General features: G+C 37.0%; 2 protein-coding genes across 2 annotated transcripts; one reads left to right on the top strand and one right to left on the bottom strand.

Annotated features, from left to right (window-relative positions):
• Positions 1 to 2685: 2685 nt before the first annotated feature.
• On the top strand, positions 2686 to 52609 carry LOC128869597 (zinc finger MYM-type protein 1-like). Its single transcript, XM_054112170.1, has 2 exons — positions 2686 to 2862; positions 43992 to 52609. Exon 2 carries the CDS (start codon positions 47192 to 47194, stop codon positions 48170 to 48172), a length of 981 nt encoding a protein of 326 aa, XP_053968145.1. The 5' UTR covers positions 2686 to 2862; positions 43992 to 47191; the 3' UTR covers positions 48173 to 52609.
• Positions 52610 to 64070: 11461 nt separating this feature from the next.
• Positions 64071 to 65864, bottom strand: LOC128869939 (putative nuclease HARBI1). Its single transcript, XM_054112538.1, has 5 exons — positions 65668 to 65864; positions 65005 to 65324; positions 64840 to 64943; positions 64640 to 64787; positions 64071 to 64447 (listed from the first exon to the last, which is right to left on the bottom strand). The coding sequence occupies exons 1-5, from the start codon at positions 65862 to 65864 to the stop codon at positions 64071 to 64073; spliced, it is 1146 nt and encodes a 381-aa protein (XP_053968513.1).
• Between the last annotated feature and the right edge of the window lie 6225 nt (positions 65865 to 72089).

Genomic DNA, 72089 nt, shown 5'->3' on the forward strand with positions numbered 1-72089 from the left:
AACCGGTTTAGCCGTTTCCGAGAAATCGTGGTCACCGACTTTCAAAACACAGTTTTGAGAAAAACAAGGTTAAAGTTTTAAAAGCTAATTTAAAGTGCTCTGACGCGTCGTTACATTTATGCGTATAACTTCAAAAATAATCTTCGGAATGACTTGAAATTTTCATAGTGTTTACTTAAATATATGTACATTACAAAAATGAAATAAAAAAAAAATCGATTTTTTGAAAATTCTAACTAGATGTAACCCCTTAATAATACTTCATAGGTATATTCTGTGATTTAAGTACTACATTACACTTGCTATTACACTCACACCAAGCACTGCTATAATTATGAGCAGCCACTTTTCGGTGCATTTAGCAAAAAGTCATCAAAAGCTTACACAAACCAATGCAAAACTAACAGGATTTAGTCACTATTCTCTTCTTTGCATACTATTCTTAAAAGACAAATGAACACGTGTTCATTTAACACTGTTATATGTATGTCGAAAAATGAATATGAATGTTGTGAGGCGCTGCATTACTATATTTTTTAACACAGCTGTACATATTTTTTCGTTTAACTAATTAAAAAATAGTAAAATATTTTTCACGGAGTGGAAATTTTTAGACTAGTTAAATGAACCTAATATTCCTTGTATGTATGTACAAATTTACCACATGTTAATAGATAAGGCACGTTGAGAATAGATATTTTGTTGCTTCTTCATCCCTGTTTCCAACGGTTTTTACCGTTAATATTATTATCTACATTATACAGCACATAATAATAATAAATAAGAATTGCATGCATGATACTACGAAATGTTTATATATTATTTGTGAATGAACATATGTATGTACATGCCTATTTCTATGAATACCCAGTTGGAAAGTGACCCCTGATGTCATGCGTACCAAATTCAAGATATGTAATATGGTCGCCCTCGCTCGTTGACTTTCTAAAACAAACGAAACCTTCGTGAGGCTTCCTATTTGATGCGTACCACAAGTCATCCCTTATGTCATGCAGGTTGTGCCTTTCGGTGATTCTGCGTAATTTTGATGTCATCATTTGAATTTTACCGACGAATGTAGCTTGCCTATGACGTCTTCTTTTTCAACGACTTGCGACAATATGACGATTTTTATTGTACAGTAGGTTCTGTTTTTATGCGGTAGATACGTTCCGCAAGAAACAGCATAAAAAAAACAGCATAAAAAAAGCTACTAGTTCTATAGTAAAACTATAGATACGTTTCAAATGCTAAAACCGCATAAATCTGAAATAATGTAATAAAATCGCATAAAAAAGGGCACTAGTCCCATATTATAACTATAGATACGTTCCATAGACCGCATGAATCTGTGATGAGTTTTTGCTTAGCTGGTTTAGAATCTTGTTTATATGTACAATTCCCGATAGGTCGACATGCATCTTGTAATTTAAAAAAAAACCGCACTATTTCAAAACCGCATAAAAACAGAACCTCTTTCTACTTTCAACAAACTCATTAGCATGTTATACACAAGTCCAAATAACATAACAAAAAATTAAAAAAAAAATTTACTGCGACCGTAGGAATACTTCATTCTTTTATTTAACAATACTAATATAAAATTAGGAACATCTTAATTTCGTAAAATGTTGAGATAATGATAGGACTAAGAACTTTAAGAACTGTTTTTTCTTGAAGAAAAAATGAGAATCATATAAAACCTACATTAAATTTGATAACCAAACTTAGCAGTATTTGTTGAATTAATAATAGTAATTATTATGAATGAGTTAATAAGACAAAAGCAAGTTATGTTACTGGTAAAAATTTATTATCGACCTTCTGGCTTTACACAACGATTTGAATGTTGCTCCCACGATTACAAGCAAGTACCCTTGATAATGGGAATAAGAGAAAATCGATACTGAGCTACTCTCAGTAGTATCAGGAAGCTAACATAGAATAAAGGAATCAAATATTATATATACATAAGCGGGCAAACGGCAACATTAAAAAAAACATTTGTTTAGGCTGGCCGATAGTCGTATCTACTACTGTCTTTCCTTATGTAATATAATTATTCATAATGTAAGTCAATGTAGTTATGAATGATTATATTTCTAATAAATAAATAAAAATTTTATTGAGGAACTCCAAGATTTCTTCAAAAGCTACCCGTCACTGAGAAAAAATAAGAGCTAGAAATGTGAAATTAAAATCGTGACAAAGAGAAAAATATTACGAAGTAGACAACAACGCTTATATAGAAAGTGTGAAAAAAATCTTTCTCTCCCCCTTCCTTTTAAGCACAAATAAATATCATACAGGACAATCATTTTTTCCGCTTCCATGTTCACTCAGTAACGAACAGTGTGAAACTAAAATCGTCAACGAATCCACACGTGTGTGGCGAAATGAGTTTCAACCGATTGTTTGGACTTGCTTTCCGTCTGTTGCCAGCATTATGGGTAGTATATACATACATATATGCATGAAGATACTATATACTAAATTGACTTCGTTTTGTCATAGAACAGCTATTTTCAGCTGGGTACATTATTTTGTACACACACATACATATGTATGTAAGTACATGCATGCATGTGTTCTTATGTATACATACATGCCCGCATACGCATTGTTTACTGTGTTCTTATCTCGTTTTGCTTACATGAATTTTCAATGACAGTCGGTGTACGCTTGTTTTCTCAAAAGCATGGTTATGTAGAGTATAAACGCTCAAACCATTTTATCAACATGTTAGCTGTTTAGTTTACACAATCCAACTTGATATACACCGCGTTGGCCTACTTTATTCGTGGTGCTGAATATTTCGCAAAATGCAGGAATCAAGTGAAATTTGTACAATAACAGTAATTGGTGAAATTTTATTTTGTTTATTTTTGTTTTGTTTTGTTTTTTTTTTAAACATTTTTTTTTTTTATTATTTATTGTAAAACAAAACTATTTGTATACTATTACATATTAATTTATTTTGTTTAAATTTATTTTCTGCGTAAATAACTAAATAGAAAAATGCAAACAAAGTTGGTTGTACTTATAACTTATACAATCTGCGTATACGAGTGCACGTTCCAACTCATTCTAAAACCGCTAACCCCGCCCACCAATAATTAAGACATTTTAATTTTTACGGAACCGTTGCACCAGCATGGAAATCGGTAGTACAACCAGAGAATGTTAATAAGATTGGAATGTCTTAATTATTGGTGGGCGCAGTTGGCGGTGGTACGGGTATGTGGAATGAGTTGGAATGTGTACTCGTATACGCAGATTGTATAAGTTAATAACATTCTCTGGTACAACCATACATGATACAATCGCATATCCAACATGCACATGTTGATACAGCGGTTGGAGCGTGAATACTTTGCATTAAATTTATTCGTTCGTTATGCTTATTATGGTCACTGTTTCTGAGCCCGTGGTCGGCAGTATCACAGTAAAGTGCTCGCGAATGAGTGATGATCCAATTTTTATGATGTTAGCCTAACGGCTTAACGCCTTGGCTATCATTTAACTAAGAAAACAAGCAACAACAACACAATAGTAAAAAAATGAGCAATAAGGAACAAAGTGCTTAAGCTCCCAGATAGCAAGCCAGACTGGCAACCAGGTAGGCAGGCAACAGCCTGCCAGTTAGTTATCCAAACCGCCAACGATAGTTAGCAGTAATGTGCCTTTGGTGTGTGGTGGGCAGTTTTATTAATTAATCAGTCGTTCGGTACATCCAGCGGAACATATAGTATTAGAAAAAACTTCTAAATCGACATCATTTTATTAATTATCTGTGGGAGTTTTTTTATTTACACTTGGAAAAACGCATCCATAAGTATGTGCGTATTAGTACTCGTATTGTACCTAAATGAGCGTGCATATGCATGTATGTAATAGAACCAATAAGCGAATCGACAAGAACTACAAATTTGTAACAAAAGTAAATGTAAAATGCTGAGCTACTGACATACAAACATATGTCTATATTCATAAAAGTGATTGTGACACTATATATGTACGTTGCATGTGTTTCTTCCGAAACAAACTGTCGCTATATATAAAGTGAATTTTAAATGTATGCATGCACATACCATACATACATATGTATATAAATGCATATTTAAAGTTTTTTCCGGAGAATTAGATTGGTAATGGAAATATTTCGACTCAATAGAGCGATTTGGAAAGCCTAAAAGCTCGATCGATGTTCTGCAGAACGTCCTTGCGACCGAGTGTTTAAAAGTCGGTTTTTAAATATCTATAGAAGTAAAACGAAAATGAACATTAACTACATACATAGTATGTACATATGTATGTATAGCGATAAAATCTACAACCTAGTGGCTTGTGCGTGATTACCACTCGGTTGATTCCTAGTTCGCTGCTCAATAGACGTAAAACATCTAATGATAGAAAAGTTGTTTTCTGGCAATAGCAAACATCAGAGTGCCTTTTGCGAGAAAGAATATTTTATAAAAACCATCTACCATTCGAAGAGGAAGATCTGTAAATTATTAAATTATATGTAGAACTATACTCTAGTTATCTGGGTAAGAATTTACTAATTTTAAAGCAATTTGAATACAAAGAGTAAGGAGTTTCAAGATACAGGAATGAATAGTCCAAAGCTTATTTCAATTAAATTTTATTTTTTATACTCGGAAAGAAATAAAGAAAAAATTCAGAGAGAGAGCAAATTCATTTATCATTATAAACAATATAAATACGTATTTTTTTAATTAATTAACACTCTTTATGATTCCCAGTTTTTTTTATTTTCTTATTTAACAAGTAATGTGATGAGGATATTTTATGAAGAGTTCATTTTACAAACCAATTATATGAATTTGACGCATGGCTGTATAAATGTATCAACATTCATATGGTTATAACTGGAAACATTAAGTTTGTTACTTTAATAGTATTTTGATACCCAGCGACAATAAATATTGTAGTCTAAAATAGAATACATTAAAATTTTGTTAAGAAATTTTTAATTTTTACCAAATCTTTCCGCCTTTCAAAGTAGTAGGTTTGGCACAATTAAATTTTTCACACAAACAGGGATTTTAAACAGAGTACTGAATCTTTCTTATTAAGTCATTTTCATATTTTCCAGCCAACTATATAGTACATACATATGTATATTATTCAATTTATAATAGCATTAATTTTATTATCTTGATATTTTATACTGTATATGTATGTGCACAAGTGTATGTATGTAATTAAAGTTGGGAATTTGGCAGAGTTCTTCCCAAAATTTGTGGTGTGCGTTTTGGAGGCACCTACAGTTTTAGCCACCTATGAAAGGTAGATGGTTTTTAATAAGGAGCTTTTTCATGGCAGAATTACACTCGGAGATTTGCCATTGCCTGGCGAGAGGTGGCCTTTATTAGAAAAGGTGTTTCATCCCCACAGTGGGTTTCGAGCCCGAGCCCTACTGTATGGTAGTCACGCACAAACTCATTCTGCCACGGCGGTTCCCATATCGCTTCATAAAGACACAAAATTCAATCATAGGAAAAACGCATGCATGTGAGTATAAAATTTGAGAGTAAAAAAATCGCCCGTATTTTTTTGTTATGAAATCATTTGTATCTGTTAGAGAAAGGTATGTACCTATTACCAAAACATAAAGGTTATTAGTATTTTAATATTTGCTACCACTAAATTGTGAATGATTTTGGGATAATGACTTGTAATCAAAATTTAACTACAAGCATATCTACGTACCAAGTGTTATAACTAAAATTCTGCACTACTCGAAAACTTTAATTTAGTTAAATTCATTTATATCAATGATTTTAAATCAATGCATTTCAAAAAATGGCTGTTCATCTGATGTTACAAACTTTACTTTATTTGACTCCAAAGATTAACAGTGGACCCAAATTGAATTTTATTAAAACGTGCACGGGTGTATTAAATTCGGTTCGGACTGAATTCAGCACTTTCTTAACTTTCTGATATTCAATATATAATTTGTGGGAGTGTTGAATTTTTCTTATACTATTCTAATATGAAATATGCAACATTGTCGCAGCTTGTTTGGTAACATTTCCAATGCTGCCTTATAATGAGGAGACATGCTGTTGAGAAAAGCCCTATTCTGAATACTCCGCTCGTGTTTGTTCCCGGGAATATTATTTCTCCCGAGGAAAAAATTCTCTAACTATTAACTCCACGGAAGAAGATTTTCCCTGAAAAATAAAAAGTATTTTGAAGTTCGAAACAACTAGCTTTTGCATATCTCAAAAAATACAGTTCTTAATAAAGTAAAACAATTGCAAATTTCTTATATGTAGTTTGTTTTTAGTTTCTAAAATCTGCACTTCAATTTTTGTTACTGCTGCCATTAGGATTTCCAAAGTAACTCGCAGATTCTTTAAATCAGCTTCATTAAGTAACACTTGCTGACGCTTTACATATTTCCGAACGATTTTCTATTCCTTTGTTGAACCTCATAAATTAATACCAATTTTGACGACTTATTGATGGCGACTGATTCACTTTGTGGGCTCTCTACGTATTATTGTGTGAGCACTTCCCGCAAATATATATTTAATAGAGTTAAATGCATCATCGGCACTCTATTAAAACACCCAAAGACGGCACCGATAACGATAACTTGGGTGCTGAAGGTGTGCACCGTTGTTCCACAAATAAAGGGAACTAAAGTTTTAAGCCGACTTTTTATGAGGAGCTTTTTCATTCCAGAAATACACTGGGAGGTTTGCCATTGCCTGCCGAGGGGCGACCGCTATTAGAAAAAAGCTTTTCTCTTCATTTTTCGTGTTTTACCAAGATTCGAACCAACGTACACCGAATTCCGAATGGTAGTCACACATCAATCAATTCGGTTACGGCGGCCGTCGTGTACAATTTGTAATTGTTCATTGTCTAGCGTTTATAAATATAAAAGAAAACAATTATGAATATTAAACAGGTCGCAGGTAATATTTTGAATCAAACAAACTAATAGACAATGAGAGTTATAGCTTGTAACATCAGACGGACGAACAGAAATTTAATCTTAACAAATATAAAATGGGTGTGGTTTCTATTCCATCTCAATAATAATGTAAAAAGTAAACGAGGGAGGAGCAGTATGTATACCAAGTTTGGGCGAGTTTTATTAAGTCGTTATCGAGTGAGCATGGCTCCGCCCATTTTTCCAAAATTTACTTGCTTAGAGCCAAGAATAAAAATTTAAATAAATTCAAGAGCAAACAATTTTTGGGAGATTTTAGTAATATGTAATTTTATAATTCAAACATAAGTTATTTTTTACGCGTAAAACGAGCTATTGATTTACTTAAATCGATTCTGTATTAGCCATTTGTTAAACTTTACTCAAATTTGGTTAATGCAACAATGAATATTTCACATACGAACGATTTTTATATTTATAGCAGGATTATATTAAATTTTTTTTCTTGATATATAAGGCTCAAGAAATAAGTATATAAAACAAAAGATTTCGAAAGTCGTTTTTTATATATTTATTACTCTTCTATTATTACAAAAAATAAACATGTTTTGTTTTTTTAATATCGTGATAACGCTCTTCCAGAGATGTGCTCTTTTTCTTCTTAATAGTGGTGAATATCCTTCCATGAGCTTTGGGAATAGAAAAGAGTGTCATGTGTACCTATATGAGAAAAAAAATTGTAAATCAAACGTACGTCGCTTCACGAAATTTGAAGTAACGTTGCGTTTTTTATCTTATAATACGTTTCCACCAAAGACAAACTTGGGAGATTTGTCAAGCACTCCGTGCTTGATGGTAACTCCTTTGTTTCGTGTTTGTGTATGTATATCAAAATTTTAAACGCGGGCAGCCAAATAAATTGGGATCCCTACAAAATGCTGTATACCAAAATTCTTTTCGTACGAAATACTGTAAATTAACGTAACAAAATTCTGCAGTGACAAAATTCTGTATTTACAGAATTCTGTATTTACAAAATTCTGTACTGTCTTAAAAAAATTCTGTATTGACAAAATTGTGTATTGACGAAATTCTGTACTGACGAAATTCTGCACTGACGAAATTCTGTATTAACAAAATTCTGTATTGAAAAAATTTTGTGTTGACAAAAGTCAACGAAAAAAGGAGTTCTACGCAAAAATACGGTGGATTGCGTAGCCGGAGTTGGACTGATGAGGGTTATTTTTTTGAAGCGCGGCCGAAGGCCGCCCACGCGAAAAGGAGTTCTACGCAAAAATACGGTGGATTGCGTAGCCGGAATTGGATTGATGAGGGTTATTTTTTTGAAGCGCGGCCGAAGGCCGCCCACGCGAAAAGGAGTTCTACGCAAAAATATGGTGGATTGCGTAGCCGGAATTGGACTGATGAGGGTTATTTTTTTGAAGCGCGGCCGAAGGCCGCCCACGCGAAAAGAAATTCTACGCAAAAATACGGTGAATTCTATCGAAACTGAATTGTCAATACAAAATTTCGTCAATACAGCATTTCGGCAATACAGAATATTTTTTACAGAATTTTGAAATACAGAATTTCGTATACAGAATTCTATAATACAGAATTCTGAAATACAGAATTTTGTATACAGCATTTTGTAAACAGAATATTGTATCATACAGCATTACGTACCCAACCCAAATAAATTATCTTGGTATTGACAGCTGCAAGACATTCTTGTTATGTTTCGAGAGGAATGCAATAAAAAAAGAGAAAGAATCACGTAAATAAACACTATTGCCACTAATCAATATTAAAATGTTTGCAAATCCAACACTTATCCGGGTGGAAGATGAGTTTGGGTTATGATATTCGTATAAGGTTTGACAATTGTTTTGGCTGGTATTTGCGCTTAAAGAAGTTAGCGGCAGCAATCGCAAAAGTAAACAGCGGTGGAAACGTTTTATTAGTGTTTGTCGGTATCGAAATTTCAGATTCGAAAGGCTGATAAGATCAGTAATTACATATATTTTATTATGTGAAAAGACAAAACATTCACTTCCCTGTACTCCATAAGGAATAAGGAGTACACCAAAAATAACGCATATATGTATGTATGTAGAGAAAACCTGGACCTAAGGTAGGATCATGTACTCCAGCTGTGTATTATGTATAATATATGGGTGGATACGTAAACCACCACAATGAAGAGGTTAAAAACTACTTCATGACGATACTTCATAGACCATCACAAGGGAGTCCATAGAGCACTCACAGCTTCAAAAGTACAAAAAGGAGACTGATCTGTTTTCTTTAATAAAATTTACATTTGCGTGAAAATACCTACGCATTAGTTATTTTTCTTCATAAACAAGTAATATTTATGCAATTTAACTTAATTAAATATATTTGGTTTATTTAATTTAGGAAATATTATGGCTAACACTTTAAGAACACTTCTTGGCTGCGTTTTCATGAAGCAAATGATATACAAGAGCTATCTGAAAAATTAACCCTGCGTTAGACAGACCTTATTTACATGCATTTCTTACCTTTTTCACTGGTTTTGGCATGTACTAAGCTACGTACAAAAGCAAAATTAAACGCTGAACATATTTTGGCTAGTGAAAAAAAGGATTTTCTTGGTTTTTTCTTTATTTTGACTCATTTCGAAGCATGTTGAAAAAAAGTTGATCTCAAATGAAATTTATGTTAAAATAATATATGAAATGATATTGCATTTCTTATGGATTCGTTGGAATGCAAGTAAAACATGTACGAGGTGTGTTCAAAAAATAAGGCCAATTTTCTACTTTCGCGGGATACGTATTGTACATCCGACTTCGATTATTATTATTTTTATGTTGCTACACTCGTCTCGAAGATATGTTCACGGTTTTAGCAATATAGGATGTTTAGTTTGTTTGTGAGAGGCATAAATAAGACAAGTGTTTTGTGTGTTCGGCGGTTTTCTGCTATCTTGGCTCACCTGGACTCTTCCCTTGTGACGATTGGGCTTTGGTTTCGATGTCATAACCATACACCCATAATTCGTCACCAGATATGCCGACATCCTCAGAAACTTCTCTTATTGTGATTTGACGACTTTTCACAACAATATTATAAAGGGTGTTTTTTTTAGAGGTTAGATTTTCAAGTTGGCACTACTTTTTTCGTAGATGGTCTTTTTGACAGCTGCCACTTGATTTATGCTCAGTTTGGTTTGCCATTTCATAATGAATAGACTTACACCTGAACAACGTTTGCAAATCGTGCAAATTTATTACGAAAATAATGGTTCGGTTCGCGCGACGCATCGCGCGCTGCGTTCAATATTCGGTCGACATAATCGTCCATCAGAGTCACTAATTCGATTAACCATGGATCAATTTCGCACCACGTTTGCTCTAGTGGATAATACGCATCCTCAGAGACGTCGTACAGTGCGCACCGAAGAGGCTATTGCTGCTGTGGAGCAGAGTATCGAAGAAGACCCGAATGAGTCCATCCGCCATCGCGCGCAGCAATTGGAGATGTGCCCAACCACTTAATGGAAGATTTTGCGGAAGGATCTTGGTTTGCGGGCTTACAAAATTCAACACGTGCAAGAATTGAAGCCGAACGACCATCAAGCGCGTCTCACGTTCGGTGAATGGGCCCAAAACGAGATGGCCACCGATCCCGATTTTCACAAGAAAATTTTGTTCAGCGATGAAGCTCACTTTTGGTTGAATGGGTATGTCAATAAGCAAAATTGTCGCATTTGGAGTGAACATAATCCACAAGCCATTGCTGAGACGCCAAAAGTCACTGTTTGGTGTGCTCTATGGGCAGAGGGAATCATTGGTCCATATTTCTTTAAAAATGAAGCCGGCCATAATGTTACAGTCAATGGAGAGCGCTATAGAGCCATGATTAATGACTTTTTCGTGCCTGAATTGGGCGATGTTGATGTGGACGACCTTTGGTTCCAACAAGACGGCGCTACATGCCATACAGCCAACGCAACAATCGATTTATTGAAGGAAACTTTTGGTGAACGCATTATCTCGCGCCGTGGACCTGTGGCGTGGCCTCCAAGATCGTGCGATATAACACCGCTGGACTATTTCTTGTGGGGCTATGTGAAGTCGCTTGTCTACGCAGATAAGCCCGAGACGATTGACGTCTTGGAAGAGAATATTCGGCGCGTTATTGCTGACATACGGCCCCAATTGCTGCAAAAAGTGGTCGAAAATTGGGCCTCTCGGCTGGAATTTATTCGAGCCAGCCGCGGCGGCCACTTGCCCGAAATCATTTTTAAAACATAATGGCAAACCCTTATCTTTATAATAAAGCTAAATTCTTGGCCATAACATTAAATTATATACATTTTATTTCATCTTGAAAACCTAACCTCTAAAAAAACACCCTTTATTTACACTTGCATATGTATATCAAAACATGGAGTCAAGACCGTTTTTACGACGACATACAGCGCCGAGAAGCTAGGCTTGTAGTATCTTAATTAATTATAATAATAACAAACATAAATTATATTTTGTGTTATATCTACATATGTCTGTGCCACGACATTTTCCAACACAAGCTTCAATATAAACATACAAATGAATATAACGTGTTACATTCGCTGTCGAACGAATATATACATACATAAATAAACTGCTTAGCAGTATGCGCAGTTGCTCCATCTTGTTGAAACCACAAATTAGGATACTGCTCCGCCATTGGCCGCAAAAAGTGTTCAATCAATGTTCTATAAGAAGTTCCTGAAATCGATTCCGGCGTTTCATCCTCATTTGGAAATATGGACCGATAACTCTAGTGGCCATAACACCGCACCAAACAGTACATTTAGATGGGTGCAACTGATGTTGGTGTGTTGCCCTTGTATTTTCAGAGCCCCACAATCTACAGTTTTGTTTGTTGACATAACCATTTAAATGGAAATGCGCTTCATCCGACATCAAAACATTATTTAAAAAATCAATTTGTGTGGCTAATTGTGTAAAAATAGAAAAACTCGATAATTTTAACGCGTTGTGTTATACTGTAGGGTTCCATAATAAATTTCCAACAATTCAATTATAACCTACAAAAAGAGAAAAATAAATATGTCAAAAAATAAAAAAGTTATTTGTGCTTAACATTAGTAGGTCTTATTTGGGCCACCCTGTACATCAACAAATTAAATATTTCGCTATTTTGCTATTAGGTTTCATTATAAAGGGGGATTTTTTAGCTATTATCTCTTTAAACAGTTGGTTTAAGCAGCTGATGCACGTTTCGTGTTTTGTTTCACTGTCAAACATCTTTAGTTTGCTCTATAGTTTAACCATGAATCGTCTTACAAACGAACAACGCTTGCAAATTATTAAATTTTATTATAAAAATGCGTGTTCTGTTAAGAGATTTTAAAGTCGAAAAATTGTGTTCAGCGACGAAACTCATTTTTGGATCAATGGGTACGTAAATAAGCAAAATTGACAACTTTGGAGTGAAGATCAGGCAGAAGAATTGAAGAGCTACCAATGTATCCAGAAAAGGTCACAGGTTGTAGCGGTTTATGGGCTGGAGGTATCATTGGACCGTACTTCTTCAAAGATGCTGCGAATCGTAACGTAACTGTGAATGGTGAGCGCCACCGTGAAATGATATCCAACTTTTTTCGCGCAAAATACAAGAGCTTGACTTGCATGACTTGGACTTGTTGAGAGGCGAGTTCGGTGAACATTTTATTTCTCGTTCGGGATCTGTCAATTGGCCACCCAGATCGTGCGATATAACGCCTTTAGATTATTTTTTGTGGGGCTATGTTAAAGTTCATGTCTATTCAGACAAGCCTGCTTCAATTAACGTATTGGAAGACAACATTAAAGCATTTATAAGAGTATGTGAGATACCGGCCGACATATTGGAAAGAGTTTGCCAAAATTGGACTAAGCGGATGGATCATTTGAACCGCAGTCGCGTTCAACATTTGCATGAAATAATCTTCAAAAATTATATGGACTGTACTATCGATTTAAATAAAATGTTCATGCATTTTTCTGAATTTTACGTTTTTTTTTTTGCAAAACTTCCCTATAGCTCTTAAAAAATCACCTTTTATATTATATACGAGTACATAAACTTTAATCTAATATCATAAATATGTAATATCTTGTTCTAAAAGTTCAGCTTATTTCTAATTTATTCGGTCCTTTTTTGAACTGGATCGGATATAATATAAGTTCATTTCTTAATTTGAAGGGATTTCGGGAAGCATTGTTTGATGTTGCTCGTCTTGCATCTTGGTCTAGGTGTTTGAGTGTACAACAACTTCCACCAAACATCTGCTGAAAGTTATGAAGAAGCACATTAGTTTTAACATTTTTTTCCGCGGATTTGGAACTCATTTCCATAAGTAAAATTCTCCACCTACATACATATATGCTAAAATGTCAAATGCAGTGTCACTTAAGCGATGGGACGAAGTGCGGATTTACCATTAGAAATGCGTAAAATTGTTATTAAATTGTACATGGAAAACAAGTCTCTACGCAAATTTGACAAAAAATTGGCAAATCGTATTATACGGTGCAAACCAACACCAAGTCGGAAGGCGAAAAACATTAACATCACGTGCGGAACGCAACATAGTAGCATCAGTCGCGCAAACCCCCAAAATAACCTCCACGATACTATGGGGAAATATTCTAAAGTCTTTGCATAAAAAAGTAAGCCCATAAACAGTCCGTAATTGTCTGCGAAATGCTGCTTACCTTAGCAGAGTGGGACGCCGCAAGCCCTACATTTCAGATATTAACAGAAAGAAGAGATTGGAGTTCGCCATATGCTGCATAAATGAGCCAGATTCTTTTTGGGAAAACGTCATATTCAATGATGAATCGAAATTTAATATTTCCGGATCAGATGGGCCTCCAAAATTTTGGCGAGAAGAAAATACAGAACACAATGAAAAAAATCGTATTCCTATCGTTAAGCATGGAGGATGAAATGTAATGGTGCATAGTTTCATCTGGAATAGGAAAAACGGTTTTTATTGATGATAAAATGGACAAACATCCGTATATAAACATTTTGAGGAATAATTTGCATGATAGTGCCGTTAAACTTGGTCTGAATGCTAGAGGGTTCTTGTTCCAACAAAACGATGACTCAAAACACTCATATTATGATATCTCGTGTAAGAAAGGCTTATTTATCACTGTAAGCAACTTAAATATTCACCTCAATCACCGGATCTGAACCCAATTGAGCATGTCTGGGAGCTCTTAACATCGAACATGTTCCAAAAAATAACGACGATATGATTGAACTAAAAGAAATGATGAGACAGTCGATTCTAAGTTACCGAAACGACCCGGATTTATATCCGGCCAAGGACTGTCACTCCAGCAGCATTCCCCGTATGTAAGTATGGGGAATGTTTATGCTGCTACAACAACAACAACATGAGACAATTAATAGCCCAAATGACAAGTATGATGAACATATTAACACTGCTCGTTACTAAACTAGATGAACGAAAGAAATAAAATAAATTTAGCTATATGGAATGCGAATGGACTTGCTCGCCACGTTCTGGAACTTAAAACATTTTTAATAAATAAATCAATCGATATAATGTTGATCTCTGAGACTCATGCCACTGACAAAACGTTTGTTAACATACCGAACTATAATATACATTACACAAATGAACCCGACAACAAAGCACAGGGTGGGACAGCAATTATTATCAAAAGAAATATTAAATACAATGAACTGGAGGTATACAGAGAAAAAAACATCCAAGCCACCACAATAGCCATAGAAGACACAAAAGGGCATATAGCAATATCTGCAGTCTACTGTCCCCCCAAATATAACATCACAAAAGAACAATACCTGCATTATCTAAAATATTGAACAGGTGAGCCAACCTACTGGCCAACAGATACGAAAAAACAACCGGACTTAATTTACTTCTGCATAATTAAAAATATGTCGTATGAAAGTCTGACAATAAAATCATGTTTAGAGCTATCCTCAGGCCATTCACCATTAATTATGACCTTACTTGGACCTATTGAAATAAAACAATCTAGGGGTCTATATAGTTCTAGAACGAATTGGACTGATGCTTGTCAAATATTAGAACAAAAACTCAAAATAAATAAATCACTGAAAACTCAAGATGAAATTGACTCCGCTATTGTATATTTCAATGATAGCGCAATATAAACAGTTGCTTCCTCTACACCAACACCGAAAATGACAAATAAAGAAAATATCCCAACTTACGTTAAAGAGAAAATCGACGAAAAAAGAAAGCTCCGAAAAACATGGCAAACCACCAGCCATCCAGCAGATAAAACCAAACTTAATAAGGCGGCAAATGAGCTAAAAGCACTACTTACACAACACAAGGAGAGTAAACTTCGAAATTATATGGCAAACCTGGGAACAGCAGCATCTACAAATTACTCCTTATGGAAAGCAACAAAACACATCAATGGCGCTCTAATACATAAACCTCCCATCAAAACAGAAGCCGGCTCATGGGCAAAAACAAGCAAAGAAAAAGCCGATATCCTAGCCAAACACTTCTTAGATACATTTACAAGTGAAATGGATAATCAAAACATTAACATTAAATCTGATAACATAATAAACCTTCCACAAATCAAAACAAGAAAGACCCCCGTAAGCCAAATTAAAAATCAAATAAGACAGCTAAACGATGAAAAAGCTCTAGGTTATGATCTAATAAATGGAAAAATTTTAAAAGAGTTACCTGAAATAAAATTGCAACTCATAAGAAATATATTTAATTGCATGTTAGAGACGACTATGGAAAATTGCTCAAACTACCGCCATACCCAAACCAGGAAAAGATGCCACCAAAACTGCCTCATATCGACCCATTAACTTATTGCCAATACTTTCAAAGGTGTTAGAAAAAATGTTGTTCGACCGATTAGAACCAATTTTGACAGCAAAAAGAGTGATACCAAGCCATCAATTCGGATTTAGACGGCAACACTCAACAGTCCAACAAATCCACAGGGTTGCTAACAAAATACTTAACGATATGAATGACAAAAAATATTGTGTAGCTTTATACCTGGACATTGCAAATGCCTTTGATAAAGTTTGTCATAAAGGACTTTTGCATAAGTTCAAACGAATCTTTCCACAAAACCACTTTGAAATTTTGAAGAGCTACATAACTGCATACCGCAAGGCAGTGTATTAGGTCCTCTTTTATATTTAATATACACCGCAGATGTGCCAACTCCGACAACAGATAATGCAATGATAGCAACGTTTGCGGATGATACTGTATTAATGGCATCAAACAATGACGAAAAACTGGCATCCTTTACACTTCAAAAATTAATAAACAATACAGTAAATTGGTTTGGCAAATGGGGTATAGAAGTTAATAAAGACAAAACTATACAAGTTATATATACAAACAAAAAGACATCAAAATATAATCTTATCTTAAAAAACAACAAAATAAAAACCTGCAAAGCAGCAAAATATCTTGGAATAACTATTGACGAAAAACTAACATGGAAACAGCATATCATTAACAAAAGAAATCAAATTAAAAATGAGTACCGGCAATTTAGTTGGCTAATCGGACGAGCATCAAAACTATCACTTTATAATAAGGTGACTATATACAAAACAATTATTACTCCTACCTGGAAATACGGAATAGAATTATGGGGAACGGCTAAAAACACAAATCTTCAGCTCATACAGCGAACACAATCCAAAATATTACGAAATATAACAAATGATGGTTGGTTTATTTCTAATGAAGCCATACATCGTGACTTAAACATAGACACTATCCAAGAAACAATCACAAAATGTAGCACTCAGCATATCCAGCGACTGTCAGTCCACCAAAACGAACAAATGCGTAAAATAGTGCCGGCAGAAAATATCAAACGAAGATTAAAGCGACTCACACCGACTGATCTAACTATAAGATTTACAGTGTAATTACATAACAAAAAAAAAAAAAAACAGAAAAAATAATAATAATTAGAACAGATTCTTCTTACATTCGTAAAAGAACATAATAGACCCTAATTGTACAAAAATTACATATTGTTAATATATAACAGACTGTAATAAATAAAGGGGAGATATAAAAAAAAAAAAAATGTTCTTTTGTATACAAGTATCAGGTGTATCTGTTTATAAACTGTAAGTGTACGGATAAATTGTATGACCACTGTACATACATATGAGGCTGAGTGCACTTGCCACCGAAAAAATATTACGATTACCAAAAACACTGTCCAAGGAATCCAGCGCGCTTTCATAGGCACAGCATTGTGCTGTTGTTATGAACAGCGTTGAACAATTCAGTATAAAATATTTGGCACTTCCAAATACAGTGGGTCGCAGCATGCAGGTAAACTACTAAAAAAATGCTGTATTTTGAAAGCTAAAACTTTTTTTGAAAAAATTTAAATATCAAATAATTTATAAGCAATTGCAGTATAAAAAATAAACTTCATATATTTAAGCTTAATTTCATTTTAAGCTTTAAATAAAAAATATAAAAACAAAAACACAGAACAGTTCAAAATTGTATGTCACAGCTTACTTCATGCAGTATTCAGTTTTTCTTAAATTTAAATTAAACTAATGATTTAGAAATGATTCAACACTTTGTGTGGTATCCTTTGGCTTTATTAACAGCTTTAAGTCTTTCTGGCATTGACTCCACTAGCTTTTTCGTTACTTCCGGCCCGATTTTGTTCCACTCCTTCAAAATTACGGTTTTTATCTGATCTTTATTGCTTATGTGATGTGTGCGGATTTTTGTAATGACCATAAATTCCCGATAACGTTCATGTCGGGTGATTGAGCCGGTGGTTGCATTAAATGTGGACAGTTCCATATGAGCCTTGTCTGCACGATTGCCGCCTGATGTTTAGGGTCATTGTCCTGGTAGAAACGGAAATCTTGAGGTATTCCAAGTTTCGCAGCACTTTGGAGTAGATTATCTTTTAGAATATTGAGGTACATTGTTTTGCCCATAATACCCTCGAAAAACACTAAATTTCCTATTTCGGCTGCTGATATACATGCCTATACCATTACACTGCCACCACCATGTTTCACAATCGGTTTCATGTTGCTTTTGTGGAGCTCTGTATTAGGTTTCCGCCAGACGTAAGACATTCCAACATTCCCATGGCAGCCGGTTCTACGTTACCGGAATGACTCGGGTTTTTCCCGACCAAGGGCTGCCGCCCCAGTATACTAGCCCTGTCTAGTGTATCGCATATCACCCCACCCCTTACGTCACAGGAGCAAACTCTCGCAGCAATCCTGCTCCAAATGCTTCTCCTCAGGGCTGGAATCGAATCCAACCCTGGGCCAGAAGTATTCTACTGTTGCGTCTGCCACAAACGACTTCACCCGAACTCCACCTCGGTTAGGTGTAATAAGTGCAACCTGTTCAGGCCTTAAGTCGCACAGGGAGTGGTCCACACGGTCTGTGGCCACGTGTTGCTCCCGCCAGCAGGCGTCTGATGCCTCCACGGCTACTACACCCCCTGATAGGCCGGCACTACCAACCGCCACCACAACCCACACCTCCTCGAAGCAACACAACTCCTCTGACTCAACCCCTCCCCTTCCTTCCTGCTCCAACCCCAGTGCGGGGACAAACCAGCAGCTCCTGGTCCTCCGTACAGTCTGTTCCGTGTGTCAGACCGTAATACCTCGGAATCTGGTATCAGTCCAATGCAATTCCTACAATGGCTGGTGCCATTTTCGGAGATGTTCCGGCCTGCGCACCACCCGTGAGTGGACAACTGCCTACGTTGCCCTCTGCTGCGGAGTTCTGCACCCACCAGCGCCCCCGGAGGCGCGGCCGCCCACCACCATCAGGCCGCAACAACCACAGTGGATTGCGCAGCAGGTCCAACGTAGACAACCCCACGCGTCCCTCACCCCCCGAATTACACAGACCTCACCGAGAAGCTTCAAGCTTCTCCAGTTTAACTGCAACGGACTTACGAGTAAGGTCGACGAGATAGTTGACTTTATGAGCCGGCACAGTATTAAAATAGCTGCGGTCCAAGAAACAAAGTTGCACGCTAGGTCATCTCTGATCACCAGGGATGGCTATAACGTGCACAGACACGATCGCGAGCGAGACAATAGTGGTGGCCTAGCGTTTATAGTCCACCACACAGTGCAGTATCGTCTCATCGATGAAGGAATCGACGGCAGGGACTGCACCTTAGAATGCCAAGGCATAGCTGTCCGGTCAGACGATTCCGAGCTCGAAATATTTAACATATATATCCTTCTGTCACCTGCTTCCCGGCAGGATATCACCCTGATATAGGTGCGCTCATCAGAGGTGAAAATCGATTGGTTGTAGGTGACTTCAATGCGCATGACGATCTTTGGCATTCAAGCCTGCCAACGTGGCGACCTATGCTATCGCTTGCATCAGACCACTTGCCCATTATCGTCTCGATTGAGAGACCTGTCGACTTCGTTTCCGCGAATCATCGGTCCTATTTTAACTTTAAAAAAGCTTATTGGGCCGGCTTCACGGAATTCCCCGAGGACACCTTCGCGGCTCTTCCCATCCCCACTGATGTGCGCGTGGGCGAACGCACATTCCGCAAGGTGCTCTCAGCTGCTGCGGATCGCTTCTTTCCAGCTGGAAGTTATAAGAACATTCGTTCTCATTTCCCAGCCAAAGCAACCAGTTTAGCAAACGAGCGTGACCACCTATGCCAGGCCGATCCCGGGGATCCCCGCATAAGGGATCTCAATTTGGAGATCCGGCAACTGATAAATCAACATAAGCGGACCAAATGGGTTGAGCACCTGAAGACCTGTAACCTCACCTCTGGGGTGAGTAAGCTCTGGTCCACGGTTAGGTCCCTGTCGAACCCGACGAAGCACAACGACAAGGTGGCTATCACCTTCAACGGTTGCACTTCGTCGGACCCGAAGAGATGCGCGAGCTATTTTAGCCGGCTTTTCATACTGCATCCTCCGGGCGACAGAACCAAACGTCGTGTTACCAGAAGGCTGCACAAACTGACGAACGACAGTGCGCCACTTACTTTCTCCGGTGATGAGGTTCAGGGGCCATCAACAAGTCGAAATCATCGAAAGCCATTGGCCCTGATGGATTAAACGCGCTGATGCTGAAGCATCTGGGACTCCTGGGAGTAGGATTCCTCACAAGGGTCTTCAATTTGTCCATGGCCACTCTCATCATCCCTGACAAGTGGAAAGCAGGGATATAAGGGCCGATAACTCTCCTTTCCCCAGTAGTGAAGATACTCCTCTCGCAGGGGCGGTTTTGGTTAAGCCCGCGATTTATCTGGGCGTTTATGGCGGTGAGTGCAGTGGTGGTGCTGTGCACTCGTCGGAATCCGTGCTGATGTGGGGTTGGGGCCAGGTGTGTCCTACTCCCACTCTACACGACTGTCCTACTCCCACTCTACACGACACACCTGGCCCCAACCCCACATCAGCACGGATTCCGACGAGTGCACAGCACCACCACTGCACTCACCGCCATAAACGCCCAGATAAATCGCGGGCTTAACCAAAACCGCCCCTGCGAGAGGACTGTCCTAGTAGCGTTGGACCTAAAGAAGGCTTTCGATACAGTCAGACATTCCACACTACTAGATGATATTTATCAGTCGACACTCCCGCCAGGGCTGAAGAGGTGGTCCGCGAACTACCTGAGCGGTCGGCACTCGTCAGTGATTTTTCGAAATCAAATATCAAAGCAGAGGAAGATTAAGCAAGGTGTACCGCAGGGTGGTGCCCTTTCTCCCTTGCTTTTTAACTTCTACATCTCGAAGCTCCCCCAACCACCAGCGGGAGTTTCCCTGATCTCATACGCTGACGACTGCACGATAATGGCGTCAGGCAACGACAACTACCGACCTTTCTCGCTTTTTCACTGCGAGGAATCTCCAACTTTCCCCCACCAAGTCCACGGCGACCCTCTTCACCACCTGGACAAAGGAGGTCAAGCTGTCCCTTAAGGTAAAAGTCGACGACACACCAATTCCGACGGTAAATAACCCCAAAATTTTGGGTGTAACCTTTGACAGCTTGCTCTCCTTCTCTGCGCATACAACCGCAATTGCCACGAAAGTCCAAAATCGCAACATGGTCCTCAAATCGCTGGCCGGCAGCACTTGGGGCAAATACAAAGAACTGTTGCTTTCGACATTTAAGGCAATTGGCCGGACGATTCTAAACTATGCTGCGCCTGTCTGGTCGCCTGGAACTAGTGATTCGCAGTGGACAAAGCTACAGACATGTCAAAACACCGCCATTCGGACAGCGACCGGGTGCCTCCTGATGTCTCCCATCCAACATCTTTCCCAACGAGGCACAAATGCTCCCAGTAGCGGAGCACAACAAACTGCTCAGCAAGCAGTTCCTGCTGGGATGTTACCGCAAGTTTCACCCCTGCAAACACCTGCTTGAGCCTGAGCCGCATCCCAGGCACGTCAGGAGACACCTCTTAGACTACGCTGACGAAATCCAGGACAAAACTGACCGAAACCTACGGGACCGGACAGTATTTAGACAGTCAATAAACGGCATTCACCGGGAGACCGTTACCACCTTCATGAACTCCCGTCCTGTGAACGCCGTAATCGGAGTCCAACCACCACCTATCGCAGATGAAGAGCTCCAGCTTCCCCGTGAGACTCACGTAACACTGGCACAATTACTTTCTGGATGCTGTAGCAGGCTAAACTCCTACATATCCAGAATCGACCCCGACATACCAAACACATGCCCGACATGTGAAGGTACCCCGCACGACACTAACCACCTCTTCACATGCCCCTCAAACCGACTCATCTCACCCCCCTCTCCCTCTGGACCCAACCTGTCGAAACAGCATGTTTCCTGGGCCTACCCCTAGATGAGCTAGACGAAGACGACCGATGATATGCTTACACAGACAGGGCTACCTATGCTGTTAAAACAACAACAACAACAGCAATAGAGCAACATTTCTCGTTCCCTATGTATCGCCGACGAAGAAGAAATCGGATTCCGGTGAGCCCAAAAAAACAGTTGGTACGACGAGGAATGTCATGATGCCGCAGAAAGAAAGATGCCGCCTATAGAGCCACGCTGCGATCGGTCGCAACGCGAGTCATGTGGGATCGCTACAGAGACCTAAAAAAGGAAGAAAGACGTGTGGGCGAGGAGCTTGAGATGCTGGCCAAGAGGAACAACGCCCGAAAATTCTACCAGAAAGTTCGGCGGCATACAGAAGGTTTTAAGGCCGGGGCGTTTTCCTGTAAGAACAAAGACGGCGAACTGGTGACTGCCATCCAGAGCAATCTCGCATGTCACAGAGAATGTGAAAATCCCGATACCCCAATCGTTGAACACGGAATTGACGTTCCGTTAACCGACCATGACGAGGTGAGAATACCGATAACGCGGCTAAAGAATAAAGCCGCGAGCGCCGACGGACTGCCGGCTGAGCTATTCAAACATGGTGGCAAGGAGCAGGTAAGGTGCATGCATCAGCTCTTATACAAAATATGGTGGGATGAAAGCATGTCTGCCGATTGGAATTTAAGTGTGGCCTGCCCAATCCATAAGTAGGGCGATCCTGCAATTTGTGCCAATTACCGCAAGATTAGTCTTCTAAATATCGTCTATAAGGTTCTAGCGAGCGTATTGTGTGAAAGGCTGAAGCCTACCAACCAACTGATTGGACCTTACCAGTGGGGCTTTAGACCTGGAAAGTCTATCATCGACCAAATATTCACAATACGCTAAATCTTGGAAAAGACCCATGAAAGGAGAATCGAACCACACCATCTTTTCGTCGATTACAAAGCTTCATTCGACAGTACGGAAAGGAGTTACTTGTATGCCGCGATGTCTGAATTTGGTATCCGCACAAAACTAATACGACTATGCAAGATGACGTGTGACTTCTTTAACCTGACGTACGAGCCGCAGAACATAATCGCTCAGGCACAATATTTTATAAGAGCATACAATTGCTGGCGTATGCCGATGATATTGACATCATCGCCCTTAACAACCGCACTGTTAGTTCTGCCTTCTCCAAACTGGATAAAGAAGCAAAGGGAATCTGTCTGTTGATGAACGAGGACAAAACGAAGTACCCCCTGTTATCAAACAAAAAGTCGGCGCACTCGCGTATCGGCACACATGTCACCACGTTAGGAATCAGCATTAACACCGATAACAATGTCAGCCTTGAAATGCAACGTAGAATATCTCTTGGCAACAAGTGCTACTTTGGACTAAGTAGGCAACTGAGCAGTAAGGTCCTCTCTCGACGAACAAAACTAACACTCTACAAGGCTCTCATCATGCCCGTCGTAACGTATGGCGCAGAAGCTTGGACGTTGACAACATCCGATGAAGCGACGCTTGGAGTGTTCGAGAGAAAGATTCTGCGTAAGGTTTTTGGACCTTTGAACGTTGGCAACGGCGAATATCGCAGGTGATGGAACGATGAGCTGTATGAGCTTTACGACGACATAGACATAGCGCAGCGAATAAAGATCCAGCGGCTACGTCCGAATGGATACAAACGCTCCAGCTCTGAAAGTTTTCGATGCGGTACCAGCTGGTGGTAGCAGAGGAAGAGGAAGGCCTCCTCTGCGTTGGAAAGATCAGGTGGAGAAGGACTTGGCTTCACTTGGTGTGTCCAATTGGCGCCGGTTAGCAGGAGAAAGAAACGACTGGCGCGCTTTGTTAAACTCGGCCAAAATCGCGTAAGGGGTCATCGCGCCAATTTTTTACATTTATAGATAACATAATTAAGTTTGCTGTTTTGTTATGATCCATCAAGGAATTAGTATGTTCATGTTGTTTGTCATTGCCTGATTGATTTTTGTTGTTTATTGTTTGGAATACATTTTGTTATTTGTTCTAATGCTTAATGTATATTTTTATGATATTATTTACAGTATATGTACATTTTACATTTATGGCCATTTTTACGATTTACATATTCTATTCTTAATTTATTTGATTACATAGCTTCATTATTATCTTATTTCCTAAAAGTATTTAATGTGTGTGTGTGTGTGTGTGTAAGTGTGACGTTTTAGTTGTGGGACGTTAACTCTCCCCCTCGTTAAAATAAATCGTTCCGATTCAAGGAGTGGTTAACTTTGTCAGTTCCCTATTATAAATAACTTGAAAATTTTCTGCGGCTCTAATTTGTCTTAGTTCTACGTAATGCTTTATTAAACTCAAAATTACCAATGTTATTTATATTATAAAAATAATGGTAAAGAATGAGTGGGTAAAAGATTCCACTGGGTGTTGCTCAATAGGAATCATTAACTTCTTCAGTGAGTCCGAATTATTATATGATAAATTTGATGCGGATGCTAAAATTTCGATATATTTCGTCTGCTGAAATCTTACCATGTCCAATATTGAGAGCCGTGAATTTAAATAACTTGCAAAATTTATTTATAACTGGGTATTTGTAAATTGCAATAAATAGTTCGTTGGTTCTTACAATGTAGATGTTGTAATATTCTAACTACATTCATAATTGGTACAGAGCTTATTTCATGACGAGCTATTTCTCTTACATCATCTAGATCTACCGATTCGGTTAAGTATTAATTATTCTTGCTGCATTTATTGTCCTAACTAAAAGTGTCAATTGATCATGTTTATGCAGTTTTTCTTGAGTTCATTATTTTTTGTTTTTCATTATTTCTGATTAATTTATTTATTGTTGATTCATTCGAATTGATTTATCATGATCGGGTATACCAGTGATAAATTTTAGTGCCGATCCTCGGAAAGTTAGTCCTCGTTTAGATCTATGTTCCGTGAGTTGTTTTAATAGTGTTTTAATCCTTTTCATCAGAATTAATTCTTCTGCAGTTGCGTTGTAATAATTATAAAATCTCTCTTTATATGGTATGTCATTTTGGTTAAATTGGTCACATGAAATAAGAATTCATATTCATATATAAAAATACATCATCTGTTCTTGTTAAAATGTATTTTTTTCCTTTTATGGTTTCTCTTTGAGTTGATGCTTCTGGCGTTACTAGCACGGCTAATATGAGGGATTTCAGTATCATGTTCGTTAATTGTGATGTTCTTAATATTGATTTTTTGAACAGTTTTGTTTCCTCGGGCTAAGATCGTGTCCTCACGGTCTTCTTCTACAACTTCTTTCTTAAGCCTATTCTTTCTAACACCTGCGATTTTTACTAAAATTTGAGTACCTTTTTCGAATGTTCGGTGTTTTGCGTGTGTGTTTAACCTTTCCAATACCTTGGTTGATGCTTTCGCAATTTTTCTGTAATTGCTTCTTTACTGTAATTTATTGTACCGAAATGTATTTGCCTTGGCCTGTATCCTGTTACAGTATGTATTGAGTTGTTTTATTCTTTAATAGCTCTAAATATTTCTTCTTTTACTGTAGAGCAGTTTGTAGTTTAAAAATGCGTGTTAATTCACTAATAGAGTTATGAGCTCTCTCTACTTGTCCGTTTGCTTTCGATCGATGCACTTGTGTTTCTATCTTCTGTATGCCATGTTTTATGCACATTTGTTTAATTGCTGGTGTAACAAAACTTGCTTCATTACACTAGTTTACGAATTTTCACTTTCAAAAATGGTCCTCGACTAAAAAGCGTTTTTTAGACTAATTTGAGGTTGCTGAAACCAAAAATGATTTTTTTTTTTAAAGAACGGTTTCCGAGATATTCCCAAAAACCTGTTTTTTGGGCAATAGTTCAGTTATTACCTGCAATCTCGAAAACAGTGCGCGCCATTTCTTTGAAGTGTATAACTTTCGAAAGGCACACATATAACCTACATGGCAATATATAATTCGTGTCAATGGAAGTCGTAGTTTTCCCAAAGCAGCTGTTGAAATGAAAAAAGGCATTTTTGACGTTTTTTACTAAATTATCAAAGTTTATTAACTTTTTCTGGAACAAAAAATTTTTTTATATCGACATAAGATAGATTTTCTGAAAGACAATTTTGCCACCTACATACATTTTAAGCCTAAGTTTGTCTGAATCGACGAGAAATTGTAGAAGTTATAACGTAAAAGCAGGTTTTTTGGGAATATCTCGGAAACCGTTCTTTGAAAAAAAAATCATTTTTGGGTTCAGCGACCTCAAATTAGTTTAAAAAACGCCCTTTGGTCGAGGGCCACTTTTGGTGTGAACTAGTGTTATCAGTCATGAGCCGTTTGTATTCGGGAAAATTACTGATAATTATTTCTTCCATTTTATTTTCTATTTTTTGCTTTTGTAATTATTTCTTGGGCGACAATGTATTTGGAAAGTTTTTCTATAGTCACAAGATACGTGTTGTTATAATTAAAATAAATATCCGCATGTATACGTTCTCTTGGTTGTGTTGGTAGGGCAGTGATTATTAAACTGCTTACTATCCTTTTCTATGGTTGGCCAATAATATTTTTCTAAAACTTCCTGTGTTGTATTAATATAGCTTCTATGAGCTCTTAAATGTGTTTCTTCTACAGTTTGAAGTTGATTACACTGTGCGACAGTGATATTATAATTTTATGGCGACCTACCACAATTTGTAGGTATAGTAAAACTAAGAAAAATGGTATAGGAGAAATTTCCAATACACCCCAAAATCTCATTTTATGGTCTAAAAACCGTTTTTCAGTAGGTTGATGTGAACAATTACTTCTAACTTCGCCAATTTCCATCCGATCTCGAATTTGTTTTTTTAGTTCGAAAGAAAAAAACAAGTCTTTTTGACAGGGTGTTGACAATTTTTATGAAATGATAACTGACGATGGAAGTACTGTAGACGGAAGTTTTTGAAATTTTTTTTATTTTTTCTCTATTTTTTCAACTTTGACATCATTTTTACGATATTATGCGATATTCAGGATATTTTTTAGTACACTATTGTTATAGTAAATTAAATTTTGCGTCGAATGAGCTATATTTGACTGTAATTGAATTTAAATTCATAGAGTTGTGTGAATTTTAAGATTTTTTTTTACTAATTTGGTATGTAGGTATAACTGACGCTAAATCGGAATAAGGGCGTGTTTTGATGCGTTATTATATAATATGATAGACACTAAAGTGGTGCACAAATGACTTGCTTATTACAAAGCAACAAGTCACACATTGCATGTGACACTGTTTGTGATGACAAAAAGCAATGTAGGCACACAACTTGAACAGCAACGAAGAAAAACTGTCTTCAACAAGCAATACTACTTCGGCTCTATCGACAGTACACGAATTGCACGACGCTGCTTATATGCTTGCATGGCAATGGTAGAAAAATATTCTCATACAAGCTTTGCCGAAAGACATCAAGTACAATGTGTGAATTGGTGTGTTATGTATGTATGTACGTAGTGTGTATTAGCACACCTTCGAGATGTATGAAAATTGCAAACATACACATTTCTTCGCTCCCCGCGCACTTTTGCGTATTAAGGGCAGAATATTAATAAATAACGGTAAACTTTCGATTAATAATTTTTAAAGCTATTGAAGTTATGAAATAAGACAGCTTTTAGTAAATTTAACCCTTTATAAGGCAGAAGGATTCAGAGTAATAAAATAACTTGCGCTTATATTTTTGGCATGTTTTTATTTATATAACAAAAATAAACTTAAAAGAAAAACACTAATTATTTCGGAAGTTTTGGAAAAATAGGTGGTAAAAATATTCCCACTGCCCGTCAACGGAGCCACTTGCAAGCTGAATTTGAGATATTATTTTCTATGAAATTGTGCAAAACAAGGCGTGATGCAAAGAGGGACATTACACTTGCTGAATTTTATTTTACTACGCTTATCTTTGACCTTTGTGCTGCACAATTTACATCGTCGGTAAGTCTCCAACTCTGCTGGCATATGGTCACCTACGTTTACAAGTTTACAGTTCTTCAGGTACAGCATTTACAGTTTTTTGATATACCTCTGGTCATGCTATGCGTGATTTCTTGCAGATATATGTAGGCAAGCTTGATCTTCTTTTTCTGCTGCTATAGCCACTAATCAATCCTCTGGCAACAGCCACCCAAAATTCTAAGTTGGTAAGCTGTTCTACTCTCGACGTTAGGGAATATAAAATGAAAGAGTTTGTCAAACTTGCGTCCCCCAAGAAGTAGAATATCCGAAACCACTAGCGTTTACCTCTCCTTCCGACAGCATACGTCCCCTTCACTTGGTCAAAACGGTCGACACCGCCCATTCTTTTGGTGTATTCTTTCACAACCATAGGACAACTTACAGCTGCCCTGGTGCCATTTTTTGTGTTCTTTGTACTGTTGTTACTTCCACTTTAGGATGAAATGCAGTTGTCAACAATAAAACTTCTTTAGTATCTTGCCACACAGTAAATGCTACATCTTGTTTAGTTCTCCACTTGAATTCACCTTTTTTCAACTTTAGGCTTTGGTTTCTGCCGTTTCTTTTTGTGTTATTTTTTATTATAATATGTTAGGTAAAATTGCTCTATTTCTTCTTACTGTTCCAGTGTCATAAATATTTTTTTCATGCAAGTACTGCATGAGAGAAAAATCGCAAAAAATATTATCGAATGTAACATGAGATTTGAAATCTTTTTGTGCTAATTTACTTCACAATTTCTTTACGACATTAGCCCCTAGACCCTCTTCTGTTCCTTGTCCTGTTTTACCTGTATAAATTTCATAGTTATACAAGTACCCTGTGCTACTATCATAACAGCACCATACTTTATAGCCCCTTTCTATGGGCTTTAGCGGCATGTACTGCTTCAAACTGGACCTTCCTTTGAATAGTATCATGCTCTCATCGATACTTTGGGAAGAGGAATTGAAGGCATTGTTTTGAAATGATTGACTAAGTAAAGATATAAGAAGACGAATTTTATACAATTTATCAAAATTTAATATACATCTTCTCTACTTGGTTTTGACTATTATCGTTCAAATGCAAAGTCTCTAAAATTTTCTTGAAGCGTTTTACTGGCATAACTTCAGCTATTTCATTCACACGAAATCCAGGATCCGATGACCCATATAAATCGATATGTGGAAGAATATGCTAACAGGCTGCGAGTTACCTAATTGTGAACATAGTGCTATTGTAGATGTACCTGACTCGGAACAACTGTTAGGTGTAGAATTCAAATGAGTGGGAGAATTTTGTAAAAGGTCACTTGAATCATCAGGTGCATGAAGTAACCGTTGTATTGTATTCACGTTGAACTCTTCTGCCTCATCAGACTCAAATCCGTCTTCTGAGCCATCATCGGGCATGTCCAACATCTGCTCAATATCATTTTCATTCAAATAGCGCGGCATTTTTCATGAAAGTCTGAGAAAAGAAGGAACTAGTTCAACAAATGTACATAACACGCCACGGGCAGCGGGAATATTTTTCCCACCGAGTAAAAAGTCTTCTCACATCTAAATACGATAGTAACTTGTAAGGTATAGCAAACAACTTGTAGAATAAACATAAATACATAATAAAAAAACAGTTTCTTACCTCTTTTCAAATAAAAAATATGAAGATTCACGGAGTAACAAATTTTCTTTCAAAATTACCGCAATTTTTGACAGCTAGTGGCGCCAAGAAAAAAAACGTCACGCAAACGTCATTTTTTTCTTATAATAATAAACCAGACCTCCTTAGTTGCCAGTGCTACAAATTAGGACTCCTTTGATAACTTACATAAAAAGATAATCAAAGTTTTTGTTGGTGGTAAATATATCGCCTCTGCCTTAAAAAGGGTTAAAAGCCAATAAAGTGCGCAGAAGAATATTTGCAGGCAAAGTGTAAGTTGTATTCAAATATTAATCAGAATTTAATTTTTATTCTACAAAACCATCATACCAAACATTAACTGCCTATTTGATTTTAAAATATCAGGAATTCATGTAAGTAAATAATCCACATTTGACACAATTCACTTGTTTGAATTGAATTGTTTTTCATTGCCTTTCAGTGTCATTGCTTTTCTTGCTATCTTGCCGAAATATGTGTGTAGTGACAATGCTGAGAGAGAAACAAGTCATGCAAAAGCATGATTTGGTTTTCTCTCTAGCTGCTATTGCCTGTTACTGTTAGTTGAGAACAAAACACTGCATTGTTGTGTGAATTTAGCAAATGACTTGAAAGCACATATATGTCGACTTGTGCACCACTTTAATAGACACATAATATTTATTGGAGTATATATGTATACATAAAAGTACACTGTACTGCATACAACAGAACTGGTTAGAACTTTCGAAAATATCTGACATATTATCACGCATTTCTTTTTCAATAGAAATATGAAAAGGCTCCCAAGTGTACTTAAGTTCACACGGTACATTTAAGTTTGTTATTATAATATAACCTTATTAAAACGTCAAAGTTTTATTGTTTTGCTTCAATTTGTGAAAAAGAAATGTGCGATAATCGCAAAAGTTTTGTTTCATATGTGGTTTGTTGGTGGATCAAAATCATCGTTTGAAGTTACAGAATAATAAAGCTCTGGTTGATGGCTACAACGATTTTTTTAAGCTTACATATACTACTTCTGGTCGCTAGTATTAACCGGAATTTGCTTGTACAGAGTGTTCATTGAAATTCACGAAATATATTGTAAATGAAAACGTTGCCAGAAAAGTCGGATTCCTTATATTCCCCGATGATATGGCATCATCAGCCTTATCATAAACCAGATGACTGTTATTTTTGTAAAACGGAAGTAAACGGTCATCATTATAAAACTCGAAAGCACATAAAGTATGCTGATGTTGCAACTGTTAAGAAACCCGTAGTCTTGGACGATATGATTGACTCAACTGCAGGTCATGAAGTTCAACTCATTGCTGATGATGATCAAACTGATAACAATGAACGTGATGATGAAGAGTACTTTCCGTCTGGATCTAAGTCTTCAGAACGACACATTGTATCAATCTTCAGGATCTTTCTCGTGATTTACTTCTATAATGGGAAAGTTTTAAATCATTGTGTGAGAAGTTCCTTGGAAATAAAAAAAGGCTTGTTTTTGTTCTTTCGAACTAAAAGAACAAATTCGAAATCGGAAGGAAATTGGCGAAGTTAGGAGTGATTGTTCACATCAACCTACTGAAAAACCGTTTTTAGGCCATAAAATGAGATTTTGGGGGTGTATTGGAAATTCCTCCTATACCATTTTTTTAGTTTTTCTATACCCACAAGTTGTGCTAGGTCTCCATAAAAGATAAATTTAAGTTTTTTGTTTTTGTCACGCAATGTTATTTATATCAATTATATCTTTTTTCCTTTTCTGGGTTGGTGCGTGACTACCATTCGGAATTCGCAGAGAGAACGTTGGTTCGAATCTCGGTGAATCACAAAAATTAAGAAAAACATTTTTCTAATAGGGGCCGCCCCTCGGCAGGCAATGGCAAACCTCCGAGTGTATTTCTACCATGCAAAAGCTCCTCATAAAAATATCTGCCGTTCGGAGTCGGCTTGAAACTGTAGGTCGCTCCATTTTGTGGAACAACATCAAGACGCACGCCACAAATAGGAGGAGGAGCTCGGACAAACACCCAAAAAGGATGTACGCGCCAATTATATACATATATATATATATGTACAAAACTAGTACCTATAAATGTTTCCTTGATTAGCAATGCTTATTGGTACAAATCTTCTATATTCATATGTATAGCTACGGTTCGATTTGGGACCAATATCTTTTTTAATTCACCTATCAGGTCATTGTTGAAAAATTAATATTGTGGCGTACCTTATTAGGAAAAATCGTGCGTGTTCGTGTTTCGGAAAAATTTCGAATAGGTACGAGTTCTAATTGTATGCCATATGCATTAAGTGGCTGTGTAACAGTTTTTTTTATATTACTTGCGGAGCTTTCGGCTGAGTGTTCCGTGTCTATGGAAGATGTATTAATAAATTTTCGTGATAGTGCGTCTGCTATAACGTTTTCAGTACCGGGTTTGTATTTAATTTTTGCGCCATAATCCTCTATTATGGCTTTCCAACGTTTGAATTTAGTGTTGGGATTTTTTTCGTAGGTAGCATATGTTAGTGATTGATGATCTGTAAAACTGGTAAGATCTGCTATTCCATATACATATATACAATAGTATCGGAGCTTTTGTAGAGCCCAGATAATGGCTAACAGCTCTTTTTCATTCGTGCTGTAGGTTTGCTCAGTAGTAATAAGTGAGCAGGATAGGAAGTAAATTGGCTTTTTATTTTGACTTAACACAGCACCAATAGCTATGTTAGATGCATCTGTGGTAGGTGTAAAAGGTTTGTCAAAGTTGGGTTGAAATAATTCAACCTGTTCCTTTAATTTAAGTTTTAATAGGTTTGCAACTTCTATGACTGCTTTGTGCAAGTTAATTTTTGTATTACTACTCTTGTTTTTTCCTATATGAGCATTTTGTCCCTTTAAATGAACTGTTAATGGTTTCGTGATTTGGGCATAATTTTGTACGAAACGTCTGTAAAAACCTGTTAGTCCCAGAAAACCGCGCAAATCTTTCAGTGTGGCAGGCATTCAAAAATTCTCAATAGCCTTTAGTTTTTCTGGGTCTGTTGTTATTTTATAATGTTTAATAATATGACCTATGTATTCAACTTCGATCATAAAAAATTTGGACTTTTCATCCGAACCTTTCAATGTTGCTTTGTTTAAAGCTTCAAACGCTATGTCTATATGTTCCAAATGTTCTTCAGGAGAAGATGAAAAAATTAAAACATCATCTACGTAGACGTATACGAATTTGCCTATGAATTTCCGAAGTATAGGGTTTTTCAGTAAGACGATTCAACTTTTGAACTTTTTTGAATAAAACACAAACGGTTTGACTTTTTTAACTTTTTTTTTTATTATCGAGTTTGAACATATACATTTAAGTATGAAATTCGATTTCTTTTGCATGACCACCGCGTGCACGTTTTACGAAGTCCAATCGTTGAACCCATTTTTCGACCACTCTTTTGCATAAATCGGCCGAAATTCCAGCAATTTCGCGTTCAATATTGGCTATGAGCTCACAAATCGTCGCCGGCTTGTTACTGTAGACCAATGACTTCACATAACCCCAAAACGGGACGGCTTGTTAAATGGACCGAAAAATGGCCGTAATGCTCTTAAAGTAGCAGCAACAGAACAATTATTTTCATAAAACATTTGCACGATTTGCAATCGTTGCTCAAGTGTGTAGCGTTCCATGATGAAATGTATACTAATGAAGTTTACAAATGACAAGCGAAAAATAAAAAATATTGCGTCGTTCGCCCTCCCTATCGGAAAAAAGTTGAAGCGCACCTATTGAATAACCCATTATATCCTCTACACACCTTTGAAAGATTGAAGATTGATTGATACGTTTGAATTCATATTTGCCTCTGTTAACACAAAATGCGGTTTTACCTCTATCCTCCCTTTTTATACTTATCTGGTGAAATCCTGATTCTAAATCTAATGTTGTGAAGTATTTTGCTTTTCCTAAATTGTGTTGTGTAAAGTTGATATCAGGTATTATGTACATATCTGTTATAGTGTGTTCATTAAGCTTTCTAAAGTTTATGACCATACGTCGTTTTGGTTTCCAATTTTCTACATCATTTAAATTACCTGGATATTGTTTTGTCCAGATTGGTTCCTTTGTCGTATGGTTGTTGTAAATGGTAATGGGCCTATTTTATTATTCTCATTCATTAATTGAATAGATCCGATGCAAATTTCTGTCACCTATAGAATAATTTAAATTTTTTTTTTTCAGGGACAATAAACAATTTCCCTTTAATGTCTAAGACAGATCCTAATTTTGTTAAGCCTTCTACTCCTAACATGAAATCATAATCATTATCACTTTGAAGTTTACAAAATTCTAATTCTTTATTAAACAGTTTAATTGTCTGTTTGAAATTTAATATTGATTCACCATGGATGGATCTCATTCTCAAAGGTCTTGTCTTAATTCTCCTACCCATTACTAAATTCTTATTAATGTAATTGTGGGTTGCACCAAAATCTATAACTATTTTTTCTTCTTTTTCTTTTTCATCTTTCATAAAAATATAGTACAACCCGCCTATAAGTTTGAATTCTTAATAATAGACTTATTTCTATAACACTTACTATTATTTTCTGTGGTAGTGTTCATGTTGTTTTCTTGTTGAGTTTTTATTTGGTTATTTTTCGGGATTTTGTGTGCAATTTTTGGTCACGAATTCTTATCCAGGGTTGACTGTGAAATCCCTGTGGGTTGATTTGTTGTCTAGCGTTGTTGAAATTTCTGGCGTTCCCTGAAGAGGTGGCCATTGGCTCTGGCTTTGTGAAATTGTTTTGTTGTTGATGTTGATTTTGATAGTATGATGGTCTTCTAGTATGTTGAATTTGATAGTATAATGATCTTCTAGTACTTTGATTTATATATGTAGCTCTGTTGGGTAGATTATTTTTCTTTTCTGCCAATAGTATTTCCATAATGTACATTTTTATGGTCGTTATCATGTTCTATGGTTTGAGCTATTGCATATGCATGCTCCAAATCTTTGACGGGGTTTCCGTATAACGTTGATCGAATAAACTCATTATTTATCCCATTTTTAAAAGCTCTTACTGCATCATCCATGGCATGTGCAGCCATGCATTTTATTGAGTCTGGTGGGTCTCCAGACATGAATAGTTTTGAAGTAACCACTGTTAGTGCTTTACTAACCTTATCGTGGAATTCTGATAATGACAATTTCCCTTGAGTTCGTTTGGTTAATCCGTCCTTCAGAACGTATAGTGGGCGCTGGTCACAGTAAGTGTAATCCAGTCGATTAAGGATAGTCTCGAAATTGAATATTGTGTTATGATTTAACATTATATTAGCTGCGGCACTAGTTATTTTCGATTTTACAATAGTAAGAGCTTTGACATATTTATTTGCATTTGAGTGTCGACTTATGCTATTCATTAAACGAGTGGCGTCTTTTCGCCAAAGTCTGAAATTATTTTTTACTCCATCAAATGTAGGGAGTGATTTAAAAGTTTCCAAATTTATTTCAATTTTATTGTTATATACTGCAACTTTAGACCTCTAGATTAACTACTTGGGGGCTTACTACAGGTTTTATTGGTATCTGTTCTAATCTAGCCCTTAATTCACGGCTTTCCTGTTGAACCGTCTGTAAGGCTACTTGTACACTTGCTATTTGTTGGATGAGCTATTCCATGTTGATTTCGGTAATTTCTCTGTTTTTCTTAAATTTTCCTTGCCTATTATTACAGGTCTCCCTTTTTATTCTATATCAATGCTTTATGATTTAATTTTTTGTATTCTTTTTTTTTATGAAAAAAATTTGTTGAATCCTTGCTGCAATACGGGTATGTCGGTCTGCTTCTAGAGTAACAAAATATATGTTACTCCTGGCAGGATCGCCAATTAAAAGTTTTCACTTTTTTTCAACGCGTATGCGTTTACTTTTACTTAAATGTATGAAGACTATGCTTCTTATTCAACTATATTTTCTTAACTGATTGTCCAATACTATTTTGTTCTCTTAAATACTAAAATATTATCTTTGTTCTTAATATTTAGGTAGGGTAATCATAAACAAAATGTTTTCACATTTATAGATAACATAATTAGGTTCGCTGTTTTGTTATGATCCAACAAGGGATTAGTATCTTCATGTTGTTTATCGTTGCCTGATTGGTCTATATTTTTATGATGTTGTTTACAGTATACATTTTACATTTACGGTCATGTTTACGATTTACATATTCCATTCTTTATTTATTTGTTTACATAGGTTCATTATTATCTTATTTCCTAAAAATATTTAATGTGTGCGTGTGAGTAAGTGTGACGTTTTACTTGTGTCACGTTAACTCGATCATGCGCGCACCTGACGCACAACGCTGCGGCTGTCGAGCATTTAGAAAGACATATTTACATACATATGTACGGAGCCGCGGCCACTCGACTTGACAGAAATTCAAGATTTACCAAATATTGGCAAATATTTCTACGCGAAATATTCCATTCTTGACTATTTTCGTCGAATATGGATTGACATATGGGCGACTCGTTTTATGAATGAAAATACTTTGCTCCTAGAACTATGAGCTTGAATTCATCAATGAATTTTTTTTTGTACTGTACAATAGTTGAAACTGTTCAGCGCCGCCGTGACTATTTGAGACTGTTCAGCACCATGGCAACTAGAATAATGGCCGCTACGGCTACGCCTATTAATGCATTTTCTTCTTGTAGTCGCTATGCACAGAATTTTAGTTTTGGAAACACATAATAATGGACGGTAGATGTTATCTGCATTCAGCACTTTGTAGTATATGAATATACATATCTACATAAACTTTAAAAAGTACAACATATTATTGAATACTAACACTTGATGTAAATGAATGGTTTACAAAGATAATTTTTTATGTGGATATTTTGAAATAATTTTTATAATACGGGTATATTAGGTGCACTACTAAGTTCTCGCTGTGTGTCAATAGATGCCGCCAGCAGTGTGTGCTAGTAGATTCTAACATAACCTAAAGGTCATAAATCAAGCTTAGACACATTAGTGATTTCATTTGAAAAACACGGCGGCTGAAGCGCATCGAGAGCTACAAAAAGTTTATGGAGCAGCTGCTTTAAGTGAAACCGTCCGCGTGAAGGGCGGCCGAAAACTTTCGAAGACACTGAATTGGAGGCATTCCTCAATGAGGATCCGTGTCAAACGCAGGAAGAGCTTGCTTCAGTATTAGGAGTTACACGCCTATCCATTTCCTAGCGATTGCATGCTTTGGGAATGATTCAGAAACAGGAGACTTGAGTTCCTTATGAGTTAAAACCAACGACGTTTTTTTGCCTGTGGACAACTGCTCCAGCGGCAAAAACGGAAGGGTTTTCTTCATCGCATCGTGACGGGTGCTGAAAAATGTATTCATTATAACAATCCAAAGAAAAGAATGTGATGAGGACTACCCGGTCATGCTTCTTCGCCGTCGTCCCACCGAATATTCACGCTGCGAAGGTTATGCTATGTATTTGGTGGGACCAAGTTGGTGTTATTTATTATGAGCTGTTAAAACCAAGCGAAACCATCACTTCAATTGATGCTATTGAGCCGAGCTCTGCGCGAGAAGCGGCCGCAATACGTGGAGAGGCATGAAAAAGTGATTCTACAGCATGACAACGCTCGTCCTCACGTTGCCAAACCCGTTAAAACCTACCTGGAAACACTGAAATGGGAAATACTACCCCACCCGCCATATTCTCCAGATATTGCGCGTCCGATTATCCCCTGTTCCGATCGACGGCACATGGTCTAGCTTACCAGCAGTTCCATTTATATGAAGACATCAAAAAGGGGGTTGGTCCGTGGATAGCCTCAAAAGATGAAGAGTTTTACCACGACGGTATACGAGATCTACCAGAAAGATGGGAAAAAGTAGTAGCCAGCGATGGGTAATACTTTCAATAATTCACTTGTAACCATTTTTTCAGAATATAGTTGTATTTTCGTAAAAAAAACAGCGAGAACTTAATACGTAATATCAATACAATTTAGTTAATTATGTACTTAAAATTTCTCATTCATGCATGCATATATAGTACATAAATATTTAGAATTAATTTATTCATCTCACAAGAAATAATCCATTTGCGCATGCAAAATGACTAGTTGTATTCACACAAATCAGTTTTTTTTTTGGTAAACGTCTCAGAATGCTCAAATAATAGTCCTTATTTACTATCTGACCTTCTGGCAAAAATTCGTGGTGTATAATACCGTTGTAATCCACGAAAACCATGTTTACGGTTTACGCTCTCTTTTTTGACTGAAAACGACTTAGTTCATCGTCCTCGATGGATTCACTATCTCTTGTGAAGCGTTCATGCAATTCGTAAGCGGCTGTTTAGTTTGAAGTATCATGACCATCATTCTTATATTTTCATATGTGCCCAAAGTTATGTAAAAAAATTTCAATCGGCATAAAGTATTGTAGATTTACTTTTTAATTTATTTTACGAGTTCAGCTGACGTGTTTTACCCCCTCTATCGCACAGCTGACTATTTTTTTGTATTCTACTAAATGTCAGCAATACATGAAAAAAATTTCAGCCGGTATAAAATAAGTTGGTAGAAATTTTTTTTCGACACGTTTCGTACCCTCTCACAATCACACCCACCGCAGGACTATAATACTCATCTGTTCAGTTCATAATGCTGAAGCACATTTACATTACATACGAGGTGTGTTCAAAAAGTATGGCGAATTTTGTGTTTTTTCAAAATTACTTATTTATTCATTAATATCTATTTTGTCCCCTTCAAAGTGATCCCCATGAGATTTTATGCACTTGTGCCAACGTTTTTTCCAATCTTGGAAGCACTTCAAAAAATAACACAGGTCGACACTGAAAATGATTCAAGCATCGGACCCGGCCTATCTTATAGATTTTTCATCGCTGAATACGAATCTGACCTTAAAAAGTTTCCATCACGTCAAGATTTTGAAAAAAATTAGTTCAAAAAGTCAAAAAAACGTGTTTTTGACCATTTTTGACCAAATGTAGTGGATGAACCTGAGGTGATGGAAGCTTCTACCTAGCCTTAAACTGAAGCCTGAACCTTCAGTTATAAGATCCAAATCGAAAATACCCTGAATCAATTGTAAATTTTGATGTAGCACAATTTTTTTAACTGCTCGCGCACGATTTTCATAGGTGCAGCCATGCAGGCTAGTTAGCCTTATCATAGTGGTGCGCTGACTTGTACCTTTTACCTATCATGTTTTTAGTTATTGGGTTTGCTTAGCACGATTCGGAAGTTGTAATTTCAAAATTGAAAGTGTCGGATTCAAATTTTTTTTTTTATATGTGCTTTTTTTTATATTAGATATATATGTTATCAGAACTGCACTTTACATATCTTTTGTGATAAAAAGTTCATTTTTAATTGACACTTCAACATAAATTGGTCAATCAATATCTTCGAAGTTTCTTTATCATCAGTTTATTCCAGGAGCCAAAAATGTCTCAAGTAAACCTCTTGTTGATTCAAATGACATCATTTTACCACCACTTCATATCAAACTTGGCCTGATGAAAAATTTTGTAAAAGCCATGGATAAAACTGGTAAAGGATTTCTACATTTAAAAGAAAAATTTAAATATCTGAGTGATGCTAAGTTGAAAGAGGGAATTTTTGTTGGTCCAGAAATTCGCCAAGTGTTAAAAGATGAAGAATTTCAAAAAAATTTCACTGCTAAGGAAAAAGCTGCCTGGATATCATTCAGGGAAGTATGCGCGAATTTTCTGGGTAGCAGACGATCTGACAAGTACAAAACGTTAGTTGCAAATATGTTGAAAAACTATGAACGCTTGGGCTGCAACATGTCCTTGAAGATACATTTTCTTGACTCGCATTTGGATTTTTTCCCACAAAATTGTGGAGACGTTAGCGATGAGCATGGTGAGAGATTTCATCAAGATATAAAAACTATGGAGAAAAGATATCAAGGAAAATGGAATCCTAGCATGCTTGCTGATTACTGCTGGGGCTTATTAAAAGATGATGATTGCAATTACTCTAGAAAGTCACAAAGATTAACCTTCCCAAGTCTGCCGAATAAAAATCAAATTTTAGATAATGAAAGTACTCAAAACTAAATTCTTTATCCTTTGTGTGTTTCTTCTTATTCCTTAAAACCTTGAGAAAACTTACAAAGATTAGAAGCATCCGTGAAACTTGTATTTGAAGAACAAATTGTGGATTCAAAAAATTCAAACAAAGAAGGAAGAAATTCCTTTCTAAGGAATAACAAAAAATTACCACAAATGCGAGAATATTAATAAACAAAAAAAAAAACAAACAAAAAAAATTTTTAAAAATAAAAAAGAACAAAAAAAACAAAAGTGGACTGTAAAATACTGACAGCCTCCTCGTGGCACATTCTGGGGTCGTGAATTTAATAAATTTATTATGCACTAAAATATTGGTTCACCAGCTAATGTCAGATTATAAAACTTTATTACTACTGTCAAAAATTAGTCTAATATAACTATATAAATTCATCTTTCAATAGTTGTTCGTGAAGTAAAAAGTAATTTAGATCACCATATTGGTTTTGCCTTTTTAAATTATGATGTCATATTTGTCTTCAGCGCATCATAAAACCAAACATTGAAAGAAATTTTAACTAACTAAAACATGATAGGTAAAAGGTACAAGTCAGCGCACCACTATGATAAGGCTAACTAGCCTGCATGGCTGCACTTATGAAAATCGTGCGCGAGCAGTTAAAAAAATTGTGCTACATCAAAATTTACAATTGATTCAGGGTATTTTCGATTTGGATCTTATAACTGAAGGTTCAGGCTTCTGTTTAAGGCTAGGTAGAAGCTTCCATCACCTCAGGTTCATCCACTACATTTGGTCAAAAATGGTCAAAAACACGTTTTTTTGACTTTTTGAACTAATTTTTTTCAAAATCTTGACGTGATGGAAACTTTTTAAGGTCAGATTCGTATTCAGCGATGAAAAATCTATAAGATAGGCCGGGTCCGATGCTTGAATCAGAAAAATAATCATTTTTTGTCGACCAGTGTAATTTTTTTATCTTGTTCAGCTCCTCCTTCGATGCCGTCTTTATCTCGTCAATCGTACCGTAGCGTCGCCCTTTCGTGGGCCCTTTCAGTTTCGGGAACAAGAGAAGGTCACAGGGGGCCAGATCTGGGGAATACGGTGGCTGTGGCATCATTAGTGTGTTGGTTTTGGCCAAACAGTCGCGCACAAGCAACGATGTGTGAGCAGGGGCGTTATCGTGATGCAAGAGCCAATTTTTGTTTTTTCCACAAATCCGGGCGTTTCTGGTGGATTGCGCATAACTTGCAGGTAATATTCCTTATTGACCGTTTTACTCTGTGGTAAGAACTCATGATACAATACGCCCCTGCGATCGAAGAAAACGGTGAGCAAAACTTTTACATTCGACCGAACTTGGCGCGCTTTTTTCGGTCTTGGTTCGAGCGCCAGCTTCCATTGAAATGATCAAGCTTTGGTATCCACGTCATAACCATAAACCTACGATTCGTCACCAGCTATGGCCCTCTGGAGCAAATTTTGGTCGTCGCGGACAGAGTCCAACATCTCATTAGCAATGTTCAGGCGATGCTGCTTCGAAATTGAGCAGTTTTGGTACGAATTTTGCGGCTACCCGTCTCATGCCCAAATCATTGAAAAAAATCGAATGGCACGAGCCAATCGATATGTCTACGTACTCAGCAACGGTGATTTGACGATTGGCCAATACCATTTTCTTCACTTCATCAATTTTTTCGTCTGTTGTTGAAGTGCTCGGGCGTCCGGTACTTCTGAGAACATTTTGTTCCACCGACAAACGTTTCTTTGATCCAAAGTAGCTTCTCCGTATGACACAGTCAACATTCGGAATGCATCCGTTTCGTTTTTAACATAAACGGCTTCTTTGATACATCTTTTTGAATAGGTAAAAATCGAGGACGTGCCGAGACACGTGCAAGCAAAGCAGCTGTCAACAATTAACTGAACATTCAAAATGGCCGAACTCGTCGGCATAAGTGAGAGACATGAGTACCAACATATCGCGACAAAAAAATTTCAATTCGAATGCACGTAACCTGCTAAAATTGAAAATTCGCGATACTTTTTGAACACACCTCGTATATGTACGCCTTTCGTATTGATGGAAACGTATTTTTTTCATTAAAGAGTCCGTATTAGATATAAGTTCCACAGAAAGTTCTAGTTGGCTTAATTAAATTCTTCTCTCATTGATTCCAACGTAAATATATAGTTATATTACAATGTTACATCCTACTATACTTAGTTACATGATCACCCTATATACGTATATACCTATTCCTATATTATACCTACTCTTAATTCTAACTTAATCTTACTCTTATATTTAATTACTTATGCTAACTCTTATTTAACCCATTAACGCCCGGGTACAGAACCCGTCGACCGATTGTCATGATTTTTCATACACCAGTTACTTTTGACCTTTAGATGCAAAAAATGATTTAAAAAAATTTTTTTTTATGCCACGCCCATTTCCCAGCCTGTACTTTTTAAAGTACAGCCGGCGTTAGTATATACATTTTTTCATTTCAAAAACTAAAAATGGGATTTGCCAAACAAACGGTTTTATTTTTATTAAAATATAAATTTACAGAATGTGCTTACACTTACGAGTCCATATCTGTTTATTAACATTGAAAATCTCATAAATAAAGGAAAAAAGAAATAGTTTTAGATATTATGTGTGGTATTGAGCGAAACAATCTCTTTTTATGCAAAGGGTTTTTCTGCACATGGCGCATGACCAAATTGTGCGTTGATGGCATACGACGCAACGCAATTGCGAGTCATTTTTTTGTGGAATATGGCCATGGGTGTTTCTTTCAACAGATGAAGAAGGTGCACGCCTTTTCCTAGAGACCCGTGATTTGCCTTCTATCAAATATTTCCGAACAATTGCACGCCTGAATCGCAGTTGTGTATTAAATTTATCGTTTTTGTTATTGAGTGATATATAAAACTTCCAAGCATTTGTCATGGTCAAATCAAGGAGATAAGTGAAAATTACCCACCACCATTTCTTTCCCTCCAGTGCTATACGATATTCATTTACATTTTGGTCTATATTATCGACGCCACCCATATGTTTATTGTAAGTGGCATATAAATTTGGTTGTGGAACGTTGATCTTGCTTTGACTCTCGCGAGACCAGCGCTTAACATAATTCACAGGTGTTATTGTATCAAAGTTGGTGAGCATCGAGCAAACGCTATTGTCTACCCACTTAACTGCGAGGATATCGTTGGAAGTATCGTAACGATAATCGTAAGTTCCACGGGAACGCTTTTTGAAAGTCTTGTTGACATCAAGCTTGCAATTTGAAATTCTGTTTTCGCCAGTTGCTTTGAACTTCATGTTTGCTAGCTGTCTCATCAGGGAATGGGTGGTAAAATAGTTGTCGAAAAAAATTGCATGTCTCTCGGGATTGGGAATCCTGTCCACAAAGTTCAATACAACGCTCAGTTGGTATCTCATGGTAACCGGTTAAAAACAAGATACCTATAAATATTCTCATCTCCTCTACGTCAATTGTAAAGTTTCGATTGTTTTTATCGGAGCGTGCATATAACATGGTTTGGTCACACATGTATTGAACTATTTCGTCCGTTTAAAACTCTTTAAAAATTATATTTGGTGTGTACTCATCAAAACTTTCCTTTGTTGTCTCAAATGTTTCAACATAAGCACTGTCATTGTATTCGAAAATATACCTTGGATCTTTACTGAGCCATTTACAATTTCGGGTATCTGTAAAAGGAAAGTAAAAAACAAGGGATTATGTATAATTTGTATGACGAGTAAAAAGCAATTGCCAACTTATTACCTATAGATAGGTATTTCTCTGAAATTGAGTTCTGTCGCGATGCTGCCGCAGAAGTTGATGGTCCATCTAGTGTTGAGTCTATCACTGCAGCTGATGCAGAGGCCGTCGATTTATTCCAATCAATCATATCCTCAACAATGTCTAGTTCAATTTGTCCGGGCACATCTGTCGGCATCATATTGTCTTCTAAATTATCTTCATCAAACTCTTCCGTGTCAGTTAGTTGGTCGAGCTCCGGAGGAATGATGACCAAATCCGGAATGATTTCATCATTACCTTCATCATCATCACACAAATGAGCATTAACTGCTTCCTGAAGACCTCGGAAGCTATTTATGCCACGGAAAGTCATTTCTAAATTCGGTGGAGAAAAAACAAAAAATGTATACCACATACGCCGGCTGTACTTTTTAAAGTACACCAAACTTTGGGGGGTAGAAAAATAAATAAAGCTGAATTTACCGCAAAAATCTTGTTTCTAGTATTCTTTCTAATGCTTTTCTATACACGTTTTTAATAAATAAATATATTTAAATAGTCACAGTTTACTTTTTTCTCACTTCACAGACACACACCTCTTAAAAGATCAAAACTTTTTGTAACTGAGTGACTTTGACACATCACAAATGACACAATGTCAGTCCAATAACGGTAAAAAAAATTAACGGCTTAGATTGGACTATCAACTAACCGCAGGATTGCCAACTTAATCGAAATCGATTAAAGTGTGTCCTAAAAAAATCTCGGAAAAAATCCCAATTTGCTGTACTTTATAAAGTACAGCGGGCGGAAATGGGTTAAACCAACAACTGCTTTACATACTTTCTCACACTTTACACCCACACGCTTATCACGCACTCAACATACACACAACATGCATTCCTACATTCATTGCTAGTTTTACTTTCTCCCATTCTCATTAAATGTAAAATATTAGTTAAGCTTTAAGCTAAGAATAGTCTTCGTAAAAATAGGAGTGAAATAAAGTTCTTTGACAGAAGAAGACGTTTTACTCATTATTATATATTATCAATACTTTTAATAAAAGTAGCGGGGAAGACTGGCGAAAGAGGAATTTCGTGAGTCGTCACGGAGAATAAAAAACAAGAGCGTTGAATATTTACTTGAAAGTTTTTCTGTAGAAGAACTTGAATAAATAAACAGGTACGTAACTTTCACCGGTATGGAGTAGGAAACTACAACACAGTTGCCTGTGTAGCCAGGAATTATTACGAGTCCGCTTGGCTGTCGTTGTAGATATTTACTTCCTTGACACTTATTACACAAGTGAACAGCCAATAATCTGCTTCTTTGATGGCATCTACCTCCATTGGAGCACACTGCAGTGGTCAAGTAGGTAGGGTAGGTAAAAGGGCAAGAGTGACAGAGGCACACTTCAAGTAGCACTTACGTGCCGTTTTGATACTATAATGTGGACCATTACCTGTGCAAAGAAAAGTTATGGGAAGAGAAAACCTTCTACAGCCATCCAGTGCTGTTGATGTAGTGGAGAAGAGAAAAGGGATCTAGGCTGGAGAATTTCTTCAAGTCATCCCCAAAGGGCTCGCTAAGGAATTTCAAGCGCTTAGCCGCCAGAGCTAGACATTTGCAGAGAAAAAACAGTCTCTTTCTCTGTAGGATTCCCACAGCTTCTGCAATAGGAGTTGTACGGAATTCCAAGCTTCTCCGCATGAGTACCCAGTGGCGACGCTAAATAAACGAGTTACCTATTTATTTTCGTTTCGCCAATCATCCTGGCTTCGCCCTAATGAGCGTTTTCACACACACTGCCCGCCACGATATTTGTATTGGGTGAAAATGATTGTAAGTAATGTGTGTGGCATTTATCATTTATTTATTGATTGAATTCATGGGTGCAGGTAAACCTATGAATGCAATAAATAAATCAGTTATACGTGCAAAAGATCTTAGTTTAGCATATATACTAACATAATGTGTGTGTGTCCTCTTCATTATGAGCATGCAAAACCAATATCGAGCGCTCGATTTCGCGCACGGCACACGAGACTCTGGACGGGGAATCTTCGTGTTGTTTAGTTTATTTATCTATATTTCATTTGTCTGTGAGAGTAATTTTCTTCATACGGCAACTTGCAGACTCGCAAGCGCAAAGTTTCTTTTTATTGTATTGTAAAGTCATCACCCCGACGTTCTAGTGCACAGTTCTAGTGGATAAAAGTTTTACGTTATTTGTTATTAATTTCATACCTAATGTTAAGGTAAGTCAACATAAACTATTTAACAACTTTAACGATAGTATTATATATTACAACCCAAGGCCAGAAAGTTGGATTTCCTGGCGGGTGTGAGATGGTGGCCGAGACGAAGCCGAGCCGACCACGAAAGTCTAGTAATCCGCTAGAGCGCGCTGCGGCTCGAGAGGGCCTCAAAAGTCGCTCTTCCTGGAGTCAAATGCGGCCAGAAAGACCGTACTTTCGGCAGAGTGATCATGAAAAATTGTTTCGTCAAAATCAATAGTTACCTATGTACCTATATCTTTTATAAGTCGTAAATACTCGTAATATTAATAAAGAAATAGATTCAATTTTATATTTACCTAGATAAGTAAAGTACCTACCTACTTATTTTTAAACCTGCGCTAGTGTTTTTTCTCGAAATAATAGAAATATTTCGCCTCCCGACCAATGCCTTCGAGTATATTTTGTATGCGTCAAAATTCGTAACATTATTTTCAGTTCTTTTTTCATACATACCTACATCTCATGCGGTGTTCCTACAATAAGTACAAAATCATATGAATGAATAGGTACCTACAACGAATTATTTCACTTCTCCATAGAAAGACCTTGCTTATAATAAGTTGCTTTTGCATTACGTTTTCAACAAAATAAGTAGGTTGGTACTACTTACCTTTACCTTCTTAATAGTGACTATAAAATAAAAATATTAGATCTGTGGCATGTACGTACATACATATACAGGGTGGTCACGGATGAAGTGCAAATACCATTGAGACCGTCGGGCCGCGACAGATCAAGGTGGCGTTCTTAGGGGAGGTCTATATCCAGCAGTAGATGCCTACCGGTTGAGATGATTATGATACAAAGTTGGCAGCTGACTCGTAAATTTTGTATAGTCATTTTTTTCATTTCCGACAAAAAGTTTGCCAAAAATTTTCCGCGTATGTATCGTAATCCATGGTTTTCGTATTTTCACTTTATCCAGAACCTCCCTGTGTAATAATCATCAACCAACTCTTATAATCTGTATCCTGTAACATTGCGTTCTTACCAAACTTAACTAAAAAATATTTAAGGTTATCATGTCTAGAGGACCCTCTAGAGACAGAGATGTAGAAAGAAAATGGGAATCCGGTGCGTCAAAAAGAAAAAGAAAGGCTGAAACGGTTGTATCCAACCAAGCTCTGAGTTCCAGTATGATGAAATTTCTTAAACAGCCTTCTTCAGGTGCCACTGCTTCAGAGTCATGTGATGAATCTTTCATTTCTGAAACAGAATCAGCTACATAGTTCAATGAAACTTTTAGTCAAATTTCTGATACAACTTTACCTTCAACATCGAGTGAAGCTGCTGTGGCCCAAATTTCTGAATCCAATAACGAGTTGGAAAGTGAGTATATGTGTGAGTCAGAAAATCAAGAGCAAGACGTTCATTTAAGCGAGCCATTAATAGACCTAGATCCGGGGAAGTGGGTATTGCCACTAAATGATGCGCAGCGCCATCTCTTAATTCAAAATGGTCCCGATCAAGACCTAGAGTGATCTGATGAAAATTACCCAAAAGACCAAAGTAAAAGACATTTTTCTAATTAAATTTCATTATACTAGAAAATTGAGTAACGGCGAAACGCAACATCGCAGATGGTTATCTTACTCCATGTCTCAAGATAAAGTTTATTGCTTTCCATGTAGACTTTTTTCACATTTGCAGACACAAATTGTAAAAGAAGGATGTTGTGATTGGAAGGATCTGAGTCGGATACTGCAAAGACATGAACAAAGTCAAGGACACATGGAGTGCATGATGAAATGGACGGAACTCTTTAAAGGAATCAAACATGGTAAAGCAATAGATAAGGATAACGAAAGATTGATTAGGGAATCCCAAAAGTATTGGTATAATTTGTTTGAAAGATTGATAGATATAATAAACTACTTGGCCTCACAGAATTTGGCATTTAGAGCTTATCGAGAATCCTTCAAATTGAACAAGAGTAAAAATTCTGGCAATTTTCTAGACTTAGTTAAGTTGTTATCTAAATATGATCCGACATTACGGGATCATAAGCAACGTATTAATGAAAAACAACTTAATCAACTTTATCTGAGCCACGACATCCAAAACGAATTAATTACTTTAATGTCTAAATTAGTTATTAACGAAATTATACTCAGGGTTAAACAAGCAAAATACTATGCCATCTTGCTCGATTGTACCAGGGACGTAAGCCGTGTTGAACAAATGTCAATACTATTAAGATTTTGCAATTTGTCAACTGGAGCTGTAGAAGAACATTTCATTGGGTTTATTGACGTCGCAGAAACAACAGGAGAGTGTTTAACAAAATCAATATTACAAGAACTGGAAAGAAATGATCTAGATATCCAAAACTGTCGAGGACAGGGATATGATAATGGCGCCAATATGCTCGGAATTAGAAGAGGTATCAGAACAAGAATACTCAATATAAATCCAAGATCATTCTTTACACCATGCGGATGCCACAGTTGGAATTTACTTTTGTAAGATGCAGTTAACTCTTCAACGACAGCCAAAACATTTTTCGGCTTTATCAATAAAATCTTGTGCTGTTATCAAAGTCAAGGAAGCGTTGGGAGATAGTAAAAAGTAAATTAAAATTGACTTTACAAACTCTGTCTGAAACGAGGTGGGAGAGTAGAATGGGAGCAGTAAAAGCAATATTTTTACAATTTGATAATGTCATCGAATGTGTAAATGAACTGAAAAATAAAACTGACGATTCCGAAACTCTAAGCGACAGTGAAGCAGTCCTAAAGAAAATGTTAATTTTTGATTTTATTGTTGCATTACACGTGTGGTATGAGGTTTTGCTACGTGTAAATAATATAGGTAAACTATGGCAATCGGTTCAAGTCAACTTGCAAGTTGCTATTGATATTTTACCTTCATTTTGTAGCTAGAATCAAGAATTCCGAAATACAGGATTTGATAAAAGCTTTACAGAAGCTAGATTATTTGTGGAGAAAAGTACTTATGAAATTCAGTCTCAATTTAAGGAAAAAAGAATAGCCAGGAAAAAACGAATGCTTAGTTACGGACATATTGATAAACCAGTTGAATCTCCTGAAATGCAGTTCAGAGTTATTTATTTTAACACAATGGTATAATATGCTATAATAGTCGATACCGAATGTCGATTTACAGCGCTCAATGAATATTTTGAACAATTTGGTTTTATTTATGATATCAATTATTTGAAATCTATGCCAAAAGAGGATCTTCTCAAACATTTTACTGATTTAGGTACAAGACTTCGGAAAGGCGAAAACAGTAATATACAGCCTTTCGAGCTATATGAAGAACTTCAACTTTTAAAAACTAATTCACTAGACTCTATCAACGACGCGGAACAACTCATCCAATACATTTTAGAAAATAATTTAGAAAAAATATATCCAAATGTTGATATTACAATTAGAATCATGCTCACAGTCGGTCAGCACAGCTCCCCCTGAGAGAAGCTTCTCAAAGTTGAAATTGCCAAAAACCTATTTGAGAAGCACAATGAGCCAAGACAGACTATCCGCGTTATCAGTTCTGTCAATCGAAGCTGAAATAGCGGCTAAAAGCCGAAAAGTTCGACTATTTTAATTTTTATGTGTAATTATTTTTTGTCATCATTTTATTAACAATAAAACTCGTCAAACTCATAAATTATTTTATAATTTGACTCACTTAATTTTACGGTGTTTTTCACTGCGAAGTAAAGAGGCCTCGCGAAGTTGATGTCGCCGACGTACACATTTGGTCTAGCGCCGCCACTGTGAGTACCGATCACCCAGTCATCAGTGAACACCGCGATGAGTTTGGAGATTCAATAGCGAGGGATTTCCATAACCTTAAGCGTTCTATTTCTATCGTATTGAGGCCATAGTGTTTTCGAAATAGCGCACGATGATACAGACCTCCATTTGTCTTGCGCTTTTCCTAGAAAGACAAACGATGAGTACGCCCAACCCTCCCCTTGATTGAATGTGAGTCGAAAATGTCCTACTTGGACTAAGCGAGGGTTTAAGCGCTAGAGTAGGATTGGTTCGAAACGCCCCACTGAATACAATGAAAACAGACCTCTCCCCAGCTTCTTCACCGATGCCGTCCTATCCAGTGAGTTTCACTTGATAAGGACCTTATACAACAGAATGGTCTTAATAATACTATTATTATGCTGTCAAACTCTAGGTGAGAAGACTCATCTTATGCGCCTATACATCCACATAAAGCGACTATTGCCTTTCTTATCCGCTCCTCAATGTTGGGTTTGCACGTTAGACTTCTGTCAGAGAGAGATCTTGAGAGGTTTCACCGATTGACCGTAATCCGAAGTCCAACTTACAACTGCGTTTAGATATACTATACTACTATACTTTAATTGGCGCGTACACTTCTGTTAGGTGTTTGGCCGAGCTCCTCCTCCTATTTGTGGTGTGCGTCATGATGTTGCTCGACAAATGGAGGGACCTACAGTTTCAAGCCGACTCCGAACGGCAGATATTTTTATGAGGAGCTTTTTCATGGCAGAAATACACTCGGAGGTTTGCCATTGCCTGCCGAGGGGCGGCCGCTATTAGAAAAATGTTTTTTTTTTATTAATTTTGCTTTCACCGAGATTCGATCCAACGATATCTCTGTGAGTTCCGAATGGTAATCACGCACCAACCCATTCGGCTACGGCGACCGCCTGATTAGATATCCCTGTATTAAATTGTAAAGAGTATCTATAAACTTTCCTCTAAACACTAATGCCCCATAATCCACGTAGGCAACAACCTCGCAGCCAGTACTTTTCCCTACCTGCCGCTTAGGTCTAATAGAAAACCCCCGTAGGGAGGCCCCCAAAACATCTGGAAAACTGTGGGAGGCCCTCCATATTCACAGGTTTCATCTTTACAGGTTCCACCTTTAGTGCGGTATAATCTGAGTCTGTTACGGCTTCTTAAAAGGAAAGGGATCGATTATTTCCATATTCATACTTTGCTGCACAACCAATATATCAAACAAGCTAGTAGAGGCAACAAAATATTAGCAGTAGCTCCGTTCCATATTCACGATCTCTCTTTAGGCTATGGTTAGCCGGTTCATTCACCGGAGAAAGAAAGGAAATAAACAACTGCGAAAGAAAACAACAGGAAAACCAAAACAAATATTTGCCATGGCAAAAATAACGGCAGACACGTTGGAGATTTTGCAAGTTTCAACAGTGCAGTCAACGGCACCACTTTTTTTGTATGTATGTCAGTCTGCATAAAACGATCAGACGTAATTGTCACGCAAGAAATAATTATAATAAAACTAAAAGAAAGGAACCTCATTTCAATAGTTGCAATCTACACATGTGTCCTACCTAACAAGAGCGGATTCCCACTTGAATCCTCTAAATTTAAGTTGGAAGTCGATTCCCATCCCATCAGACTCCCCACGGACTCGATTCCCCTCGTCGATTCCACCGCTTTATCATTCCTAAAAACTACGACCGCTGGGCTTACGCCCAAGTGAAGAGGTGATTTTGCCCCTCCAATCTAAAGTGAGACCCTCTTTGGGTTCAGCCCTGAAATCATGGTACCTGTTTTGTTATTTTCATTCTAGGGTCCCACTCCAATCCCGGCAACCATGAGGGCATTTAGGTGAAACGAAGCGGGTCGCTTGAAAGAAAAAACTTATGATGAACTACCAAGAGTGGGATCTGCCATGAATAACGCTCTTACAGAATCGGTATTCACACCATTAGGTGCAGTCAAAAATACCATTTCCCTAAAATACCTCCTAATCGCGGATTAAAGATGGAGAGACCAGATGAAATGCAAAATTAGCAGAACATAATGGCCCATCTCAAGCAATCGTCGTCATTGATAAACATGAAGTGACGGGACGCCTGTAGACTAACGGCAGTCATAACTGGCTTTTGGTCTATCGGAGAACAATCAGCCAAAATGGGCATCCCTCAAAACACATACTGTCATAGTTGTAAACAAAAGAAGAAAGAGGTAACAGTCGTCCATTTCCTCTGTGAATGCCCTGCCCTATGGAAGGACAGAATGTTAACCCTGCCCCAACCGCTGTTCGAAAGTCTGGAACAACTGTCTGGCAACAACCTAATAAGGTTCTTAAACCGTACAAACTGGATATAGTCTTGCTGTAAATAACTGTTAAACAAGATGGTAACGAGGCCACAAAATGGTGCGGAAGCGCTGGTTGGATTCTGGATGAATCACCATCTTAACCAACCAACCAACTCCAAGCCACTATCCAAGACCAGTAGAGCGTAGTTTTCTCTTAATGGTCCCATTGTTGTCTATTCCACGGTAGAGAGACCATGAACCATGACATAAGCAAATTAGTTAAGAAAAACATCATAATGTTCTTCAACGTTTTCTGTTAGCCGCTATGTGTTGGATTTAGTTCCAGGTGGTGGCGGAAGGACTCTCATGGGAGATCCAAGTTTGGCGAGGGCGACCTCTGCATCAGCTTTCTTGCGGATTCTATTGAAAAGCCATTTTGACAATATTATCATCTTCCCTACAGAAAGTTTGTCCAATCCGATTCGATTTTCGTATTTTTACTTCGAAATTAATTGCGCAGCTTTTAGTAAGAAGAAGAAGGCCCATGTTGGAGATTGTTCTCGGCCGAAAGATACGGCATATAATTTTAAGGCATTTGTTGACAATCGTTTGAAGACGTCGAATTGTATTGAAGATTTTATGTTTTACTTTTAGTGACAGGGTGCGAGATCATCCCAGTCTGCTAAGCTTATGAAACGTTGTTCATACTTTACAAATACGAGCTGCCACATCTGCAATTGTTTGACATCTGCCACCTTTTGAGATTTGGCTACCGAAGTAGCGGCACTCATCCTCATCATCGATAATGATATGGCGCTTTCGCCATTATATACTTGTATAATTTCTAGCCGCCAGATAATTAAAAATGGTGCATTCCATTGTAGTTTTTTTTTGAGACAATAGATGTAATGCGTAACATTATTAAACGCAACATCAATTTTGTAACATGAAATACAGCCAAACTTACTATACATGAGCTCAGAGTACGTGCTGTGTGGTTTAATGTGTATACTAAGTAGCTTTCTTCGAGTCTCTAATCGCGTAAACCACACTGACATTTTTAATCTACCTTAATTGGAATAATATTAGTGGCTTTATTTTTAGTAAACAGCAGGGCGTTGTTACCGATAAACAATTTTAGAATATCTTAAATACATATGTACTAAACTGTTACTAACACTGCGTTACAAAAACGAACTTTTTTTCTGTCCTATGAACCAAATATACTTTTTCAGAAAGGGGAGAAAAAATAAAAATACACGTGTATCGGCGATTTTCATGTACACGTCAGAATTTTTTTTTTTTATGTATAAAATATAGAGCTCGTAGTCCACCAAGACTGCTTATGTTCCTTACTTGTGGTATACTCCCGAAGTCGTGTGCGACTATTGCTATAGAAATTTATGCAAGTTTACTGATGGAAGGTCAACAATAAAGTACTCTGTACCAACAATTTGGCTACCACGTACGGAGCACTGCAGTGAACTGTGCTACTTTTGCGTAACTTTTACTCAAACTAAAGGGTACCAATACTTTCGCCGCAACAAAATTCGCTACGCTAATGTAGAATCGGTTATTCCAGCGGTTCTGTACTCACCAGAAGAACGTATAGCGGCTTCAATGGAGATTTTTGATGGTGTTCCTGAATTAAGGGATGGAGAACCAACAGTAGCACCAACAATGCTATCAACATTTCTTGCATCGAATGCGAGATGCGGGGAACCAGAAGTATCGGAATTTGTACCAACACCCAGTGAACTTGGGACTGCAGTGCCGCATTTAGTAACGCAAGCCGACTTCAATGACCTTGTACGAGAAGGAAATTTGTCAAAGAGAACAGCCGAACTCTTTGCATCACGCTTTAAGCAGTGGAATAGAGTGGCGGCTGATTTTAAAATAACAGCCGCTCGTGATCGACGTAGCAGTATTCCATATGGCGAATTTTTTAAATTGCACGAAGATCGGGGAAAAAACCTGTCTTATTGTTGTAATATTGATTCGATGTTTGAAAAAATTGGTTACCCTCATATTTCAGAGGAGTGGCGACTTTTCATCGATGCATCGGTCAACAGCCTTAAAGTAGTGCTGCTTCATATCGGTAACAAACATCCAGCTATCCCGATCGCATATGCCACCAACCTCAAAGAAACATACGAAGGCATGGAACTAATATTACAGCTGATGAACTACCAAGAGCATAATTGGAAAATATGCTGCGATCTAAAAGTGGTCGGATTACTCATGGGTGTTAAGCGTGGATTTCCAACCCACCAGTGGTTTTTGTGTACATGGGAAGGTCGCAAAAGAGATCAGCATTACACTGAATTTAAGTGGAAGCCGCGAACATGCTACAAAATAGGTGTAGAAAGTATAGAAAATCTACCATTAGTGCAGGCATCTCAAATCCTTTTGCCATCACTACACATTAAGATCGGTGTCGTATCAAATTTTGTTAAAAAACTGGATCGTGAGGGCGACGCGATTCAAAGTTTGCGCAATATTTTTCCGAAACTGAGCGGCGCAAAGATTCATGCAGGTGTTTTTTTTACGAAGGCTTTTAGTAACTTAATTTTTTTAATGATGTGTATAATTTAAGGTGTTTTCAGTAGTCCGCAGATAAAAAAAATAGTTGCAAGTTATGAATTATCATGAAAATTGAATGCTATCGAACAACGTGCATGGAAAGGCACAGTTGCCGTTATTGAGCAGTTTCTTGGCAACAAACGAGCTGACAATTATAAAAATGTCGCTAAAGATCCATTTCCTTCACAATCATTTAGATTGTTTCCCTGGTGATTTAGGAGCTTGTAGCGATGAACATGGCGAAAGGTTCCATCAGGACATTGCGGCTATTGAAAAGCGCTTTAAAGGACAAAACATTACGCATATGCTTGGCGAATACTGTTGGTCTATTTGTCGCGATACTGACACAAATGCTTACAAACGCAAAAATAAGAGGCCTAAGTTTCTTTAAAAGCATTAAAATTTTTAATGTAACAATTTGTAATTTGAATATAATAAAATTAATAAAAAAAATGCTGGGTTTTATATCTCTATTATAATGCGGAGTGAAATACCTTTCTTTTGATACCCCCACCGGCATATCTCATGGAATTTTTTCTTTTAAATTTCGAACAGGTGGCAACCCTGTGAAACATTGTCAGTGGCAACACCTAGGTGAAAAGTCTAGAAATGTGATACACTATCTGTGTGCCCAATTTCATTGAAATCCGATAAGCTAATCCTGAGATCGTGTGGCTATACAGATATGCATACAAGAATTGCTCGTTTCAAGTTATAAAATACAAAAAAAAAATTGTGACGTGTACATGAAAATCGCCGATACACGTGTATTTTTATTTTTTATCCCCTTTCCAAAAAAGTATATTCGGTTCATAGGACAGAATGTGTGTAACGCGGTGTAATGGGCAATACATATGACTTGGCCGGATTAAGGCTTAGTCACTCATCGTTGGCAAATTGTGAAATTGCATAAAAGTCACTATTAATTTTAAAACACAAGTAATCAACGAAACCAATTCTTCTGGACAAATAAAATTTAATATCTTGAATGACATCAGCATAAGCATAAACATTGGCAAACTGGCACACAGAGAATAGTCAGTCAAAAAGTCTGAATAAAGGAGGACCAAAGGCGAAACCTTGCACATCACATTTTGAGCTCTTCCTGGAAAGTAGCTGCTCATAAGCTTGACGGAACTATAAGAAAATCCAAAAAAGTGCTCAAGCTTTTTGCAACAAAGCTTATGATTTACAGAGTCAAGTGTCTTAGGGAAATCCCGAAGATAAAGAAAAGATAGGCCATCGTTGTCAAACTACATCCTTATCTCATCAAGCATTTTTATTATGGCCGTAGAGCAGCTTTGCTTAGATCTAACCCCAGACTGCAGTGGGGACAATAAATTATTTTCCTGAACAAATGATGAAATTTGCCTTGTCATCAGCGACTCGCACACCATTGAAAAGGCTGGCAAAATGTTTGCGGGTTTACAATAACTAGGGCTAGTGGCATTGCTCTTTTTGGCTACAGGAATGATGACAACCTTTTTTCCACTCTGTTGGAGAACATGAAGTAGTGCTTAATAATATTTGTTAGAGTGCCTAGAATAAATGAAATCATAAGTTTCACAAATTTCAAAGACATCCCATGCTCTCCAATGGTATTCCCATGGTACCCATGATAGATATGAAAACTTCTACTTCACAACCTTTTTTCCACTCTGTTGGAGAACATGAAGTAGTGCTTAATAATATTTGTTAGAGTGCCTAGAATAAATGAAATCATAAGTTTCACAAATTTCAAAGACATCCCATGCTCTCCAATGGTATTCCCATGGTACCCATGATAGATATGAAAACTTCTACTTCAAATGCCCATCAAATTGAAAGTTATCATTTAAATCGAAATTGCTAATAAAATTTTGAACTGGAGAATAATTTCAGGGTTAATTTTACATTCATACTTAAATTTTTCATGCACATTCAGGTTTTTGAAATTATGCCATAAATCTTTAAAGTCTGCTTTGCATTTCTTATAATGGCGATAGCTTTATTTCTTGCTTAGCCAGTGTTGGTTCTTATCCATTTTGTATACAATTTGTTTCGAGTTGTTAAAGCTAAACGGACTTTATTATCATACCATACACAATAGCTATTCATAGCCCAAACAGTATGGACGGGGACATGATGGATGATAAACAGTTCAGTGAGGTTTTTTTTTTGAAAAGTCAAGTTTTTCATCAACAGTCTTATAAAACAAACATTTATCTTAATCAACAGATCAGCTAACAGATCATTAACATTAAAGATTTTTACATAAAAGTAACACTATCAGCAGGATGATTAAATTACACATCTAGTGTACAAAATATCAAGTGATGACCGGATATTAAAAACATTTGGTCAAATTTGAAAACGTGGTTAAAATAAGACGTGACAACAAAGTCCAAGCTTGAATTCGAATTGTTGGCATATCTAGTTGGCTCGAACCAGTTTACTACGATAAGACCTGTAGCTGGTACATGGTCAAGTAGTTTATTTCCATATGAGTTGACATTAATGGCACCACATATAACATCACGCTCATAACCAATTAAAACACATAAATAACTCAACAACAAACGAATCGAACATTCCAAATTTATGAGGGTTAAACACGCAGGAGGGAATTTTTGGTCCCACAGTCGGAAAATTCAGCATGCACAACGAAACATCCGGTAAGGGACAGAGGCTGATCGACTTCGCCGGGGCGCGAAACATGGTAGTCTACAGCACCAGATTCCAGCATAAAAAGATACACCAAACTACCTTGCTGTCGCCTGATCAGAAAACGCGAAACCATATCGATCATGCTGTGTTAGATGGAAGACACGCTCCCAGTGTTTTAGATGTACGTACAATCCGAGGATCTAACATCAACTCAGATCATTGCTTTGTTGCAGCCAAACTACGCACACGCCTCTGTGCAGCAAAAACGCTAACTACGCAAAGAGGGTTTGACATCGAAAAGAAAAGCTGCAAACACAACAGACAGCCAGAAGATTCGCCACTCGACTCTCACTCCTGCTCTCAGAGAGTACTGCCCGACAAACCGGCTGGCACGAGCAACGGAACAGCATTTCTCGTTCTCTAAGTACCGCCTTAGAAAAAGAAATCGGATTCCGGCGAGCCCGAAAAAACAGTTGGTATGACGAGGAATGTCATGCAAGGTTTTAAAACCGGGGCGCTTTCCTGTAAGAACAAAGACGGCGATCTGGTGACTGACATCCAGAGCATACTTAAATTCTGGAGGGAACACTTCTTGAACTTATTAAACAGTGATAGCTGCGCATGTCACAGAGAATGTGAAGATCCCGATACCCCAATCGTTGACGACGGCATTGTCGTTCCGCTACCCGACCATCACGAGGTGGGAAAAGCGATAACGCGGCTAAAGAACAACAAAGTTGTGGGCGCCGACGGACTGTTGTACGAGCCGCAAGACTTAATCGCTCAGGCACAAATTTTTATAAGAGCGTACAATTGATGGCGTACGCCGATGATATTGACATCATCGCCCTTAACAACCGCGCTGTTAGTTCTACTTTTCCAAACTGGATAAAGGGGCAAAGTGAATGGGTCTGGTGGTGAACGAGGACAAAAGGAAGTACTTCCTGTCATCAAATAAACAGTCGGCACACTCGCGTATCGGCACTCACGTCACTGTTGACAGCTATGATTTCGAGGTTTTAAAAGACTTCGTGTACTTAGGAACCAGCATTAACACCGATAACAATATCAGCCTTGAAATCCAACGTAGAATCTCTCTTGCCAACAAGTGCTACTTTGGACTAAGAAGGCAACTGAGTAGTAAAGTCCTCTATCGGCGAACAAAACAAACACTCTACAAGACTCTCTTCATACCCGTCCTAACGTACGGCGCAGAAGCGTGGACGATGACAACATCCGATAAAGCGACGCTTGGAGAATTTGACAGAAAGATTCTGTGCAATATGAGCGTATGAGCTTTACGACGACATAGACATAGCACAGCGAATAAAGATCCAGCGGCTACTTTGGCTGCGTTAGGTCGTAAAGTATTCGATGCTGGTGGTAGTAGAGGAAAAGGATGGCCTCCTCTACGTTGGAAAGATCAGATGGAGAAGGACTTGGCTTCACTTGGTGTGTCCAATTGGCCCCGATTAGCACAAGAAAGAAACGGCTGGCGCTCTTTGTTAAACTCGGCCAACATAGCTTAAGCAGTTATCGCGCCAATTAAGAAGAAGAAACACGCAGGACACTAATATTTTAGTGACACTGCCTGAAATTTCCGATATGATAAATTCCGTTTCCGTTTGATTTAATACAGCTTAAGGTCTAATTTTTGGAATAGACTTGCAATAAATTACAACATCTTTTCATTGTTTTGTCATTATGTACCGTTTTAAAGTTAGAATTGTTATAACAAAAGTCAGAAACACTAGGGTTAAACCACGTCTCTGAGATACAGATTACGTCAACACCTGATTTATCCAGAATATTCCTAACATAGTCCAACTGTACTGAAGTTTAAGTCCAGTGCACCGACCTGATGAAGGTGCTACTACAAAATTGAATCAAATACAATAACAACATAAACAAAAATGATTGCAATTAAAAGAAATGAAGAACAAAGCAAGGTAGTATAAAGACATAGGAAAATAACAAAAATGCAAGAGGAATAGCTTAGTACATATAAAAAAAAAATAGCTTAGTACATAAAACCGGAATGCAAATTCGTCATTTGTTAAATGAGTTCAATATTTGTGCAATTAATCTTATATATAAAACTAGCGAAAACCCGCCCGTTCCACTGGTCGTCTTTAAAAAAATCTAGATTAATTAATTAAATTAAGCCGAAAAATACTGTGTGTTTTTTATAAAAATTCTCGCCCATGAATAGTAATCGCGAAAGGCAAGGCGAATAGGAAATTGAAGACGTTTGAATTCAAACGGCATAGCCGATGGTATCATTGGTATTCGCGGTATTAAAACGTCTTCACCAGAGTATTTTCCATTCAAAAGTGTTGCTTCAATGACGTTGTTCATCAATCTATTAACTGTTAATCGAGTGCCATTACATAGTCGTGGTTGATTTATGTTTCTCAACATAATAATCGGTGCTCCTATTTTCAAGTTTAGCATGAGTGGCGGTAATCCAGGTAAATCAAGGGAATTCAAAAATTCAGTGGGATAATTTACAATATCATCTTGATGTGTAACAGTGTCAACGGATCGATATATTTGTTCTGGACTTGGTATGTTAGCCAAAATAGCCGCATTCACTTCATGCACATCTTTATTTTTGCCAGCCATGATGGCTCGTTCAATAAGCCAATCATGATTTTTGTAATTTTGAGGCAAATTTGGAAAAATACTTTGAATTAACTGTTCTTTCGTTTGACTTATTTGACAAAAGTTTGGTTGTAAAGTTATTAAGCCAGTTAAATTATCGACAGGAACTTTGCCATTTCCAATATCCAATAATTGCTGTGAAAATTCAGCAGCTGATGGATCATTTTGCATTAGAACACGTACATTTGTAGTTAGTTTGAGTGTTTGAACATGTCTCCACAAATATGATGATTTCAAACATGCAACCAATTCATCTGCTACACTTGCTCGAGGTATAACAGGCAGTGTTTGTCTAAAATCACCTGCCAGCAGCACTAAGGCACGACCAAACATTTCATTTTTACTACGTAAATCTCGTAATGTCCTATCAAGCGCTTCCAGTGACTTTTTATGTGCCATCGTGCACGCATCCCATACAATTACGTGTGCGAAAAAGCGGAGAAGGAGAAGAGAACTGTTCTATTCCCCCCCGCTTTAACCCAGCTATGTGTTGAGGTGCAAATGACTTTTTTGCGTGAAGTCTGATATAAAATAAGTTCTATTTGTACTTCTTAAATTTATATAAACTTTTCCAGGCGAAGTAAAAAAACTGACATATATTTGCTTCAACCGTATATTTGTGAGTACACAGGTAATACGTAAATATATGAATGATATAGGTAATATCTCATTTAGCATAACCTTTCTGCAAAAAATTAAGGAAACGATCACCAATCACGCCGGCAATGATACAATGAATTTTTCACTATAACTGACTTGAGATTAAGGTTTATATAATAAGCGTATATGTATGTAACATTTTAAATTTTTTTTAGAATTTTTTTTTTAATTTTTAATAACAAGTGGTCTTCCTCTTCCTCTTCCTGTAGCTATTCCTTTTCCTCTTCCATCTCCAGCTCCATCTCCTTTCGTTATCCCGGAAACGGGCAGTAAAAATTACTTCACTTAAAAGCTTTCATCAATAGCTTCCATCTGATACCCATATTGTACAAACACATCCAAGGGTACCTTGGTCTCTTTTCGGCTATATCTCGAGACCCTGGTCACTCAGAGATCTAAAAAATTCTCTGTATTAACCCTAGAACGTCATCCTTATTTATTGTACACTAACGTCATCCTTCGTCATTTTGACTACGATGTATTTTAAAAAACTGTAAAAAAAGTTGTCAGCAAAAATAGGTATCAAAATTGATTTGTTATTTTTATTTAGATACTTTAAAATTAATATTTAACGAAACTCAAAAAATTTTATTATTTTTTTGGCGTAAAATTAACATTGAATAGCCTTCTTTCAATTGGCATGGTTTTTTAAACAACTTATTATATAACATTTCAAATAAAAAATAAATCACATTTTTATCCATTAAGTCTTATAGTTTCTTATAAATAATACATTAAACTAAAAAAGGAACATTAGTTTTAAGATAAATTATTTCATTTAAAGCATGAGTCACAAACTTCTATTTTGTGCTCGCCGCACAGCCTTTTCTTGCACTTTGCACAAACGACGTTTGTCATTCTTCGTTTAGCAGAAGGACAAACTGCGCATATTTTTCTTTTTCCAGTTGAACTTTTTGGTATTTTGTTTTCAGATTCTGTAGATTTATTTATTGGAAGCTGATTCTCGATATCATTTCTCACAGTGGATGTTATTGTTGGCATAACAAGCCTGTCCTTTAGTTGCTCTTTTATGAGTTCCGCAAAAAGTTTTTTCATAAAATTAACGCGATTTAGTGGCTTTTGACCACCTTGAAACACATTATGGGTATAAATTATATATGAATTAATGAAAGCTATGTTTAAAATTCCGAAAAATTGACATAATGGCCATCTGTTAGTTTTTCTTGAACAGCTCATAACACTGCACATCTGATCGAATGTATCAACTCCTCCTTTGGTACTATTATAAAACTCCACCATGTTGGGTTTATTTGTATTGGAATTGATAGTGCCCTGTTCGTTATATGAGGATAAAAGATAAACCATTTTGTTTGGCTTCGGCTTATACGATAACAATGTTAAGTTGCTGTCGTAGCAAAACATGGCCGAACCGCACTTACGACCCTTTTTTTCTTTTAGCTGAACTGGAATTTCTCTTTTATTTGACCGAAGAGTGCCGACAATTGTCAAATTGTATGGGCTCTGCCCTAATGATTTTGCCAGAGGTATTGAAGTGAACCAGTTGTCCATTGTAATATTTCGGTTTGAGCCATGTACAGTTTTCGTAAGCTCTTTCACATAGAACTCTCCAAGAGGCATTGTAGTATTGTTCGAATTTTTGCCCAAATATGGAATTGCGTCCACCATATACTTGGTTCCACTATCACATAACATCACCATTTTAATTCCATATTTGGCAGGCTTATTCGGGATATACATCTTGAAACTGCACTTGCCTCGGAAAGCCAAAAGCTGTTCGTCCACTGTAAGGTATGGGCCAGGACTGTAATTTTCCCTGCATTTTTTTACAAACATTTCCCATATTTTTCTGATGGGTGCGAATTTATCACCCACTAATTGCAGGCGCAGAGATTTATCGTCGAACCGCAGGCAGGACATAAGAAATTGAAATCTGGCTTTGGTAAGAACGCTTGCGTAGATGGATCCAGAATAACACCTGTCAAATAATTCCTCCACAGATAAATGCTGATCTTTTTTAACAGCGGTCAACACCAATATACCCATAACTGCATATATTTCATTTGCATTTGTGTTACGTCGTTGTGTCTGATCCGTATTTGCTAGTAAGATTGATTGGCGTTGATTTATTTCAACATTTGTTATGAACAGTTTGAAACAGTCGAACGGATCAATTATGTTTTTACACTGACGGGTAGGCCCTCGACTTTTATGTACGATATTTAGCCCATAATGATGAGTTGTACCTTTAACTGATGACCATTTATGACCATTTTTCCCTCGAAGTATAGTTTTCTCACATGTAATAACGTTATCTTCATCCTCATCAGTGGCTTCATCTGATGAGCTGGGGCCGAATCGTAACAGTCGTGAACGAGCAATTCGTCACGTAAAAGAACGCAAATCGGATTATAACTATCGTGAACGTATCATCGCTATCGTTATTCGGTATGATGACAAACGTCATCGAGTAATCGAACAACTCGTTCGTTCGAATTGTCATTCGATCGGTTATTTATAAACGTAATTGCGCAGAATTTCAAAGCATTAACCAAAAATGTAAGAATAACTAAAATATATGTAAATTGTGTAACTTTAAATGAAGTTTTATAATTTCAAGACAAACTGTAATAAATTAAACAGCAAGCAGAAGGATATAATGGCACATTTCATGAGTGAGCACACAGATTTGGCCAAAAATTCCTTGCCGAATTGTGCACAAGGAAGGTCGACTGCCAACCGACTTTGGGAAGAGCTCAGCAAGCAGTTAAATGCGGAAGGACCGCCAATAAAAAATGCGAAGTTGTGGAAAAAAGTTAGTACATATATTATAATCATGTTATCAAAATGAAACTTATTAGTTTCTTTCTAGGTATACGCAGATCAGAAGTACAATGCGAAAAGAAAGTTGTCCTTCAACAAAATTTCAAAAAGGCAGACAGGCGGAGGACCTTACCAGCAGAGGGCTTTAACTCCAGCTGAGGAGCTAATAGTTGAAGCTGCTGGTCTTGAAGCATCTGTTTCAGGAAACAGCATGGTGCAAACATGGTGCAAACATACAGCATCAAGTGCTTCGGCCTCAAGCAGGAGCAGTGGACGTAATTGGAACCATTCAACTAGGAGTGTTCCAAGTCGTTCCTCCTCCAACAGCCCTGCTTCCTGTACGCCTTCTCGTCTAGTCGTTCCAACTCCACGAAGAAGAACAATAAATAAAGCTTCGCTGCTGGAAGAAAACATAAAATTGACAGCAGATCACCATAAAGCTATGGGGCAGAAAATAGATAGGCTGCTTCAAATTAAGGAGAGGCAACTAGAGATTGACGAGAGGCAGCTTGAAATAAGTGAACGACAGCTAGCTGTCTCTAGCAGGATTTTGGCGATGAAGGAGGAGAAGCACCGAGCTATAATAGCTGTAAAAGAACTTGATTTAAAAATAAAGAGTATTGAATTAAACCAATTGAAGGTCAATGAAAAAGAAAAAAAATAGTGTCCCTCCTTCTGAATTAAAATCCTCTTTGTAAATATGTATATATTCCAAATTTTTATTCAAGTTTTATGTAAATATGTATATATGTAATTGGATATTTATTTCAGTTCTTTTTAAATAACTATACCTGAAGTTTTGTTCAAGTTTAAATTAACTAAATTTTACGTTTTTAAATGGAGTAAAAAAAAGCATTAAATGAAATTGATTTTGAATAAGTATCCATTAGTGTTTCCAGTTATTTTATTTTATTTAGGTCGGTTAGCATTATACTTCAAAAGCATAATAGTACAATATGAAAACAAGATGGTTATGTCGAGTTCATCCACGAGATTTTAATTTGATCTCTGATTGTTTGGCCGATTCTAGTATACTGGCCTTCTCCAGACACTATGTCAGATGCGGTTTGACTCTCTGAATTTGTTGCTGTAAAGCTCACATTAAATTGTATACAAATGTTGTGAAGCGCTGCACACACATTCGCAAACCTAGCCACTTTTATAGGATCATATCTTCCTCTTTTGTTGTATTCTAGGATTCTCCACCGACCTTTCAGTACACCATTAGTTCGTTCAATGATGCACCGTGCCTTGGAATGAATTTCATTGAACCTTGCTTCACCTGATCCGTCCGATGGATTTCTGTACGGTGTTATGCACCACGGCTCAAGTGGATATCCAGAGTCCCCTATTAAAAACAAACAACACGTAATTTAGCACAATCTAAATCATATGTAATTATATATGTATAACACATACCTAGCAGCCAGGCATTGTCACTCCTATCCAGATATCCAGAGTCCCCTATTAAAAACAAACAACACGTAATTTAGCACAATCTAAATCAATTGTAATTATACAATATATGTATAACACATACCTAGCAGCCAGGCATTGTCACTCCTATTGTGCAAAAAACGATGTTCCATAACCATTCGTTCGTTTGAATGCTTCCATATGAATGAGTCGTGGGCTGCACCCCCATATTGGCAGTTTATTGCGAGAATTTTCGTTGTGTGGTCGCAAATCTAACAGAAACAACCTTGGAGTAACATTCCATCTCTTTATTAAAAAACTCACCAACATCGCATTTATGCTATGAAAACCCTTCCTGTTGAAATACATGTGCTCGTTGACCGTGGGCTTTTGTAGTCCAATGTGGGTGCCATCAATGCATCCAACCACTATTATTAAAAAACGAACATTAAATAAATTTTTCACAGCTAAAACATGGATTGAATTTACCTCCTGGAATTTGATAGTTCTCAACAAACCACTCTTTGCACCTTCTCGAATCATCTGGCTCAAATTTAATATGTTTAGGACACAATTTGGCTTCAATTTCTTCCAAAACATTGCCCGTTAATTTCGAGACAGTGCTCTGGCACATTCCTATCAAATAGTCATTGCCTATTGCATGCTGATAGCCACCACTTGCGAGTAGGCTGAGACACGCAGCCAGTTGGAGCACCGCCGGAACAGCTTTTGTGTCTTGGCAATTTATATTTATGTTATTTAAAACATAATTAAATGCTTCTTTGCTTAAGCGAAACCTTTGGATAAACCTGTAAGCGAAGGATATTTTATTACCTATTTTTCGTCATATATAAAGTACTTACGCATTGTTTGATAATGCTAGCGGATTGCTTTTGTCTCGAAGTTGTTTTCGCAAAACTCTTTCATTATTTTCTTCATCGCTGGAACTTAAACAAAAAAAAAAATACTCGGATCCATTTAAACTTTTTATATTTTCGTTACTTTCTGCGGTTTATTTTGACACTTCAAATTCTATTGTGACTTAAAAAAACGAAGAAGATGAGAAAAATAATCGATAAACAAAATTACAATTACGATACATCTTCTTCCGACTGTTATGATCCCAACTCGTTCATTCGATTATCGACTCACGTTATTTGTGTTCGAACGATTGTCGTTTCGTTAACGACTGTCACGATTCGACCCCTGGTGTTTGCAACGAAATCCTCTTCCTCAACTTCTGTGTCACAACCTATTTCACTGTCATCGCTTTCAAATTCATCGTTGCTATCACAACAAGAGAGAAATTTCTCAATTTGTTTATCTGTTAGTGATTGTTGATTAGCCATTTTAGAGTTACGATAAAATTATTCGTACTAAAAAAGTACCCCGTCAAAACTGGAAGTTACACAAACGTCATCTTTCGTCATTTTGACTACCGCAAAAAATTATAAGCGAAAAAAAAAAATACTTACAATGTGCGTTGTTTGCTGTACGTCTTCGTCCACCAACAGCTTCTAACCAACTAACGCTATCAGAAAAATCAGACCAAAACAATCTAAAAAAACCGGTTTTAATTTTAAAATAAAATCGCGCGTAGTCATTTTGACGAAGGATGACGGAGCAGGGTTAAAGCACTCATCAGTAGCTTTGATTTGATACCCACAATGTAAAAACACATCCTAGGTTACCCGGATCCTCGTTTTGGCCTTCGGCAGCGCCACCTGGTGGCGAGTGGAATCAATAAGCATATTAGACTAACCTTCACCGTGGAAAAATATATATATATACCAAATTTCATAATAATCGGCCCAGGCACACACGACCAAACTGTATTCAATTCTAATGAATGCTATGTGCGAGCAAAAACACACTCACTTAACCGACGCACCGCACACACACGCGTAATCGGATTTCAACCAAACTTCACAGAAACCTTTGCCAAAGTAACACCAACAATGTGTGAAACCTTCATTGTCTTCCTTACACGCGTTGCTGAGATTACCCCGGACAAATGCACACTTTCTTTCGGCTTAATTTTTATATATTGTATATAGATATAATATAAATATAATATAATATAATATATATAATATAATAGGACTATGAATAAGTTCGTGCGGTTTTACAACAGATGGCGTAACTTGATTATTATTCCATCGATCCACATTTCCAAACATTCATTGGAGAGCTACTGTCGTAAGGCACAAACGTCAGTATAAGTTTTTTATTTGAAGCGTAAACAACAATATTTTTACCACACTTGAAAATGTCGAATTTCGTGCCAAATAATGTGTTTTTGAGGGGAATTCTTCTTCATTATTTTAATATGAAGAAAAAAGCAGCCGAAAGTCATCGTATCTTGGTGGAAGTTTATGGTGAGCATGCTCTATCTGAGCGAACGTGCCAGAAGTGGTTTGCACGCTTTAAAAGTGGTGATTTTGGCTTGGAAGACGAAGAACGCGAGGGTGCGCCGCCAAAGTTCATGGATACCGAATTGGAGGAATTGCTCGATCAAGATCCGGCTCAAACGCAAGAAGAGGTTGCAAAAACTTTGGGAGTTGATCAATCAACCATTTCCAAACGTTTAAAAGCCATGGGAATGATCCGAAAGGTAGGCCATTGGGTGCCGTATGAATTGAAGCCAAGAGACGTTGAACGCCGTTTTATGGCATGCGAACAACTGCTTCAACGGCACAAAAGAAAGGGTTTTTTGCATCGAATTGTGACTGGCGATGAAAAGTGGGTCCATTACGACAATCCAAAACGTCGGGCAACGTATGGATACCCTGGCCATGCTTCAACATCGACGTCGGCGCAGAATATTCATGGCCTGAAGGTTATGCTGTGTATCTGGTGGGACCAGCTGGGTGTTGTGTATTATGAGCTACTGAAACCGAATGAAACGATTACGGGGGATGTCTACCGACGACAATTGATGCGTTTGAGCCGAGCACTGCGAGAAAAACGGCCGCAATACGCCGATAGACACGACAAAGTTATTTTGCAACATGACAATGCTCGGCCACATGTTGCACAAGTGGTCAAAACATACTTAGAAACGCTCAAATGGGATGTCCTACCCCACCCGCCGTATAGTCCAGACCTTGCGCCATCCGATTACTATCTCTTCCGATCGATGCAACATGGCCTGGCTGACCAGCACTTCCGTAATTACGATGAAGTCAAAAAATGGATCGATTCGTGGATTGCGGCAAAACCGACCGAATTTTTCACAAAGGGAATCCGTGAATTGCCAGAAAGATGGGAAAAAGTAGTAGTAAGCGATGGACAATATTTTGAATATTAAATTTGTAACCATTTTACGTCAATAAAGTTTCAAATTTCGAAAAAAACCGCACGAACTTATTCATAGTACTATTATATATATATATAGATATATAGATTAAGGGGTTATACGCAGTTATGAAGCAAATAAAAGACGGGTTGTCAAGGATTTATCCTGAAGAAACTTCAGAATATTTTAATTTGAAAATTTTTGGCGGTTATAAAAGCATCCTTCAAGAACGTAACACATTTTTTTATTTATGAAAATGTTGATTATAGAGCGCGCTGCAGGCGATTTCTGGAACCTCCTTTAAAAAAAGACGATTTACGGTGTACATCGTAACTCAGGATTGGATTATCTGAAATCAAAAAACCAAACAAATTTTGTTAATATATTAGATTATCTAGTAATTAATCGTTCGGCTAATCAAAATAGTGAATTTTCACAAAATGGCAGCTTTTAAAAGAAATGATTTCGATTTTTACGTTAAAATTTGGCCGTAAATTGATTATAAAATGGAAATTAAGTATCAGATTTACAAAAGGAACGATTAATTACTAGAAAATGTATCTTTAAAGATTGAGTTAAGGGGGGCCTCTACTGTAAAACTTAAAAAAAATCGATTTTTTACTTTTTGTTGAAACATACTCAGAAACAACTCCAGAATGTTCCATGAAAATCTTAAAAAGAAATCTTGAATAGTTTTCAAGTTATAAAAGTTTTAGCAAAGCAGGTATAAACTGAGCGCTCGAGCGGTTTACGGTCATATGCGCTTGATAATGCGCTTGTTTAAGCGTGTTTTTCTCGAAACCACGTTTTCAAAATTGCCCACATCACAGCTCCGTGAAAAATTAACATATCAAGCTCAAACTTTGATAGTATATTTTTAACAATATTTACTAGTTTTTAAAGCTATGGTGGGAAAAAAATTATTATTTATAATAACAAATTTATTATTTTTTATTATTTTATTATTTTTTAATAACAAAATGACAACAAAAAAATGTCGATTTTTTAAAAAACTTCAAAAATTTTACAAAAAAATTTTTTTTTTGCCAGTAATAGGCTTAACAACTAAAAATAATGATATATAATAAAAAAAAATTGGTTTTTTTCATTTCAGATTTTTTTTAAATGCGCGACAGTGTGGGCAGATTTCAAAAGGCGTTTGGGGGAGCGGCTGTACAGCTGCCATTTTGAAATGAAAATAAATTTAAAAAATTTTTTTGTACACTCAAGACCTGTGTTTATTTAACCCTAAACTTTTTTTTACTAATTAAATTAATACAAGTATGAAAACAAAATCCATGAAAATTTGATTTTTACAGTAGAATCCCCCCTTAAAACGGTTGACCGATCAAACAAGCCGTTTTCGAGATATCGTGTACACCGGCTTGAAAAATGCCGTTTTGAAAAAAACACGTTTAAAGTTTCAATACCTACCTTAAAACGTGCCGAGGCATCTCTACATATTTAGGTATAACTCCGAAAGTATTGCTTAGATCTACTTCAAATTTCGTGCGTATACTTTTGAATATATGTACATTACAAAAATGCAATAAAAAAAAATCGATTTTTTTGAAAGTCATAACTGCGTATAACCCCTTAAGTCAACTTTTTGTGTGTGTTCGCTAACCGGCCGTGTTTTTGCACCGAATTAAACCAAACTTACACACATTGTTAGGAAGTTATTGAAGATGGTTTCCGTACAGTTTGGATACCTATTGGTGGATAGGGCTCGAGATATAGGTCAAAACGTGGACCCGGGTAACCTTCGGATGTGTATGTACAATATGGGTATCAAATGGAAGCTGTTGGTGAATGCTTTAGTTCAGAGTATTTTTCATGCCGCTCCGTGACTAGGGTCTCGAGATAGAGACCAAAACGTGGACCCTAGAATGTGTTTGTACAATATGGATATCAAATTGAAGCTGTTGGTGAATGCTTTAGTACAGAGTATTTTTCATGCCGCTCCGTGACTGGGGTCTCGAGATATAGGTCAAAACGTGGACCCGGGTAACCTTCGAATGTGTATGTACAATATGGGTATCAAATGGAAGCTGTTGGTGAATGCTTTAGTACAGAGTATTTTTCATGCCGCTCCGTGACTGGGGTCTCGAGATATAGGTCAAAACGTGGACCCGGGTAACCTTTGGTTGTGTATGTACAATATGGGTATCAAATGAAAGCTGTTGATAAGTGCTTTAATACGGGGTGATTTTCATACCTATTGATGACTAGGGTCTCGAAATATATGCCAAAACGTGGACCCGCCGTGTCTTTGCACCGAATTAAAGCAAACTTACACACATTGTTAAGTAAGTATTGAAAATGGGTTTCGTAAAGTTTGGTAGTAATTCGGAACACTGGCAACGCGTACAGCGTTCTTTTGAACCAGCCATAATATCATTTACTTTTTTAACGTTTGGGGCGGAACTGAACTGTCAAATTGACAGTGTGAGTTACAATGTGTCAATATTTCTTTCTGATTTGGATGCCATAAGGAGAAGACGTAAGCGCAAAGTGTAAAAATTTTTTGTGAGTTTTTTTGGAGTGGATTTTGGAACAGTGAATAATTTCTTACGAAATTTGAGAATTTAATGTGAAATCCGAATGTTCAAATGAAATTATGTGTTCGTGGAAAAAAAATTTTTTTCGTTTTTTTTTTTAAAAATGTAAATGGATAATGGTTAAAAAACTCCAATGCTTAATAAAACATATAAATTGAATCGAAAAATTCATGGATGATCAGGAAAAAAGACGATTGTTTCTTAGTTATTCATTTGCGTTGATTTGAAATTTAAAAACAATCTTCTTTTTTCCTGATTTTCAATTTATATTTTATATTTACTCAAAAACAAATAGAAAAACAAAAAATATTGTTTATGTCAAAGCGCTTGAATAAAGAATAAAGAAATAAATAATATGAAAACCATATCTTTTCTGTTCTAAACCATATCTATTCTATTTTAGTGTGCCCAGCAAAGCGAGCCGGGTTTGCTAGTATGTTATAAAAACAATTAGTTACAATTATGATTACTAAGAATGTATTATACGAGTATGAATAAGTATTATGTTACTATACTTAAGGGCTTCACTATAACACCCCCACCATTAGTTTGATGCTCCGACGAAATATTCGATACAGACGGTTTTTTTTTATTTTTTCATATCGTTAGCAGTATGATGGTAAGAACAATTATTATGTTTATGCTTACGTTAATGAAATTCGATTTGTTTGTTTGATATTGAATTTGTTCGGTATATTTTATATGTTTAATTTATTCTAAATATAATGATTCCAGCTTTAAATAGGAGTATTCAAATTTTCTTTGATTTTTGTTATAACGTTAAGTAGATTAAATTGATCGTCAGATTTTAGTTGAACATTACTAAAGGTTTTGTTGCTTGCATTAATTTCACTATTTGCAAATTTTAATGAAAAGTTTCCTTTTATTCTGATATCGGTTTTGTAACAATTATGCTCGACTTTGAAATAGAAGTTTTAAAATATTAGTATACCAGGCGGCCGCCGCAGCCGAATGGGTTGGTGCGTGATTACCATTCGGAATTCATAGAGAGAACGTTGGTTCGAATCTCGGTGAAACACCAAAATTAAGAAGAACATTTTTCTAATAGCGGTCGTCCCTCGGCAGGCAATGGCAAACCTCCGAGTGTATTTCTGCCATGAAAAAGCTCCTCATAAAAAATATCTGCCGTTCGGAGTCGGCTTGAAACTGTAGGTCCCTCCATTTGTGGAACAACATCAAGACGCACGCCACAAAGAGGAGGAGGAGCTCGGCCAAATACCCAAAAAGGGTGTACGCGCCAATTATTTATATATATATATATATATATATATATATATACCAGGTAGAATTTCTATTACGACTGATTCGTCTAACTTTCGCATATCGCGATGTGCTTCCTCGTAGTTAATACATTTGACATACATTCATTAGAAATTTGAATTAAATTTTTCTTAAGATTATCTTTAACGGTTACATCAAAACTATTATTCTTGGAATCTATCAGTATTTCGTAAGTATTCAATATAATTGATGTCATGTTTACATTTGGAATTGATTCAAATATAATAATCGATAGAATTTCCTTTGAGTATTGAGGACTTTAGAGAATTATTACGATATTATATATCGTGCGACGGCAATGTTAATATTTGTGTAACTTCCAAAGTCATATGTCAAGTCAAACTCTGTGTTTGTTAGAATGTCTGTGGGAATTATTCCCAGTTTGCTAGAAAATATTATTTGTGCAATGTCAT

This window comes from Anastrepha ludens, chromosome X (assembly GCF_028408465.1).
Source record: "Anastrepha ludens isolate Willacy chromosome X, idAnaLude1.1, whole genome shotgun sequence".
In the NCBI taxonomy this organism is placed as follows: Eukaryota; Metazoa; Arthropoda; class Insecta; order Diptera; family Tephritidae; genus Anastrepha; species Anastrepha ludens.

Coding starts and splice junctions, on each gene's coding strand:
- LOC128869597 (XM_054112170.1), top strand. CDS start 47,192: ATGAAAATTACCCAAAAGACCAAAGTAAAAGACATTTTTCTAATTAAA.
- LOC128869939 (XM_054112538.1), bottom strand. CDS start 65,864: ATGGCTAATCAACAATCACTAACAGATAAACAAATTGAGAAATTTCTC. Junction 64,944..65,004: donor GAACTATCAAATTCCAGGAG/GTAAATTCAATC, acceptor TTTTAATAATAG/TGGTTGGATGCATTGATGGC. Junction 64,448..64,639: donor TGACAATGCCTGGCTGCTAG/GTATGTGTTATA, acceptor TGTTTTTAATAG/GGGACTCTGGATATCCACTT.